Source organism: Grus americana, chromosome 16, assembly GCF_028858705.1.
Source record: "Grus americana isolate bGruAme1 chromosome 16, bGruAme1.mat, whole genome shotgun sequence".
In the NCBI taxonomy this organism is placed as follows: domain Eukaryota; kingdom Metazoa; phylum Chordata; class Aves; order Gruiformes; family Gruidae; genus Grus; species Grus americana.
The window spans coordinates 10969418-11041506 of NC_072867.1; the positions used below are offsets into that span (position 1 = coordinate 10969418).

The 72089-nt window shown below is 37.0% G+C and overlaps 1 protein-coding gene across 5 annotated transcripts; it reads right to left on the reverse strand.

The window, feature by feature from the left end:
* Positions 1–303: 303 nt before the first annotated feature.
* Positions 304–47647, reverse strand: SFSWAP (splicing factor SWAP). 5 transcript variants are annotated; one of them, XM_054844170.1, is made up of 19 exons: positions 47169–47647; positions 44533–44702; positions 43867–44004; positions 40647–40732; positions 36375–36600; positions 35886–36001; positions 34887–35022; positions 31938–32175; positions 31447–31578; positions 31007–31100; positions 28553–28727; positions 25151–25384; positions 23442–23632; positions 12662–12927; positions 9099–9254; positions 7591–7716; positions 3740–3910; positions 3092–3164; positions 304–722 (listed from the first exon to the last, which is right to left on the reverse strand). In XM_054844170.1, the coding sequence occupies exons 1-19, from the start codon at positions 47426–47428 to the stop codon at positions 657–659; spliced, it is 3054 nt and encodes a 1017-aa protein (XP_054700145.1). In that variant the 5' UTR covers positions 47429–47647; the 3' UTR covers positions 304–656. The 5 variants fall into 5 exon arrangements, with proteins under 5 accessions (XP_054700145.1, XP_054700147.1, XP_054700150.1 ...); XM_054844172.1 differs by having other exon boundaries at positions 44580–44702; positions 45079–47309; XM_054844175.1 differs by having other exon boundaries at positions 44580–45215; positions 47169–47292.
* Positions 47648–72089: the final 24442 nt, after the last annotated feature.

The following is a 72089-nucleotide window of genomic DNA, read 5'->3' on the forward strand; positions in this document are numbered from 1 at the left end:
ACCAAGGGCTACTGACCATTAGTTACTGACTTCCTCCAATGGAGGCTCAGAGATCTTTCTAAATGATGGACAGAAAATCACATCCCTTGTCCAAAAACTGTCCACTACTAACATCCAAGCAAACAGGCATTCTCCTTAGATCATTTCGTGCATGAAGGAAGATAAAAAGTATTTCTCACCTTAAGGTGGTCAGGCAGGCTAGACATTTGTTATTTCAAAAAGCAGAAAGTACCAAAGAAAAAGAAACTTAATTTGTAACCAAAGTCAACCGCAAACAACTAAGGACTCCACAAAAACTCTAGCTAATGAAAGATGTTTCCTTCTTTATTATTGTGTAATACTTCTTTCACAGAAACATGGTATTTACAAATATACACATACAGACTGCTGATCATAAAATGTTACTGAAGAATTAGTCAAAAAATCAATTTACAAAAACCAAAAACTTTCCAAAGATATTCTGGCTGAAAAAGTTTAATGAAATTTCAAGGAGACGCTTCTGTACAGAAAGATAGGTTTTAGCTCCTCAAGTTCTGGTAATATTAGACGAATTGTGAACCAAGTGAGCTAAGCTCAGCTGTACATTTGAGATGAGGCAGGTTTTTTTTAATATTGTTCTTTTTCACACAATTTCTTGATGGTCAGTTCAACAGGTCTCAGGAGGCACTAGTTTGTATGTTTTTGGAAGCTGCAAGCATTGCTCTCACTTTGGCCATAAGATCCTGTAGAAAATAAAAGGAAAATGATCAGACATTTCTGGGCTTTGAACAGAGCTAAAGCATGTGATTGCAAAAACCTGCATGAAGGGTTAGCTTATGCTCTGTCATAGAATACTTAGATTCACGATCATCAGATGTTAACAGTCCCTAGGCTAAATGAGTGAAATACTTTGGAGAAAGTTCCTATGACAGCAACTGAAGTCTGGTTTTACTACAATGCTACCAATACGTAGCATTGTAAATATTTAGCTATGTAAATATTAGCTAAGTATTAGCATATGTAGCTATGTAAATATTTAGAGCAGTTTCTATACAACAAAACACAGAAATCACATCAACTGAAATGGAAAGAAACTATGACCATATCTTCACAAAAACCATAATGAACACACCGCTACTAACCAGTGAAGGTTTAAACAAGAAAAAAAAAAGAAAAAAGAAAAAGAGAGCTGGTAAGAAGAGAGTGCTAACAATTACTCTATAACAGAAAGTTTTTTTGCTTTCTTTGTAAACTTGAACCAAAAACGTAGATAGCAGCAGTATTTTCACATGACAGTGACTGAAATATTAGGACTGTTGTGAAACCAAATAGCAATTCTCAGTCTTGTCTGAGTATGCAGTGGGAACAATGTTACAAAAGAAAATGAAATTTCATGTAAATACCATTGAATAATTGGGTTGCTAAAAATTATCACAAAATAAAAAGTGAGTATCAGTAATGAATTGAAGTTACTGAAAACATTTCTTCACAAATGCAATATAAATGAATTAAAATCCTTAGTTCTTTTAAAGCACTTTTCATCTGAAGCTCTCAAAACACTTCATAGGGGAATTCAGCATCATTATTCCACTTTACAGATGGAAGGATTTGAAAAGAAAAGATACTGAATTGGTCAGGGTCAGGCAGCACACTGGCAGCAAAATAATCTTACTAATAATTAGGTAAATTACATTTCTTTGGGCCCTTAAAAAGATGCTAAACTAATCTGCGTTGGGAAATATCTTGCAGATTCATGAAAGTTTCATTCCTCTTTTTTACTTTTTGTAAATACTAAGAACTGTATTTTAATACAGTAATCTTTCCTTCTCTTACAGCTGCACTTCAAGTAAGCAGACTAATATTAAACCGGCAAATGCCATGCTGTAAGCAGTGTTTAACCCAAGAAATGCATGAACCAATTACCTTTCGCTGAAGGGTATATGTTTTTAAAGGATGGGAGGTTTACTCTACTTTGAGGACCGTGATGTAGTTCGTATCTCATTTCTCATATCAGAAATTTTCATGCATTTGTTTGGCAGTCTAAGAAGTGCTATAGCATTAGTACTCCATTTTCTTTCTCCGGTGCCTATACTTGCTATTTTCTATTTTCCTGAACATTCTTGTTTGGGGTTTCTCATAAAAAACCCCAGATCAAATATGGTATTTAAGGTTCTAGTCTACTAGTATTAATTCCCAACTACCACTATTTCCCTAGCGGAACTAAATCTTTCAACAATATTAATTTATTGAAGGAATAATCTATCCATTGAAAAAAAATGAGAATATAAAAAGCAACTCTGATTATATATTGTAAATTTTCCACAGCATAATTAAGAGCTTTCCTCCCCTAAACTTGGCATATTCAATTGAAAGAAAGTTAAATATGCATGAAGATTCTAAAAGGATGAGTGAAATTAAAATTTTTAAAGAGTGATACCATGCAGTAGTTTTCAAAAAAGGAATGGAATTATTTTGATGGAGGTTGGGTATCTTAAAACTGCATTAGGGAAGCTGAATGCATTTAGATTATTGCACAGCATACAGAGGCACATATGCTATGATTCACAGCAAACTTGAATATATCAACGAAATCATAACAACAATAGTTCAGAGACATAAACAGCAATGAGGGTAAGATAAGTGAGCCGAAGATACTGCTTCATGCAAAGCATATCTTTACTTCAGTTTGGAAGAGGACATATTTTTCCCTCTACTGCCAACACTACAAACTTAGCCTTTGCCAAGGTATTTCTCCTTCCTTCCTTCTTCCACAAAACTTGTTACGAGCACTGCGTGTTAAGATGGGCTCTCAGTAATACCTGCTATTGGTAAATGGGGTACTGTAGCACAATATGGACTTTCATATCTTAACAGTGGAAATACTGCAGCATCATGAATTTAGCTTGGTCTTTAGAGGCTTGATTAAACTTGAAAGGACAGTAGCTAGAGAAGCAACAAAATTGTTTTTCTCATAAGCAAACAGATTAAGAATGACAATGAACACGTCTCTACATCATATGCAAAGCTCAGAATTGTACAAGGTAGTAAGAGAAGAAACAATATGATGGACACACTTAATTAGGCAACATACTCTGAATTTGTTTATTTGTACCTGAGTGATTTTACTCTGCACTGAAGACACAATTGCTGAAGAAATTTGGCCATCTTTTTCCTGAGAAACTCCCCTAAAAAATAAAATCAGAAATTTATAGTAAATGTTTTAAAAATGCATTTCACTCACCGTCATGATTTTGGGTTTTATTGTACAAGTCTCTCATATGTTATTCGACAGTTCTCTCATTCAACTAGAAGCCATAAGTTACAGCCAGAAGAGTCACTCATACATCTGATACAGAGAAATCTGAACAGCAGCCTAGGAATTAACAGGACTGTTCTATATTCTGTAGAAATAATTTAATTATGAATCTTGCACACACGTTACAATTCAAACCACTCTATTAAAATTCTACTTCAAAGAGTTATTCCATTTAGTCAGAGTTTCCAATTTCTAACTTAGAATTAGGCTGCAGAATTTTCTGTACCAGTTTTACTGTAAGAGTATGTCGAGATGTTTACTCCAGTAGGCAACAGGATCCAATGGCTTCATTAGACTGATGCACATAGTGCTGTCCTCTCAGTGATTTCTGCTTTTAATATGCACACATTACACACACACACAGAGCTCCTCAGCGTGCAAGTTAGGTCAAAAGACACATTCACAGTCAAGAGACATCAGTATTACAGTAAAAGAGCATATTACCTGGAGCGTTCCTGGCTGGATTCCCTGCTCTCCACAGGAGAGACACTAGTTGAATGTACAGAATTTTTTTGTGTGGATGGTTTTCCTGGTGACATGGATGGTGAAGGAGATCTAGCTTTGGACTTGGTACGTGATCTAGATCGCCTCTTCTTCTTCTTTTCATGGGGACTTCTGTGTGAAGAAAATATTTTATTGAAGGATATTTAAAGCATTATTACACTAGCTCAGTTGAAGTTACTTTTCACACTTCTAAAAGCTTATGTAGCCGTCTTCCACAGGATACTTCTCATGCATTCAGTGAGCATTAGAGTCTTACCCCAATACTACACTTCTATGGTTGTGCAAAATACTTTCTCAGAAGCTCTTTTCAACATATTACATTATGCTACTACTACTACCCATGGTTCTCACTTGGAGTGCTGCTTCATGGGTACACAGGAATTACTGGCCAGTATTTGATAGTTTGAAGGATTACAGTGAAAAGTCTGTCACTGGAGATTTCCAGAATAACTTTGCTAGCGGAAAGTTCCTTCCCAAACATCAGACACTTAGACTATAATGAGAAATGTCATTTACAATTTTCCTAGCTTATAAGTGAGCAAACGATGGAATCACAGCTATGCAGAAGATCTACAAGGCAAATCCATGGTTTGTTTGTTTGCTTTTTAAAAGAAATTACCCCTTTCCTTGTGATCTAATCTATAATGCCACAGGGTCAAAATTATAAACAAGCTCTTGTATGCCACTCAAACAAACCTAAACCTAGCAACACGTTTCAAGTGCAAACCATTTATGACTTGAAAATTAGATACACAAATGTTTGTCACAATGAGAGCTGGAACAAAGGACTTACAGGTACCTGATGTGTTCAATATTGACAGAAGGGGAGAACAGAAGTAGTGTCCTCATAGGCAATATTAAGCTCAAAGAGAATTCAATTAGTACTATACTAGAGACAGAACTATCAAAATCTTTATACATGGTTATGAATTTATGTCTGTATTATTTACATACAAGTATTGATATTACTGTAATATGCATTACTAGAGTAATGCCTTAGAGTTAGGCAATACCTCATTGTAGGCACCTCCGTCTAGCATGCACTGCTAGAAGTCTATTCAGAAGAATGTTGTTGAAGCTTCTAACTCTTAAAACACTGTAAAACTTCGAGCCATCTTTTAAGTATCACATCATTGGTTCCTTTATTTTGATTTTCTTAGGAGTTTGCTACTTTAAAAGCAGCTACACTATAACATATTAAATTCTCATATAAGTACTGTACACCTCTGATGCTTAGAATTTATCATACAAATATCCAATTTTTATATAGAATGTAACATTCAAGACTTAAAATTGCAAAACCTCCTTACACTTTTCTTGCATAAATGATCATTAAGTGGTAGAAGAAAAAACCCACAGCTCTACTGGCCTCTACCATTTCCATGACTATACAAAAAACATCAGCTACAAAGTCAGTTATTCCTTGACTAGCTAATTAAATATTGCAATTGCTCAGTTTCTTAAAACATCATGAAGTAATCAAGCTGTGAACATATTTCATACTTAACTCTTGAAAATCTCAGCAAACATTCATCATGCAAGAAGAATATTTTATAGTAAGCTTTTTTGGTATTTTTCATCTCAGATTATGATGAACAAACATCATAACAGCTGAATGAACGTGTCCATCAATTTTCTATTTTTAGAACCGTCCATTTGCTAAAACTAGGCTTATTTTTTTAATATTTTTCTAGGTATAAAAGCTAGCATAAAATAACCATGCATATTCTCTGTGGAAAGTAATTCACTGCAGTCAGATTAAAACTCTAATTTACATTTGACTTCTTTTTAAAGTGACTATGATGGCAACTGAGGTACAGGATAAGCAGAAGAAAAAACAATTGTTATATTTATTCTGAAGTACACCTCCTTCTACAAGCAGTGAGCCAGTAATTCCCAAACATGACAAAGTAAAGCATAGCTTCCTAGTTTTTACATATTTTATTATGGAAATATACCTAAAAATTTACAAGCAATGCTAGCTATTCAGCATCATGACTGATATCAGATTAATACCCTGAGCAAGTTTAAAACACTGCAGTGTTTATTAATTCTAATTTTCAGTCCTCTGACAGTAGCGGATTCTAAAGCTTACCTGCCTCTGAGTGTAACCACTCAAGATGACTGCTGCCACCACGTAAGATTGAAGCCTGCCCTCAGCTATCAGGCAAAATATACATTGCTCACTTGTAGAAAGTCCAAGTAAACTAATTAGCTTTTAACAGACCTTGAACCTAAACCTTACTTCCATTACACCACTGCAAAGAATCTACTCCATAACTGAAGATGAAAACTGGTCCATCACAGCATCTACATTTTTAATTGAAAATTTAACATGTCTGCCCTAACATGGCTGAAACAGTAGGCTTTCTGCCATCAGAGTTGCAAAACATCTTCATTTGTGTTTAACTACAATAGTCTTTCTGCAGCTTACATTTTTTGCACTTAGTACCATATTTTATTGTGTAGTGTTCCATTTTCCTCTTTGAGGCCTAACAAAAGTTTACGATTTCCACCTCTATAAACAATACTGTTTAAAAAGGAATCTAGTTTGTTTCACAAATGTCATCATCATTTACCACTTGGAATGGCATAGCTCTAAAAATAATTTACAGCTTAAAGTGCTGAATGGTCAAGCAGCAGACACACCAAAACTGCATTAAAAATAGCACAGAGCTGTAAAAAATGCTTGTGTGTGTTTATAAGAAGAAAAATATTTAAGCTTCCATATATTTTCTGCTTAACCAAATTTGCATGCTGAATTCCACAGAAGCCTCTATTATCTCGAGTTGATGAATGTGAAAACTGAATCAGCTGAAGTATACTGATGAAGTTCTCAATTATATATATTGCACATCAATTAATTAGAGGCTGTCAAGAGATAGAAAGTTATCTTAAGAAACAATAGAAACTTTTTAATAATCTTGAAGTTGAAAGTGATCTCTTTGCTTCTTATTCCACAAGAGGTATGAAAAACAGGTTAAAGACTAAATCTTCACCAATGAGAAGAAAAATTCTGCATGCTCAGTTTAGTAACTTCAATGTGTTGGGTTTTGTGTACATTTGAGGTGTACATACACAAGCATGAAAAATTTTCACTTCCTTGCATGCTGAAGACACAACATGCCACAAAACATTAGACACACAAAACATTTCAAAGCCTTCTGGGCACGCATTTTCCAGATGTTTTTCTTCTGCAATTGGTGAGCTGAAATAATGGTTGGTATGCCATTTTGATTATAATAGGTGCAGAGAGACTACATGCAAGGTGCTCTCATAAAGGACATCTCCTGAGCCATATTTCACATTCCTCTCTGCCAGCAAAATAATTGCTAAACATAAAGCATATCGTTTGCTAAACTGGAGTTTCCCCTTATTTGTGCAGATATGATAAGATGTCAAGCAATATCAGTAGGAATAACATAATACCACTATACGATGCCTGTGCAGAGGTCATATAGCTTGCACAAGCAGAACACAAGAAAATGACCCAACAAGAAGGAAATATGAAGTCCAGATAAAATATGAACTCTCACAGCTAGGCGATAGTAGCGCATTAACATTCCCTGATTTGGTCGTATGTTTGGGTGTTCAAACATATACAAGAATGGAGAAGAAGAACGAGTGCTGCTATTATTTTTTTTTTCTCCATAGAAGTATTTGTCTATTAAAATAAAGGTCCAGAACATAAAAACCTAAGTTCTACCTAGGAAGTATCCAACACATCAGGCAATGTTTGAAGTCTCTTATGACACCAGGACATAACCTTCTCCAAGTCTGGGTATACTTACTTGGAACGTGGACGTTTCCTACTATTTCCAGGACTATTACTAATGCGATAAGCTGTTGGAACACTTCTTTCATCTCTCCGCCTTTCTGGTGTGTGAGCCCTTCTCCTAGGTGACCTTGATCGTGACCTGAGCAGGAAAAACACATCCAAAAGTTTGCTTTTTGTTACTTATTTCATTACTTTTATTTCAGTGGAATTGTGCTGTCACCAAATGCAAATATAACAGCCTTCAAATGCCTATTTTATACCAACATGGAGTAATTAGTCTCCAAGACTTGTCAGCTGCATAAAAATTTCTTACCTATCCAAGATATTTAGGATGTAGTTATCCATTGCTTTTCACTCCCAACAGGGGGGGGACAAAAAAGCAATTATTTTTTGGTATTGTGTGCTACTGTCAACTGCTCTATTAGTAGGTGGGAAAGTTTTTCTTTAGTGTTACCTTTTGTGGCAACAGAATTTACTAACATTGGCATGCAGAAGTCCAATTTGGCTCAAAGCCTGGGATTGTCAGGCCTGATCTTGTCTTCTCAAATTAGTAGTATGTTTTTAGAACTGCTGCATCACAGAGATAAATATAAGTTTTTGTTTTCAGTGCATCTCCAACATTGACAAGTCCAGGAAATTCTGTCCCTGATGCTGCAGAATAATTCTAGCACAGCCAATATTTTCACCTGTGCAAGTGACCAACAACCCATGATCAGTGTTGTTTGGCACTAGCACTTTGACTTGAGATATTTTTCCTAGAAAAGTGAGAGAGAGAAAGAGATCAAGAAGGAAAAAAGAAAGCATGCCCAATTATGATCAAAGATCAACTTAAGAGCTTAGAAAAGAAAAAAGAAAGCATGCCCAGTTAAGATCAGAGATCAACTTGAGAGCTTAACTCTTTTTCTCTATGATTTGGAATTAAGTGCATGTGCAAGTAAAACCTGAGTATTTCTTAATAACAAAATAAATGGAATGAGAAAAGTCCTGAGAGATGGAAGGGAGGGGGGAAGATGGAGAAGGGGGCAATTCAGGGATCCAGCTTGGAAAAAAGAAAAAAAACAACCAAACCACAAATCCACCCAAAATTGCTGATAGTAAGTTAGTTTTATTCTCATTAAAATATATAGTTCTAATAATTTTACTTCTATTTGCTTATTTATTTTAAAGCCTCTCTTATTTGTTTACTATATGTATGTCATTCCACATATACCAAACATTCATGTTCTTGAAAATGCTTAATTTGCAGTGGCTAAAAGACAAGCCATTTGTGAAATCACTGATCTGCAGACTCACACCATATAATACCATATAATATATACACACACACTCCTGAGCCATTTCTCTTACATCTACAACAAAAAAGATCAACTGAAAATGAAAAAAAAGTAATCGCAATGGCAGTTAAGTGTTGCAGATTAACTGCTTTGTGACTTAGAAATCTGATCTTTACCAGGCCATTCAGAAGGATTAAAAAAGGAAAAAAACCCAACAGATTATAAAGTTTGGGGGTCAGTCAGACACCTTGACGTTTTACCAGGATTTCCCTCAAAAAAGCTCCAGCAGTCAAATCTTTTCGTTGTCGAAGTTGCCTGATAATTTTCCCACTCTGTTGCTGCTGCCATTGATGAGCTGCTCAGACTCGGCTCCATGCTCAGTGTCCCTGTGGATGCTGTGAGTCTGTGATATGGAGGCACACACTTCACATTCAGAATAAAATGTGCTAGTTTTGGCATTAACTAGAATCCTGAAAAGGCTCAGTCCCTTAAACAAAAGCTGAACCTTAGTGAAACATGCCTCTATGGACCAGCCTAAAAAAAGTCCAAACAATCAGAAAGGAAAAGGCATTAGCTTCATTTTTATGAACTGATGTTTGTGGTTCTACAACATTCTTCCAATCACCAAATGTTAAGAACTTAGGCCATTAGCTTCAAACAATTAACAGCTTAACAGTTTTACTGCAATACATCAATTATTACTTTCATTAGAATGTTATTTCAAAAGGCATTCTATATTCTATTCCTTTAAAGACAGTATCACTTGTGTTTAGTAGGGTCCCAAAAGTTCAAAGGGTTATGAAGCTTGGCATGTCTCATTACAAATTAGGAATTAAACTATGTGAATAGACACTGCCTCAGTAGTAAGAAAATCAGTTTGAAGGAGGAAAAAAGCCAAAACAATAAACAACCAACCAACCTTTTTTACAAAGAACAGCTACTTCCAAGTCTCAAATTCCTAACTGTGAGGCAAAAAGTCTCACACAAACACACACACAGAGAGGTGTAATCTATCCAAACTTATTGAAAAGTAACCTGTTAATAAAGTATGCCACTACTAATTACTGTTTATAGCTCATTACCTGTATAAATTACATGGCTTAGTACTACTCTGTTACTAGACAGTATAAAGAAAAACGATCAATATCAAAGAGAAGTTTAGACTTTCCATCTTTAGTTCAAAATGAAGATCCAAATTTCATCTAATCAAATCGCTACATCATTCAGTACGTAACAAGTGCCCCTGCCTCCCTTCCTCTCCTCTCACATACACAGACAACCATGCTCACACGTATATCATTAGCTTAGATCCTATACTATAAAGATCTATTGGTAGAAAACAGAGATTCAGATGAACATGGTCATTATTTACACTTACTGCCAAACAGCTGTGAAACCTAACTTCTCAGCCAGAACAGCACATGGAAAAACCCCGTGACCTACACTGCTCGAAAGAGCACCGCTGTCAGGTACATTTCACATCAAACTTTTTAATGGTGCTTTGAAGTCAATTAGAAAAAAAGACAGTAATGAAGCATTTACTACAGATGACTGAAAGGTACCAAAGGCTGTTTGTTTTCCAAGACAGATTTAACAAATGTGCCCCATCTTTGACATTAAGTACTTATTTGTAATAAGTAATTATCTCTTTGGGATAAGCAGCTCCAAAGCAATCCCCACTGCAATACCTTACAGCACTTTTGGACATGGTTTACTGTTTGTATGACTTTTGTTTAACTTTAATCTGTCATGTTGGTCTAGAATTAAGACTGTACAATACCAGGAGCTTTATGGGACTGATTTTAGTAGAGACATTTTGTTCCAGAAAATAACATGCATTTATACAGAGAATAGCTGTTAGCAATTGCATTAGCAATATGCATTTTGGAAAAAAAATAAACAAACCCAAAAAGAAGAGCTTGAAAAGTATACTGAACATCACTTCAATAATGAGCAAAGAAAGTTACTGCAAATTTCTGTGGTTAACTTCAATTCCTACATCTCATTCCCTATTAACTTGTCACAATAAGTTATATGGTAAAGGTGATCTTTAATCTTTTTGAAACAACTTATACCATTAAATAGTAATTGCTCAAAGTGGTTTTAAACAGAAGCTCAACTAATGTCTATATGGAACCTCACAAAATTTAAGGCTTTAAGACCATTCCCCAAATACAGGGCATATGTTGAGTGGTCATTATTACAATTTAGAGATTACAATTCATTATCACCTGAATGCAATATAGTCTAATGAAAAATTATGCAATAAGCATAGCTCCTCTTTTGGTTGTCAAGGTTAATTTAAATATCGTTTAAATAACTTCAAATCCAAAATATTTGTTTTCACTGTGTAGATACTTCAAACCTAGTAAGCTACTCTAAGTTATGAAAGTTAGTTTATTAAGAAAAAGATTATTTGTTATTCTAAATTATTTGATTAACAGGAACTGGAGCAGTAATTACTACAGAAAAGGAAAATTCCAGCTCTTTTCAGTCCCCTCTTCAGGTAAAATAAAGCATCAATAATCACTTCATATTGGAATTTGTAGGTTAGAATATACATTTTGAACAGAATAAGGCAACAAAATCTCAAAATGAAATGGCACACAGTATTTTGCAATGTGCCTTATAGCACAGAGCATCATGACCACCTATTGTCAAAGGCAGTCAAATAAGTAGCATATCAGACTGATCGTTTCAGCCCAAATTACGTTCACTTAATTCCTTGCATCTCTGAATAGCAAAAATGTCTTCAAAATATTGCATTTAACCTGAAAAATCTAATATAAAATAAAAAGGTGTAATGTGTTAACCCTTACTCATATTACTGTAGTTAGAAACTTTGTTGAACAAACAAAAAAATGCACAAGAAATATATAAGATGAGATTTGTCGCACCACCGCAAAGGGCTAGAAGCTGCTTTTTAGGAAGAAGCATATGTTAGAGACATGGCCACAAAGATAAAGGAATGTATGATTTTGCATGCATCACATCGCTATACAGCTGCAGTAGTATTTGTATGAGCAATTTGTTTGAACTACAAGTTACTTAAACACTGTCCTGTAGCATGATCCAGAGAAAGCAACCTCAAGAATAAGCCCTTCCTACTGAGCACAACAACTGCTATGTGGCAGGGCATTCAGATACAACAAATTTTACAGACAGTAAACTTTAAAGATGCCTAGACTCAAATGTCTTAGATGTAATTAACAGTATTAATATAAGACAATATATATAATCTTATAGCTGGATAATTAACGTAGTGAATTTAATCTCATTAATGATTAAATATAGAGTTAACGCACTGGGCTACATTCTTCTATGGTCTCCCTTCCTCATCAACTCTTTTCTCACCCTCCTTGGATTCCTGTCATATCTCTCCTGCCATTCATCCCATCATATTTTTTCACATGCTACCCAACTGCTTGCTTTCCTTCTGAGCTTTGCTGTCCAACCACCTGGTTCTCTACCTCTATTTCTATGTAACAACAGCCACAGACTTATTAGCAAGCTCTCTTCCTGCTATAATCTCATTCCTAAGTATTATCACCAGGTGTTTCACAGATGAGAATGAAAAAGCATTTACTTGTACAAATTTTGCACTATGTAATTAGAAATTAATGATTTCTTATTTCTTTAAAACTACTTTCAAAGACCTTCCACATTTGACAGTATTTATTTACTGTCTTCAAGGTGACTACACCCTTTGTAATGGGTACAAAGACGCTTATATAATGGAAGAAGTGCAAAAATGTTTTAAGTGTTAGCCCATACAGAACACTAAAGAATATGTTTGGTTTCCAAACTCACCTTGAATGCCTGACAGTTCTATAGGCAGTGGGAAGTGAGTGCTTTGCTTTTGAATGTGATCTAGATCTGGATTTAGATGATGAATGATACTTCAATGGTGATCGGGATCTTGTCCGAGATCTTTTCTTGTGTTTTTTCCTTTTCTTTTCTTTTTCTTCATCCCTAGGAGGATCTCTGCTTTTGCTTGAAGCTCTTTCTGCTTGTTTAACTTCTAAGGTGGGTAAAGTTCTGATTGCAGTCACAGGACATGGTATGCTATTGACGCTCTGAAATCAAAGGTAAACAAAGAACAGTGTTCAATATTCAAAGTTGCAGGCAAATTTTTAATTTGAGAAAGTTCTATAACTGTGGACAACACATAAGCATCTCTAGACCTTTACACTAAACGGAGGGCTATTATCTACTCCTGTGCACGCCACATACATGCGCATTCTGGCAAAGAAACTTAAGATATCCTGCTTGGTATTCCTGCCAATATACGATATAAGGTTTTTTTGCAGAAATGCTGGATAACGAGTACAACAGCAAGGAAAATAATAACTAACAATCACCTTATGTTTTTTGACTCATGTAAGTGTGTGAGATATACATCCATCTTAAGAAAGTAGTTAAAGCAATACCAATCTAACCTCCCACGAATGCTTTAAAACCTCACAGTGCTGCATCAGTATTATGTAAAGTGTGTGTAAGTAAGGCTGACATCTTCAAAAACATGCATCTAGTAACATTTAACGGCGGCCTATACAGTTCCCCAAAGATACATACGCAAGCTCGGATACGCATGCTAAGACTGTCAGCTTAACTAGGACATAGTTCTGAAGTTTTCACCTTTACTTTTTAGAAGAAATTTTTATTAAAAAAGGATAAGCCTGAAAATACATTCGGGAACTACTGACATTCAAAGTTAAGTTTCAGTGTCACTTTCATCACTGAACTGTGCTGTTTAGATTACAACCTCAAGGAAAACAGCAAAATGAATTAGTGTTGATAAACTTTATTTCTGTACCTTGTGAAATAAATGTTTTGCATGTAAAGGGCTGGGAAGATAACAAAAATGATTAATCTCAAAGATAGAAGACGTCCATGCACAATTCATGCTCAGTGAGTAATTCTGACTGCAGTCAGTTACGCAAAACAGACCATAGCCCAAGAAATTTTCAAATTATCAGCTTGTACCTCAGAGGTTCTGCTCAATACCTTGTTTAGAACAATTCACGCCAGGCACTATAGATATGCTCCTCATTTCAAAGCCTGTCATTCCCCCAGCTGCCATTTCAAGGCAACTGGAGAAATCAGTTTCCCTCTGTCATAATTTCTGCTCCACCTGGTCTGTCACTTTCACTGTTTGATGCTTACCGTGATTGGAATAAAAAGTAACACATTAAAACCTGAAATAACCAAATTAGAAACAGATGATCTTTTCCTTTCTCTTTACCCTTCTACTGTGAATATGTCAAGGCAATAATTGACCACATTTGAATAATCAGAAATCCAGCTTTGCTTCAAGTTAGAGAGTCATGACACTTTTCTGAGCTTTAACTGGTAACTGCTATCACAATATTTACAAAAATAGCAATGAAGTAGTACTAAAGTAGTTCGCTTCAAGGATTATAAACATTTTATAGCTTAATCATTTGAGTGACTGGTTTACCAGAGGCCCATTTCCAATGTCACTAACTTCACAATCCACATGTAATTGCAGACACCTCATCTCCAAACTTCAGAGTTTGAGACAACCGCAGCCGACTTTTGTTCCTTGACAATGTTATTCATCTCCCTATAAAGTATCCTAGTCTTCACTTTGAACACTACTGAATATGCAATAGACTAGTTTGCCTTGAAGTAGACACCTCTAATAGCTTGAAATGAAATAGCTGTAGGCAAAGTTAAGAGGAAAACAAGAGAGAGGAAAAAAAAAAACCAAGCCAGCTGTTTTCAGCGCCCAAGTTCATTTGGCAACATAAAAATCAAGGTATCATACCACTGCCAAAAAGGAAGTTAATAAACGAATGACATGTTTACTTTTAGCTCACACGCAGAGATTGTCTGAGCCATCAAGATAAAGAACCCCAAAATGCTAAGCACCTTTATGTATCCACCAAAAGCACAGGATGCTGAAACAGTGGGCTCTCCTTGACTTTCAGGATGCTTACACTAAACATTTCCAAGAAAAGCACAGCTGCAGGCTGGCTGGTTGCAGGTTCAGACGCCACTGCTTCAGGTTAATAAAGAATCATGTTTGAAGTAACTTTAGCTATCCCCAGGTGACTATGTAGGGTCTGGAGTGCAAGACAAAAGCTAACACACAGGGAGGTCACCTACCTGCCCAAACCTACACAACGCACTACTGCGACCAGGATATGAGGTGATAGTTGTCAGGTCACAACAGCACAAATCAACTGTGAACAAATGTGCCGATTCCTTCAGTGGCAACTCTGGTTGCCTTCAAGAAAAAAACATCACCAGCAAAATGACCTCATTCACCATTAGAGCAGAACATAGAGCTCAGTGAAAGAACTTAATGTTAGCAAGTTGCCAGGCCGCTAAGAATATTTCTAGGTTTATAAATAATGCTGCTGAATAAAAATATTGGGGGGGGGGGGGAAGTCTTAGTGTCTGGCAAACAGAAGCAGCTGACAGTGGTTTGTGCTTTTACTAGGGAAAACTGATCTAGGGAAACCAAGGTAATGGGAACTAAAACTGGAGGCACAAATGCAGAAAAAAATAAATACCAAAGCAAGCACAGACAGTGAGAGGTTATTCAGCATTTCCAAAAATACAGAAACGCTCTGTTTTACTGACCAGGCTCCACAAATCTGCAGTCCAGCAGAACACAGTTTTGGAAAGCATGGCAACAAAGTGGTTACCTGGATAATATTTCTTCTGCTCTGAACAGCTGAATTTTGCAGTAATTTGAATCCTATGTTAGATCAAAATTGGAAAGAGTGAAGAATGTCAGAACTGTGAAGAGTTAATCAAGAATTCTTTCACTTCATTAAAATCTGAAAAAACCTCCAGATTCTTTTCTGTACCTTTTTTACTGCACATTCCCCAAAGCTTATGGTGAGTATTCCCTGAGAATTAATAAGCAACTGTTTACCAGCAATGGAAGTGTATGATTGCTCTGCGCATCAAAGTGAGCAGTTACAGCTTTTAGAAGAGTTTGCCAGTCCTAGCCTCAATAAATTCACCCAAAATGATTAAATAGAAGTGATAAAAACATTTCCTATAGAATAAGTTCCTACAGAACAAATTAAATACTCAATACTCAAAGACTCAACAGTTTCATCAGAGTTTAGCTGCTGCACTGAAACATGTATTAACACTACATTGACTGTGATAAGTTCTGCAAAAACAGACAGAATTTTGCATTCTAAATTTTGAAGAACCAACTGTAAAGAAATTAGTGGCTCTGAATCTGTTTGCTGAATGGATCAATATGCCTTTGTATCTTGAATACTGTGAAGACTAAAAATCAAGGCATAGGAGATTCTTAGCTCCCTCATCTATCTTAATTAAGATGACAGTTCCTCATATTTACCTTTTTTCACTCCTATTAAATATTAATTAAATTATTTACAGTATGAGGAATTACAACTTTCATATAGTTTTTGATAGTAGGGTTCTTGCAATAAAAAAAAGTTCCAAGTGCCAGCAAGCTATCCACCCCCCAATGCCACGTTAGTATGTGACATTTTGATTTATGTTTTTATCTATCCTTTCAAAAAAGCAAGATAAGGGAAATTTACAAACACACAGCCCCCTTCCATGCTAAACAGAAGATTAGATACCTAGATTCTGGGGGGGGGGAAAAAGTAGACTAAGAAATGAATGGCCCTGAAATATTCTAAAGCATTTTTTAAATACTTATTGGATGGTTTTCATTAGACAATTACTTTTTGCTTACAAATTAACATTAAGAAAATATGCAAACAAAAAATTATATTATACATTATTATTCCAAAGAGGCATGCAGTATTATCTGCAGTCCATTGCCAAAAAAGTAGGATCAACTACAGCAGTAAGTAGGAAAGACATACACTATCTACAGTTGTTGATAGCCCTGTCATACTTGGCAAAACTTGAATAGCATCTTATTTTTAAACATGGAAAACTTCTATTTCATTTGTAAACAGACTACTTTCCCCAGGAAAGAAAAAAAATTGTTACATACAGGACAAAAGTAAGGATAAGCCATCTAAAGAAACAAACGATAAAACAGAGCTTCAAAACAGGGAAGATGAAAGAGCCAAAAGTAGTTAAGTTTTGCTTTGTGCTATAGAATCTTTATATTCAAAAGCACAATGGCAGATGACATTTGGGACAAACCATTAAAATAGTTACTTTCAAATCCTGTGCTTCTCTGTTTTTGCAGCATTATGGTTCTGGATTTCTCTCCTTGTTTAAATTGGGTACTAAGGTTTATGCTGTTTGGGTATAACCAACTGTCTTACATGCATATCAAAGTACTATCACCCCTAAAGCATCTCTGACATAGGATAAAATATGAGAGATTAGCAGAATAATCTGTATTAGAAACCCATCAGACACACTATTAGTTAAATCATGCCCTGTAGACAAAAATCAGACTGTATTACACTTGCAGAACACCTGTCACTACATCAAATAACTTCTTTGAAGAAGACAAATACACTGTACCTTTGTCTAGCTAGCCACCAGTGCTGACCCCTTCTCCTATTTTTGTCAGGTATTACCAGCATCAGTAGATTCTGGGAGACATTTTATCAATTAAATTACTTTAATGGGCACTTACAACCAATTTCTCTGACAAAGAATGCAGGTTTGCAGGCCTGCCTTTGACAGGGAAAGCAGGGAGAAGACTTTACCTACACACCAAAAAACTTTTTCCTGGAAGCAATGATTTGGCAGCTTAGATTTTCCCCTCTGCAAGACTCCTATAACCTGCTACCATTATCAACCACTGTTAAGAGAAACAGTAAGCAAGCGTTCACCAGAAAGACACTGAACCATGCTGATTTTCTTCTGTGAGGCTTGGCTGCACACAGATGGAGAACTACAGCTCCATAACAGATTCTTTTCCTTTCTCTTTTTCAACCTTTTGCTCCCAGATGCACCTAAGAACAATGCTGCTCAGATGGACAGGGTTAGGGAATATCCAAAGTTTTGAATTTGCACATTTGCAGATAAACAGCATTTTAACCCCAGAAAAAGGTGGCAAAAACATTATAGGCCCACTATACCAAGTGTACTGTACCAAGGCCTACTACCAAGGGTGACACTTGTATTCAGAATTCAACTCATGCCAATAGCCAGCATATTTGCTTTATTACGTTGAATAATAATAAACAAAACCAAGCATACCATCTTAACGTGAGCTCTCCCAATGCTTAATCTACTTTATTCAGGGTTTGATAAATATATATAGAAAGGTGCACAACTAGCCTTTATTCTACTTATAAGTAGAACGTTTATATATAATATAAATATGTGATTTTAAAATTTAAATGTATTTTAATAATTTTGGAATAAGGTTTGCATTTCAGATTATTAAACACCTTACTTTATTTGTTTAAAAATAAAAAAGCACTTCAACGTAGCACTCCAGATAACCTGGCATATTCCAGCTCTGCATATCTAGAAGTACTGCAGCTGTGAAAAATACAGGTTGGTTGCTGTTGTAGGCCAAAGACCCTATGTTCCTTGCAGAATGATCACAACTTCTCTCTACTGACACCACCTGACAGATGTGCCAGTTGGTGTGGTTTTCTCATTACAAAAGTGTCTATGTGAACTATACATGTAAACACAAGAAGGAGATGCCACCTAGTTACTGTTTACCCATATCCTGAAAAAGGGTAAAGACTTCCCTAGCTACAACACTACTGGAAGCTAATCAGTTTTGGAAACTGAGCTATACTACACGTTTTTCAAGTACCGGTTCGAGGAAATATTATGCATAACTGTACTGTTGCAATGCATGCAAGAATGGTGAGGAGCCATTTGTGAAAAGCTGTGATGCTTCATTGCTCAAGCTCATTTTTCAGCCTTTTGTTCCTCTTGATTTCACTTTAAGGAAAAACAAGAAACCATATAAAAGAAATAATTCAGCTACAGAAAAAGTAGATCTGGCTATTTTTAAGATTCAACTGAAGCAAAAAAAAGCAGCTTAAAAGCACTATGTTCTGTGCTATCAACTGTCCTTTACATGCAGTTCGTAGAATCAATTTTGTTCAAAGGTATAACGTATAGTCAGTACCAGCATTTCTTTCAAGAAATACTAGGTATCAAGAAAATCTGACAGAGGTGAAAAAAGCTTTGCTCATTTAATGCATTTCCACACAGTGTGATAAGCAGGTTTTCAGCACATAAATACACTGTGTATACACACAAATAGCATTACTAGTTTTTATACAATTAGGCAGGGGCAATCTCATGGGAATTATGTATCTCCCATGGACATTCTCAACTCCTCTTCATGCTTTATTTTGCACCTCAGTCACTACTTTTTTTTTTTTGAGACATATTTTAAGCTACAAAATCATTCCACTACATTAACTCTATGACCACTGCATATCAATCTTTGTTTCCTGGACTCCTCATTGGATGCTCCTTCTCTCAAAGCAGGAGATGAAATATGTTAAGTCACATTTTTGGTGGACTTAAATACTTATTTATTTTTTCTTAATTTTCTGAAGTTTCCCCAATTAGTTCCACTGACCAAACCACGAAACTAATTTTACACATCTCTCTCTCTTGACTTCTTTTATATACTTTTTTTTTTTTAAAATCACAGTCACTGTAGTTACTTCTTGTTACTTTTGCAGTCGGTGTTTTTACATTCAGCTTTTTGCTTCTGAAACAACTGAAAAAGCTTAAAATCCCCTTGCGCTAGGTATTTATTTATAAACTGCTTCAGACATGATGCAGCTTACTGGATTCTCAGTATACAACAGAGGTTAACAAATCTGCAACATGATTTCACTTATCTTTTTCCCATAAAATTTCCTGAATCAAATGGGCTGTTACCAATAAGCAAACCAGGCAAGTAGAGCAAAAGGCAGATTACGCATTGGAACATTTTTTTCAAATGTGGCAAATGGAAAGACAACAGCTTGGAAAACATTCAGATTTCCAAATCAACTTTTATACCTATATGCATATATCTATATAAACATATATAAGCATGTCAATAAGCAAACTACACTTCATAGGAATATTATTTCCAAAGACATCATGGCATTTTTAGACTGTTCGTAAACACAGTACTAGCATTCCCAATACAGGAGTCAATTTCATTTCAAAAAGCAAGGTCACATCAGTAACATTTAAATATATATTTGAAATTCTAAATAAACCCTTTTATAAAGAAAACATCTTCAAAGCATTTCTATTGGTAAGACGCAGTGAAACTGGTCCTTAAAACTATTAAATATACTGGATTTTTTTGTGTGAGAAAGAGAGATGCCTTCTCTGAAACCGTACATATGTGGGAGAAGGAAAAAGAAGTTTTTAGCAAATCAGTTTACTGAGAAGTGGGATTAGGGTGCAGTATTTTGTTGAAAAGTTCACTTGCTTTTAGTAAGTTCAGCTTAGAACTTCAGTAAGTTTAGATGTGAGTGAGGACACTCATCTGCTCTTCTGAAAAAGTCAGCTGTTATTGAAGAGTTACTGGTTATTTCAGGCATTCTCTTAAAGAAAAATATCAAAAGAATCTTAGCTTAGAAATATCTATGCCCTTGACAAATCCCCTTGAGAAGGAGAGGAGAACGGCAAGTCTGGGGAGTTTTGCATTGTCATTGCCTCTTTGCATTCACTCTTCAATATATGTGGAAAAAAGTACTGAACACTTGTGTCAGCCAGGGAAAAATTGTCAGTAGTAGCAATGAGAATCCCAAACAGGATCTCTCTTGGGACGTGACCACACTCAATTCACAAATCTGCTACTCTATGCTGATATGGATCATCTAAACTGCAGGTACATCTCTTTCAATTGTCTGTTCTCTTGAAAATGTTTTGAGGTGTAATCGATGATTTATTTGGAAAAAATCAAGAACTGGGCAATGAACTACTTGTCAGGTACTGGAATTCTTTCTGTGGGAAAGGAAACGATGGAAAGCCATGTCATTCATTCTTGTCATCAGTCTGTCACAATCAACATATGAAATTTGCTATCAGTATCCAGAGATGAAGTTTTCCTCGATTAGCGCAACCAAGAGCAATTTACTGGATATTCTGGAAGCTATGTAATTCCAAAACCAGGAAACTGAGGTTCTACTTCCCAACAATATTTGTGTTTGCAATGTGCAAGGAAGGTTTGACTGCAGCATAAATAGACAAACACAGGAATTTCAACCTGGCTTATGTAGGATCCTGCAACAATACCCTAAGTGCATAAATTTCCAGCTCTGTTTAGGTTAAGTTTCAGGAAATTACAGAGTCTACACCAAATCCCATTCCTACTTTTTCCCCCAGCTGTTTACAGCTATGTCAGCGAAGACATAGGTCTAAGGTGACTGTTGAAAATTGATTTTGACAGTTTTCTTCCATTAAGAAAAGAGATTGTCTGGACTTGTTGGAGGTGTTTGTACAGGTGCTGGAAACACAGACTCCTCTGTCTTTTAGCAAGCATGCATCAGATCACACTGGATTGGGATGTGCTGATGATAAAAGGATGCTTGGGCTGAATAAAAATGGGTGACACTCCTGGAAGTAAAATTATCACTTAAGCTAAGCTAAGCACTATACTGGCAGAAAGAAAAGAGTGGCTCAGTGAAACAGTTGGAACCTAAATGGAAAATATACAATGTAAATGCAAAAGTGACTCCTCAATAGACAACGCAGCTCTGCTGCCAAAACCTGCAGATGGAAAGAAAAGCTTCAGGACAGTGCTACGATGCATGAACAAATCAATACTTGAAGGATTTTCCTATATAATAAATTCAAATCTGTCATTTAGGCTTTTAAAATTATAGTTATTTTACTGAAATCAGAAAGGGTTTATGCGAAACACATTATTTCTTAGCTATTTTAAACAGCATTCTCTGTTTATTAGTAGGAAAAAAGCAAATGATCAATACAGGGTTTTAAAGTTTGGTTTTATATTTCATTACTGTTTCATTACTAAAGTCTTTTGGCCCAAGATTCCTCTTTAATCCTGCCTACTTAAAAATTCTAAGTCTTATAAAACTGATTTCTAGAGGCTCTACCCAAAAATACATTTTTATTATAAGTACTCATCAACAGATTGACTGGTAATAGTTCTGTTTGCTGCAGAAGATAATGCCAACTAACTGAGTAGCCGTTACTTCTGCATGATAAATCCTCTTTTTCATCTTTGCGATAAATTCTAGTAATCTAACGTATGGCGATGAGAAATCAGCTTTTAATTTCCTTTGGAAACAACAGTCCAAACAGCCAAGTGGCAAGGGAACTTATTAGCAACTTTATTGTGTTCCTAAAACCTAATATTAAGTCTTTGTCAATATCCAGGTTACTCTTAGATTTTGCCTAAGAGTGCAAAATCATGATAAACTAGCCAAAACAGAGCTTCTGAAAGCCCTCAAACTGATATTACCCTAGTATTACCTATTGTGGTTGACTATCCGAACAATGAAAATGGGCACAAACAGAAAAGAGAATTACAAGGCAGAAGATGGAAAGCAGTCTGCCTCTGCCACATGACTATTTCCTAGTAGTTTTGTAGAAACAGGCAGAGGGTTCAAATTTCTAACACAACTATAAAAAAATTGTTCTTTGTAAGAAGCACTGGATACTAACACTCCAAACTGATTTGCTACAGAAAGATGCTTGCTTCTACTCTCCAAAATAAGAGATTCTGCTGAACAAACCCAATGGATTAGGTCATTTCATAATCAAGTAGGCACAGGCAGTGGGGCTACTTCCAGTTCTCCAGAAGACAGCTAGCAGAATGATTAGCCTCCTCAATTATTTCATCGTGACTTTGTTGTTTTAACTTTTCTTTGACTGTGCCCAGTGAATAACATGCATACATATATTTATTTGAATTTTGTGCCACTATCTGTAAATTTAGATTTTAAAAATCATATCCTTATAATAAAACAAAATCTTTTATAACTCCCATACTAAACTTAGACCTAAAAAAAGACAGAAAAACATCCTAGTATTCTAAGCTTTTAAAGAATTTACACAAAATACTCAACTAACACAGAGATGACGAAGAACAACCATTATATAGCCTAGGTTTTCTCCCACCTATGTATTTGTTTTCTCAATTAAGGATGTCCCAGCTAGAAACCTTAAATCACATAGATCCGTTCACTAACTATTCATCTCAGTTTCATGCCAGTTAATTTAGTAAAAATCAAACAACAAAACCCAGGAACAGATGCAAAATGAGTCTCAAAGTAAGCTCAGTTGCCTGTGAATTGTTTCTAAACTTGAAGATGTCTACTCACATCAAAACACACATTAAATAAGTAAATATCACAACAGATACCCAAATACTCTTGAAAGGTAAGCATTCTAATGCATGGTCTGCTGGTACAGAGTTAAACTTGCACACTCATTTTCCTTTCTGTAACTGGCTAACTGACCTCTGAATTATGCATCATATTTCTCTACCAGTTCTTTAACGACAGATGAGAGACATACGCAAGATAACTGAAAAAGATTAAGAGTATTTAAAATTCAAATTTCTCCCCATTTAGAAAAGCTTCTATCTCTCTTCAGTCAACTTCATAACACACTGTCAGATTCACAGTCGATAGGTAAGCTTTCTGCTAGCTTTATGGTAAAGAGAAATTTACTTCCTGCTTACCTCGTTACTGAAGGAATTCTCTTCAATTTTCTCAGTTTCTGCCTCTGCCAGAGGGTTCTTCAGGGTCTGCAAGAACAGTGCAGCTTTCCTTTTGCGCTCTGCTTGTAGCTGCTTTTCTTTTGATTCTTTGGAGGCCTGTGCAAGCTTCTCTCTTGCTGCAGCTGCTAATCTATCCTCTAGTTTCTGCTTTGCTAAGGAAGACAATTAAGCATTAAGTTTAGAGTGAGTCATACTTGAGGAACCTAGGTTTCCTTGAAACAAACATACACCCCACAACACAAACAGCCCCTCCAACCATTCTCAACCCTTTCTAATACATCCATTCAAAAACTTAAGGACATATCACCTTGAAATTATGAAATTCCAAGCATCTTAATTCATAGATACAGCATTTGCTTGATGAAAAGCAGTACAGGTGAAATAAAAATTTTTAAGCTTAAAGAAAATGACATGAAAATCCAATCCTAAAAATTCAGGATACTTGTGCTTTTCTATCTACAAAAGCTATCTAAAAAAGTAGTACTGTAAATTCAGAAGCTTCTTCTTGTATTTGTTAAAGCAATGCAAACTCTCCATTTTGCTCTTTCCACAGATCCAATCTTTACCTTACATTTTCCAGCCCTATTTACATACATCTTAAAATGTTTACACAAAGGGCTGCTCCAGAATTTTTCAGAAACTGTTTCACCATTGTTACAACCAACAGTTATTGTTATGTGATTACAGAAAGAGAATAAGCCAATTTACTTAACTATGTACCTAATGGATATTTTGTCTAACCTTTTTTGTCTTACACTTCCACTTTTATGTTCTGTGCATGTACAAGATGACTGGGTTTTTTGTTCAATTGCAGTTTTTCCAACACACAACTTTTTCCAAACATGTTTTATGCTTCATTTTTATTATCATACAAAATATTTCATATTTGCTTTAGATATGTATCACCACATCATACTCTCTGAGAAAGGAACTGCTACTTAGGAGCAAAAAACCATTCTGAAAATGAAAAATTAAATTCCTGTGGCATACTCATAGTTGTAAGAGAAATATTAAGTTTTTAAGCTAGTAAACACTGACAGCATCTCCACTTTATTAAACAATCTCTGCTGTGAAAAAGCCTTGGGGAGGAATGGGGGAAATTTGATCCCTTTAAAAGATCATTTCATTCAAATTCACACAGCATACCCTTCTGTCCTTACATACATAAACACAGTAACAGGGAAAACCCATACAAAGACTTAATGGCATTGCATTATAAGAGTAACAAAACATCAACAAGGTGATATTAGTCTGTATAGAGTGCTATGTAACTGAAAAATAGCTTGAAGCATTTCATTGTTCTCTGAAGGAAATGAGAAACGGACATGCCTTTTTGTGGGCTCTGTTAATGCAATCTGGAAACTAGAAGTTTAGAGTTTTACTCGGAGGTTGTAATGGAAAAACAAAATAAAATTCGGAAAGATTGTACATTAGGGCAAAGTACTCAACTCCAGTATGTTACAAGTTTGATTTTAGCTGAGCAGACAATGAAGACATCATTCTTAACAATAAGCAGGAGACTGTGGGAAAAGAAAAGAATTCTGATTCCTGTTAACGTGACACAGTGAAGATTCAAAATACCTAAAATGCCATGCTTATTCATATGACAGGTTTGCAGTTTGCCCGAAGGACTCAATCTTTCATTTTGTTTTCAGTGTAACATGGGATACCTTGTTTAGCTTCCAGCTCCTCCTGGGTAAGTTGAGGTTTTTTCTCTTCAGCAGCAGTACAAGGCGTGGTAACAGCTGGAGTATGGTTTGAAGCACTATTAGCATTCTCTTGGCCTTCCTTGCCCTCTTCTTCCTCCTCATCACTGTCATCATCTAATTTAACACGGTTTTTCTCCAAAGGAAGAAGGTCATTTTCTTTGGCCTTGATTGCAAAACTTATTGGAGCAAATGATGCTGTGAAGGAATGGGTAAGATTTTACACATCATTAGACTACAGTAGAAAGCAGGTTGAATTTCTTGACTTTATCCATTATTCATGCAGACTACACCACACACACAAAAAAAGAAAAACTTGTATCATCCTTACATTATACTAATTATTTTGGGGAAAAGGACAACACAATTTTTTAATTTTTTTTTTTTTTTTTAAAAAAACAAATGTTGGAAAATTCATTTGTCCTGTAAAGATCTCTCTCAAAGTCCTTTTCTAATATTTCAGTAGCAGCAGGGAAAAAGAAAGGTACTCTAAACCATCTCAGGAATTACATTTCCTGAGATGAGATAAATAATTTCCAATAATGTCCCAAATAAACTTTCATTTCAGTACTACTTCTTTTCCCAAATGAACAATCTATTCTTTCAGGTTTAAGATGAAAACACTCTGTGCTCAGGCTCCTTTCTGACACACTACAGTATGATACGGTCCCTTATGTTTCCTTCACACTAAATGGATGGTTTGCACAACAATAGCATTTGGCAGGCTCACAGAACAGTATTTAAAGACTTATTTCCATCTATATGAAAATTAATTACTTTGGGGAGTTAACAACGTTTCATTACAGGAGATACAAACACAAAAGCTAAGTACTTTTCCCAAAATGTCTTAGCTAGCTTGCTATCGCAAGATTGGTGGTCAACTATTCCTTTTAAGCAGCCCCTACCACTCCAATACAAAAGGACAGCACAACACACTCATGCCAGCATACTCAAAGGAAAAAGAATGCCCGTAAAAAACATGGAGTACCACAATAAAAAGGAAATTGCAGATCATTTCAAGCTAGGTTGTATTAATGGATTTTCAAAAAATATGAAGCATAGCTAATATGTAACTATATCTAAGTCTGAACTAATCCTTTTGCCTCACAGCATTTTCCTTGGAACATTTTTTGAGAATCATTTTCTGAAAAAAATTACAGTATTAATCTCTAAAGCATTTATCCAAAACGCAACTTCTAAGAATAAAGAATGGAATTTCTCACACATCTCAAGCAAAGCAACCTACTACCATATGGTCTGCTGCAATATTTATCTTTCTCAGGATGCCTTTTGCATATATATCCTGTAAGATTTCAATTAGGGAAATTTAAATACAATAATTAAATTACACACCAAGGTTTATAAAATATAAGCTTTGCACCTTGTAATTCTGGGGTAAAGAAATAGGCTCAGAAATAAAGAACTCAAGAATTCCAAAAGAAGAGATACTATAACAGTGATCTTCCAACTTGTTCATACAACAGAACAAATCCTAAAATGGGATTTTACTCCCTCAGAGGTAAAAGAAAAATCTAGTGTGGATGTTAGGTCTGTCTTGCAGCCAAGTACTGTATTTAGGTTACAAGAAAGTGGGATTTGTACCATATTAGAGGAAATGAAAATAAGTTTATAGGAATAAGATTGTCATGAAATGACTCATTGGTCACACTCCATCATCTAAATCTGAGCAGATTATTAAAGCACAGGCTCCAGTTTGCCATTTATTAATAACACAACAAGAAACTATATAATTTTCTGTTGTATATTACAGTCTCTTCATAGGGCATCTTTGAAGACAAAGAGTGCTCCTTCCCTGGTGTCCTGGTTTTGGATGAGACAGTTTTAATTTTCTTTCTAGCAGCTGGTATAGCGCTGTGTTTTGGATCTAGTATGAGAACTGATGGTTTTAGTTGTTGCTAGGTAGTTCCGGTGTCTACACTAAGTCAAGGACTTTCCAGCTTCCCAGGCCCTGCCAGGTGCACAAGAAGCTGAGAGAGCACAGCCAGGACAGCTGACCCAGACTGGCCAGAGGGATACTCCCCACCGTAGAACGTCATGCACTTGGGGAAGCGAGCTGGGAGGTGGGATTGCTGCTTGGAAACAGACTGGGCATCTGGTTGGTTTTTTTTCTTTCTGCATGTGGTGAGCAATTCATTTATGCATCACTTATTATTCTTGTTACTACTACTACTGTTGTTATTACCATTCTCTTCCTTTGTTATCCTACTAAACTGTCTTTATCTCAACCCACAATTTTTTTTTTTTCCTTTCTCCTCTCCATGCCCTTGGCGGGGGAGGAGTGAGGGAGCAGCTGCGTGGTGCTCAGTTACCAGCTGGGGTTAAACCACAACACCTGGGGAAGCTACTCAACCTGCCCAGAGAAGATCCTGCAGAGTATGGACAGCCAGACAACCATGGCAAAGAGCTTGGAGCTTGCAGCCCATGGGGGGAAAGAAATTGCAGTGAGGAGCAGGAAGAGAGAAAATTCCAAGGGACCACAGGGAGCAGATAAACATATCAGCAATTAAGAAAGCCACTGAAGCAGCAGGAAGACGGTACACATCCATGGGAACACAGGTCAAGAGTGTTTTTCCTGTTTTGTATTTTTTCAGTGGCTTTCAATTCTACTTAAAAGATTTAAGTTTCTAGGTTTTACTGAAAAGAAGAAATTTTAAGATCTCTTTTCTTGATAGGCCAGGAAATCCGTTCCCAGGTATAAATAACTGCTTCTCCAACTCAGGACACTAATAGTGTGTTAGCTGACTTTGTTTGGCTTCCAGGAGATCTGCCCATTTTGTCCTTCTGCTACTATGACTGCAAGAGGAAAAACATTCCACTTAAGAGCCTTCTCGTGTCTTTTTTCCAGCATGACTAACGTCCAACACAGGAAGACTGAGCAACTGAGTAATAAGCCTAGTGTACTTCCTCCACACGTATGGTTTCAAGTAAGACCACTGCTTTTATTCAGAAGGAATAATTTTTCTTGCACAGAGCTTGTAACTGTCAAGTTTAAAATGTCAAAAATAAGATTCTACTGGGGGCACTGATGAAAGCCGTCAACTTTGCATAAAACTGAAATAAACAATTTATTCTGTCAAACCATAAATACCTGATAGTCTGATAAGAAAGAAATATGAAAGCAATCAAGTTACTTATTTCAGTCCTTTTTTTGATGTTTTCAGTGAAAATTTTTTCCACATGATAAAATTCTTGTCCTTGCTTTCCCCCTGCCTCTCCCATTGCTTTTTGTTTTTTTTCTCTTAAGTATATCATAGAATTGTTTGGGTTGGAAGGGACCTTACAGATTATCGAGTTCCAACTATTGCTAACAAATATTTTCACACCCAACAAATCATGCTAACATACCTTTCACCAATTTACCATCACTGACAGTTTTAGGAGGAACATCCTTTTTAGCTCCTGGAACTCCCTTAGCACTTGGCTCAGATGCATCTTCAGGTGCATGTTCATCTGCAAATTGAGTCTCACTTGGTGTATCACCGGTAGTATCTGCTGGAACATCTTCAGATGAAGATACTCCCTTTTCAAAAGAAAGGGCCAAACTTACTAACTGGGTAGTTCATGAAAGAATTAATGTAGTGTCTGTGGAGCTGCAATTTTGCCAGCCATTAAAAAAATTACATTATCAGCTAATGACACAACAGCTAATTTTACATCAATAAGCACTCATGACCAGAAGTTTGCTTCTTATAAATAATGCACTGCTTCATGTAAACCCCCAGGCTGCAAAAACTACAGACCTACAGTGAGAATGTGTTGTTATTTTACAGCGAAGAAAATGTTCTTCAACTGGTACACTTTTGCCAACAACTGTTTTTAAAATTAAGACCTAAAAGAATATACTTTGGGAAAAAAGTATATGCTTTTAGGGTCTTATCTCCAAAGTCCGGGACAAAAATCCATTAAAGTTAATTCACAGTGGCAGAAAGAAAGCTTAGGACATTTTTTCATAATGTACAACTGCATGATATCTTCTTTACAAAATCAAGTTTTACAGGGATCAACACAGGTTAACATGTTTGATTTGTTCCTACATTGTGCTGAAGAACACTGGGCCTATCAATGTTTTTTTTGTGGCATTGAATTGATACAGTTGAGATGTGCTGAGATTTTCAAAAGAGTAAAGAATAACTGGTTCTACTATGACATGATCGAATCATTCAAGACAACCTCTAAATTCACAGTATAAAAATTTTAAGATTAATATTGTAGAACATTAAAAATATTTACATGGTGAGTCAAGGGATGACATTAAGTAATTTAACATTTAAATGAGCCTCTCAATAAATAGTTCAGTTGCTTTCCACTGGCTGCTGCTAAGTATACTTAATGTTGAAATACCAGATATTGAAGAGATCCTTTCACTGCTCCCTACAGCCATTCCCTGACCAACAGAACTAATTTCTGAAAATCCTCAGAGGGGAAAAACACAAGGAAATCAAGGACTTCATCCTGTATTTACTGAAGCCAGTAGTACAATTTCTTATTAACTTTAACGGCCAAAAGGAGAACAATCAATTGTATTAGTTGCCTATACGTACATTACTAAAGCATAAAGATAATATTGAAATCATTATTCTAAAAAATTAAAGAGAATGGCATTATCTACAAAACCATGCAGTAGGAAAATATGCATTGCTACACATGACCTCAAGGGACTTAAACCAGTTTCTGCTTGCTTCTTAGCCGTACTCATTTGAACACTTAAAATGAATCCTTTATTATTACACTTTGGTTAGTGCACAATCTCCCCCCAAAATAAATGCTAACAAGTCCTTATTAATTATGTAAGTATTATGCATTCAACCCACTGGTTTGCAAATAAGAAATTCTAGAATAACAGTCAGCATTGCAGTACAGGACAATCTTGCATGTAATTTATCAGCTTATCTTTAAAAACTGTTTTCAAAACATTTTTCACTATTAAACCAACATATTAGACACAAGGGTTTCAAACAGCAACTGGCATTGAATTTCTTCATTTTCCACAAAGCGATTTTGAGTTTACCCACAGGCCTACCTTCTTCAGCTTAAGGCTCCCCAATCTAAGCCTTGAGATGACAAATGACATAGGGCCTAAAAAAAAAATAGCTCTTTCCCATGAAAAGTTAACATCAGATAACGTATTTCTGATACTATTTGCAATTTTCTTTTCAGTAAGAGAACAATCTAATGAGATTAGCTAACATGAGAATAGTTAAAAACAAGGATACCAAGTCTGGGTATCATCTTCTAATAACATGGCCTAGAAGAAGCAAAGCAAGTAGGAAACTCATGAGATTTTGAAGCTCCAATAATGTCTCAGTCAACTCTTCTTTAACAAAAACTCCCTCAGAAAAAAGCATATCAGAAAAGTAGTTTAGCTACAGTGCTACTGTTCTACAAAGAACCATGAGGCATACAAGAGAGGATGGTTGTTAAAAAACTACAACTAACCTTTCTGACAACAGAACACTAATCCCAATCCTACAAAGCTCTAAACCTCCACAAAGCATAAATTTCCTTGTATAGAAAGCTGAAAGATTTTCAGATTGCCATTTTATATTACAAGCACACTGGGTGGTTGCTTATATTAAAAAGCAAGAATTAAATATCACACCACCTCACATATCCTTATTTAAATGCTATGCAAAACTAAAAAGCAACCACAAAAAAAAGCAATCACATCCTTTGCTGAACAATTTCTCCATAACTCAGTTTTCCATTTTTAAAATGTCTCATGGTAACACAACAGATAAGCAAGTCCTTTTCTCACTTACACTACATTTTTAACATATGTATATACAAAAACACACGTACCTGACAGTTGTCACTGCTCTCTTTTTGAAGGAAGAACTGTTTTTTAAATTCATAATAAGCATTATACTGGTGCCACGGTTGCAGGAACTCAAATCTGTTAAAAGAAAACTGAGTATGTGAAAATGCACATGAACATAGTAAATACCAGCAATCCTTTGCCATCTAATTTTCTCTAGCAGATGGAATGCTATTTGATGTTTGGAAGCACTGTAACTTATGCCTAAACTTCCAGATGACACACATTCAAAGCATGTTTTCTAGAGACATTTTTGTTAGGTTGATTGTTTTGAGGATTTGGGCAATAATGCTTTGGCATTACCTTTAAGTAGGCCCCTGAATTTCAATTAAAAAAAAAAAAAAAAAAAAAAAAGAGAGAGGTAGTACTCTTCTTGAGACCCACATGTCCTGGTAATATAAGTTAAAATAACGTTTTCTCTTACCTGAGATCATTCTTGGCACGAACACTGGTTTCAAATTTTATCCCATTCCTAGCAACATACTCAGCTAGCTTATCAATAACAGGTTGGATATCTGGGGGTGGAGGTATAATGGCAACCACTGGAGCAATTGTGCTGAAAACATCAAAAGTACAACATTTTTATAAATAGAACATAAATATCTTTCAGACTCTTGCTTTAGCAAAAAAAAACCCACAAAACAAACAAAAAACCCAAACCATTACACAGAGGTTTGCTCTCTGGGTTCATAATGCAGTGAAAATAAATTGATTTTCCATCACGCAAAAACTTCATAGTAGCTGAGTAACAATAACAACGTACAATATCAAAGACCAAAGCGGAGGTAGTCAAAGCTGTATAAACACTGGTGAATGTTACTGAGGAATCACCAGTAACAGAACCCTTACTAAATACTTCATATTGAAGCACAGCAAAGAGACGCACCAACCAACAAGCAAATCTGTATGTAGTACCTTGTAGATGTTGTGGTAGAAGTCAACCCACTGCTGCTATCGGTTGTGTCTGGGGGAGGTGGAGGTGTTGTACCAGGGGGTGGAGGTACTGTTGCTACCCCTGTAGTGCTTGATACGGTCACGCCTGCTGGCAATGCATTGTAGTAGGTAGCAACATCTATTCCTGGAGGTGGAGGCGCAAGGCAATAGGTTCCATCAGGTAGCATATAGTAACTATAATACATGGCCGCCACAGTTGCTAGAAAAAGACATATTTAAGAACAATGTTCAAATTACAAGGAAAACACTCAATTAAAAAAAACAACCCCACATTATTGCATCAGTACAAACACATGGAGAATCTAGATTCACAAAACACACTAAGAAATGGTATCTAATTTCTTGTGGGGGAAAAAAAAAAAGGAAAAAAAGAATGTTCATATTAACACACTTAGGATGACTAAGAAATATGGAGATTAAAGGGACAGAATCAGAACATACTGAAGGTCAGCAGGAAGCCAAATAGGTATGAATAAAGAAGTGAACCAGAGAAGGCTTATTAAAAAATTACCTAATGTGAAATCATTCTTCCTAATCTAATTCACTTCTGGCAGTTTAACTCAGTTAAAACTATGTATGCATTAAGAAAGAAATGTGCATATATTCAAAACTAACATTGAGAAATTAAACCATTAGCATCACTACATTTATACTAAATCACTATATCTTTATATACAGGCGCACAACTACTTACTGAAACCTCAAAAAGTAGACAGATTTTGTAATTTAACACCAATACAATGAACAACCTATTTGAGCAAGTTTTCCACACTAGAGACTTCTCCAATTCTAAATATTTATTTCTTGGGAGTGCAAAGGCTTATGGATTTCTTTCCTTCTTTAAGGACAATATTTTATAATGCTTTAATTAGCTTAACACTTTTAAATGGCAGTTACTTCTTGTAAATCTAAAGATTTTCTACAGAAAGATGTGTAAACAGAAAGTATTCAGGTAAAATATTTCAAAGGATTTACAGTAACAGTTTACATTTCTGGAGGCAAAGTTTAATCAATATATTAAATTATAATGAATTATCCTCCTATAAGTTTCATAAACTTTCCTGTGTGACAGTATTTACTTGCTTCAAAGAATAAGTTATCTATCAGCAGAGCAGAATAAAGATCTGTTAAGTATCAAAGGCAGGGAGAGGAGTTGTAAACTTAACTTGTATTGCTAGTAAATGTTCATCTCCCAGTTTGCATCATATACATTCAGATTCAAGCCTGACAGGAAAGTAATCAGAAAACTGACAAGCCTTATTCTACAGAGATACTTATTCTGATTTTAGTCTTTCTTGAAACAACCAGTAACTTTCAAACTCTCCACAGAAATCTTATTTCAGTTTTATTAAGATTCTCTGAAGGTATAGTTTTAAATAAAAATTATTTCCAAGCATATTCCTCTCCATATATTACACTCTGACAACACCTGTAATCCTTTGGGGGGTTCTGAACGTATAACAACATTGAAATCAACACAGATCATTATGGTGATACTTATTTGCAACAACTTTACTAAAAAACCAAGAACGCCACCACCACCACCACCACCCTGAAGTAACACTACTCATTACCTACAAATTTATAACGTCATGAAACACTAGTGTACTGAAGGCTGCAATATAAACTTTCTTTTTTATCTCAGTAGTGTGAAATGGTAAGTCCCATAAAGGAAAGGGTAAGTTTCCTTTCCATGTTTAAGGAATCAAGGACTTCGAGAATTCTGAAGTCTGAAAAGAATTAATAGGCACATAAACCAAATGAAATTTGACTTCATCTTTTTGAGCATCAGAATTTACAAAATTTGCAGGAGCTTTATACAAGGCCTGCATTAAGCAGCTTCAAAGATAATGGAAACCAGATGCATATAGAGAAGTTAAGATAATGTTACTAAAAAATTAACAGAAAATGTGATTCTTAAAAGAGGTTGTAGACAAGACAGTATTTACATTTATCTGAAATAGTTCAAGACCAATCTAAGATTTAATAAGAATTTGAAGATATTGAAATACCAAGACTTTTTCCTATCAGGCACAAAAAAAAAGCATTTGGACACACAACTTTCCACACTGCTCACTTATAATTTAAATATATCATTGCTTTTGTTGGTTTTTTGAGAAAACAAAATAATAAAATAGAGTATCTACTTTATTCAAGGATGCCCTCTGTAGCTATGGTACTTAAAAGTTAGTAGTCTCTGTCAGATGTTGTAATGAGAAATATAATTTAAAAGATCAATTTTTAACTTTGAATCTTGCATATTCCTGAACTTTATTACATATAACAGTGCACCAGTGCAGAGAATAAAAGGTAAAATAATGAAAAATTATAGCAACTGACTGTGTAATAAAAGAATTATTTATTTACCATGAAACTACTTCCAACTTCAGAACAGAATACTATACTAACACCTGGTTTTATCACTTCAGTGGGATCCTTCAATTTACATGATTTTACCTTTGCAGATTTTTCTCAGTGTTAGACACTCCAGCAAAACTGTTCAAAGTAGATTTACCATCTGCATTTTACTTAATATAGTAAGCTTTTTTTAATAAGAATCTCATTAACTACTTTTTAGGACAGTTTTATATTCAACAGTGAAGGCACTCATTAGGCTTCATTAACAGAAATTGATTGAAGTTATCAAAAAACATTAAGGGTATTACGCTAACAGACTGGAGACTTGGCCTCCCGCTTGCCCACCCCCCTCCACCCCATCTCTGGTTTTCCTAAGCAGGGAACAATTCAACAGATACTCAGTGGAAGAATGCAGCTTCAAAGATTCAGGAGACTGAAAAAGAATATCAGTTATGAATGATCAAGCATGAAGCTAACATATTTTCTTCCCACCAGCACCCACATACAATTCATCAAGACACACCACCAGCTGCCTAATCACAATGCACTTACAATCAGAAGAATATTCCGCTTGTGATGTCTGTACAGCTGCCCCATCTGTTGACTGTGGTGTAGATGAGTTATTATCTGATTGTGCTTTGCGCACCAGTGCTGCAAGTGGATGATCAGGGTCTACCACCTTCAAAGGCTGAAAAAATATTGAGAACAGGAAAAAAAAAATTAAAATTTGAAGTACATATTTAAAGCAAGATAGCATCAACCTAATGTGGAAAGCAAATTTATCTAAGTTAACAGACATCAATAATATTGTCCAAACACTGAAGTTATTGTTTTTGTAGCTCTCACATAAGAATCAACTTCTTTTTTGAAAATTAGTGGAAAACAAAACAGAAGATACTTTAAAGTAACATGAAAAGAAATCCATGACATAAAAAGTGGGTATTACTCTTCCTCATTTGCTGCCAAAGCTGGGATAAGACACAGAACCTGACTTGTCTAAATATCAGACAGCACCACTGCCATTCCTCTGAAAGCCTCAAATGTGTACAACCATCCATCATTCCCATTATTCCATCACCGATCAAACTCAGAATATAAAAATAACACATCCAGCAATATTTACATTTAATGAGTAGTACATTCTACTGAAATATTATTCACAGAAACTATTACTTCATGTCAACATTTTATCTACTAAAATCTAAAAAGAAAACATTCTCTCTCAAGTTAAATATACAGAAGGCATTAAATATCTTCATCTTTTCAGCTTCAACACAGGTTCTGTGTGATAAACCCTTGAGTGATGCCCTCAATACGAAAGGGCATCAAAAATAGAAATATAATTCCTTTCAAATAGAAACCCAACAATTTAGGTAGTAGAGAAAAGGTAACTTCAAAGTTTACCAAAATAGACCTAAATTACTAAGACATGGTCTGGAAAAAAATAAAAATCTTTATTAACAAAAGATCTTAACACCTGCATATTAGAATTTTTGTGCCCATGAATCCGATTTTTACAAGATAGAAAGTAATTTTAAGAGTGTCAAGTACCTTCATGAGCTCTTCAAGCCTACTGCATTTTTTAGATGCAAAGAGACTCGGATGCAGATAATTTCCATCATCATCGTCATCATCATCGTCTTCTTCCTCAGATTTGGCTCTTGAGTCTAAATAAAAGTAATGTCTGAATTTTATCTGTATTTCCTATGGATTTATATTGGGAGAAAGATGGTATAGGACAAGCATGTGTCCTTAAGAAACTACCGTTTTCATAAATCTACTTATTCACAAAAACATAGATACAAGAAGATATTGCTAGCCATCAATGAAACTAAAACCTAAGTGCCAAAACAATCTCTTCTTTTAAGAATCTCCTCCAATTTAAGCAAAATTTTGAATCATCACATCAACCTCAATTGCAGGATAACAGTATTGACACTGCAACGCACCAAAAAGTTCTGGCTGTTTTACTAAAAAAGACCAGTGGATGTTTGAACGATTCACATCCTGAAGGCATCCATTCGACAAGCAACAACTTACGTTTTTTCTCATCTGCTTTATTTTCAGAAGGAGCAGCATATCGTCCCTCTTTCATAGCCTTCTGAATGAATTTGTAGTAGGGATTGAGGTAGTGATCAAATCGCAGGAAGTCAAACTGGGAGTTGCGTGCTTGCTTGGCTTTTAGCATAATCTCAAACTGTGCTCCCTGCTTGCAGACAAAGTTTGCAGTTCGTTCTATAATCGCATGCATTTTTGCTGTTGGTGGCTGTGGGAATAAAATAACATATATTTGTATTTTCATAAGCAGCTTGTAAAGTGTGTTAGAGCTCCAGAGGGAATTAGAAAGAGCAGTAGTTCCCTGCCCCTCTTCACAGCTTTCTCTAGCAATTCAGTTTCATAATCACTTTCAACTAGTGAAAGCATATCAGCACTGAAAAAAAACCAGTCCAAATTTTCCCTAGCTGCTCATTCATTTCCTTTTGCAAGATCCTCTCCTTCTATCAGCACAAGTATTTTTGCCATTGCCCACCAAACTGAAGAGGGAAATAAATTCTGGTTGAGTTTGATGTAGCAAAAAAATTCTTTTAAGCCAGGCACATTCCACAGTGATATAGACACTTCTGCTGGCACAGGACAGGAGACAGATGTGTTTCTTGACACAACAGCGCCAACTTAAAGTGGCCCTACCTTCCAATATCACCAGGTGCTTTGAAGACTCAACATGTGTGGTCTTCTTCCCAACAGTTGTTCTTTATTCTGTTATCAATGAAAGCGCAAATATTGTTCCCTAACTACAAAAGCTTGTTACTGTGTATTTGCTTGGAAGGAACATGTTGTATCTTAAGACCATTGTAAGAATTGCAATTCCTATCTGTTGTCACATTCCCATAGTCATTGAACACTTTAACAAGAAAAGAAAAAAAATTAATAAAGTTAAGCAGCATCCATGCATTTCCACTCCTGAAATCCCATCTAAGGAGTACTGCCATATCAAACCCAAGAAGTGAAAAGAACAAGAATATAGTTAAAGAATGAATGAACTTCACCATTCACTGTCTTTAATTTCATACTCAGATAGCTCTAGTTTGTCTTGTGCTCAATAAACTGTAGAAATACATACTCTGTGTGCCTATAAAGACTGAAACGTCACATTAATGATTCGTTTTAGCTTTGCGTTTTTATTGGTCTAGATCTTTTTCAGAAGATTGGAAGCACACGAGACAGTGGCACTCTAGGGAAAAGAGTCTGAGTGTGATCAAACAGTACCTTTTTAGAAATTATTTTCAGCTGATTGGATCCTTTACTATAACTATATGTTCAATACGGAAAATAATTAGTTGTTTCAAGTTTTACTGTCCCTCTAAAACAATACCAAAGATTAATTAAAGGCAATGAAGTTCTCAACAAACTGATAACATTTTGTGCATTGCCAGTTTCACTATGTGATCATATATCAAGTTTCTCTATTTCTGAGTTTCTTAAGCAGAAATACAAAATACACTTAAGGCCAAGAGATTCATAAATAAAGCTGCAAATCAGCAAGGAAGCTCAAAAAAAAATTATATCTGAAATTACTATCTGGTCTTAAATTTGAAACTGATACCACCATAAGCTCTGGAAAACAGGCACTATGAATATTAATATGCTTTTAATTCTAAGATTACGAACACCACTGATCTACAAAACTTTAGAAACATTACGAAGTGAAAAAACACTAAATGGCAGAGATGCTGATATCACAGAAACATTCTAGTTTGCTATTACATTTAATAAAAAGACTAAACATTTAAACTGAGAACTGTTAGAACTTGTGAAGTAAGAGTACTTGCCAGAGCAGAGAAAAAACCCTTCTGAAAAACACTCCAATGACCTAAGTGCTATCATCTAGTCAGATATTCTGTTCCAATCTTTAATTAGTATTGTAATTAAAGGGTTTTCATGAATGAGTCTCCCTTACTGAAAGTTAAGCAACTACCCTCTAATCTTCGGTAAGCCTGGAACATAATTTTAAGTCTTCTGTTGCCTCTTGATATTCTCATCTAGAGAAAACAAAGCACTTTTCAATCTCTGCACGTAAATTTAACTGATAACTTGGCCCACTTCCATAGCATCCACACAGTGCTTAAAATGCAATGGTCAAGAACAGTCATCTTTGCCCATAACCCTGACATCAACAGTTTTAAGCAGTGGAAGACGTCCTGCATCCTCGACACAACTCTTCTATTTTAATTTCCAGAATGACATTACTGCTGCAGTTGGAGTTGCCATATACTGAACACTGAAAGCTTACTACAGCCTCTGGATGTTTTCTGCAGTAGCAATGCCTAACTACTTAGTCTTCATTTAACATTTGCACTTTGGATGCTCTGTATTACAGGAACTATTTCATATCTGTCTTTACTGAACTGCCTCTTGCAGATTGTGAACGAGTCTCCACGTCAGCAAGCAGATTCTCAAATTTCATCTTATTTCCAAGCACTACAATTTCCTCCCCAAAATGATTCAAAGGTTACAAGTGTCCTTCCCCTGCTGTGACCATCAACAAGTGCCATGTCTTTTAACTTGAATGTTAATTAGCAGTAAACTCAGGAAAGACTGTAACACCACTGTCATTTCCACAAATCAGCAGTGTATCTGTACACCTTTTCCAATCACTTGTGAATCAACGTAATGGCAGTGGAATTTATGATGTGCTTCTTTTTTTTTTTTTTCTCTCTTTTAATGGGAACAGGATAGAGCAAGAAGTATTTTTTAAACATGCCTGTAAAACCCCACCAATAATTTGCCAGGCTTCTATCCTTCACAGCAATTGAATGAAAATATACAGAATAAATACATTCAACAGTGAAACTGAATGACTTCACTACAACAACAACAACAAATAATCAAGGTTTAAAAAAAAAAAATTCTCATAATTCCCAACCCATTGTCATATATACATTGTTTTCAGAGCTGCTGTCTAGACATCTTGGGTTAGGGTTTTTCTTAATCAAAACCAAATATGCCCACATTTGTTTTCTGTTCATTTGAATATACTAGAGTTGAATAGCTGAGAAATTGCTTCAGTAAGCCCCACACTGCATTCTGCAACTTAAATGTAAAATACGTCTTAGTTTCAGAACAAAATTCAAGCAAAACAGCCATCTAAACCAGCAAACATTCTTTCACCAGCAGCTACTTTTTAGAAACAGTATCCAAATGCTAAATAGGCAGCTTCTCACTGAGAACTCAACATTCTTATTCTAAGACTAAAGCATAACTCATAATTTAAAGGCAACAACATATGAAAATCTTCTCTGAACTCAGAAGTATGTTTGTAAGCACTCTACTGACAAAATGCATTACAACAGTGTAAAGAAAAGTAGAGGAAGTAAATTCAGAACAAGTTGTACATTACATTTGTTAAATAGCTCTTATTTAATATAAAAAAATAGAACAGAATAAAAATTTTCAATTAAAAGCTAATGAAGTAGAAAAAACACTTTTACACAAATGCTGTGTTCACTATTAGTTATTCTAACAGCGTGCTTTAAATGTTTACTGGCCAAGGTTATCAGGTTGAGAAGGCAGCCCAAATATAAGTTAACACTTTCATGACCACAGTATAGGAGAAAGAATATTTTTTGACTTCCCAGTATCTTTTATGAAACTTGAAATAAATTGAAAATCCTCATGGTTACAACTGTACTCAAGCAGGTGACTGTTCAGCTCCCTTCAGTAAAAATACATATGTTGCAATTAAGTTTACAGTTTACTATGTAGCAAACTCCAGTAACATCACAGGAAGGAAAGATACTTGCTAATACTTTCAAGTTAGTTCAGAATTTGCTAGAAATAAACTATTACTTTTCTCCTTGAATAGGCTATTAAATATAATGTTTATATATAATATAAACAGCTTTTATATTTGATCACTTCCTACCACCCCATTAAAAAGAATCCAGAAAAAAATCTTGAGCAGAAACAATATTTTGGTTTAATTGGTCCTTTACATTTGCAATGTCAACCTTGGCATCTCAGTAAGTAACCATTCCAAGAACAACTGCCTTTTTTGGCATTATCTAAAATAACTTCACAAGTGATACTAAATCCACTTAGCATAAGCACTGCAATAATTTCAGTGTGAAAAAGAAGATTTAAGAGAGTTGACAGAACTCAAGAATCGAAAAAGAACATTTGAAATTAAGCTACTATTTTAGAGTAATTTAAAATGTACTACACTAAAGGTAATGGAAAAAAAAAATCAGTAGAGCACCATAAACTCCTTGAAAATTGACAGAAATGTAGGTTGCATTAAATGTACACACATACCAGTTCCACGTCAGAAGGTACATTCAGTCCCGGAGGGGCAACAAAAGGTTCTTCATTTTCTTCTACATTTTCTGTCTGAGCTGTTTCTACAAGAAATGACAGAATAAAATACTATAGGACAAAATATGTCAAAGTACCCAAACATTAACAAAAAAATATTAAAATAAAGTATATCTAAAGAATGTGCAATCAAGAAATTTATCAAATGAAACTATAACCAGCATTTGCACTGAAGACATTTAAATACAGTTCCTCTCCCAGATGTTATGCATAGTTTATTTAAGATACCAAAACCCTGCCACGCAAACCCAACACAGATTATATAAATTATGTCTTAATGGAGGTATTAGGAAGACTAAAACCCTATAAACCTTAGCCCTGACTACAGTACTGAAGACAAGAGTCAAATCACTAGAAAACATCATTTTCATTAATATTACTTTTTTACAAGAAAACCCCCACAAAATTAAGGGGAGCCATTTTCAATGCAGTGGGTGAATCCTTTCCTAACAATGATTAGCCTATTACAGATATCCAATATCTCTAAAGCTGTTAAGACCCATACATCTGGTCTGTCTGAATTCAGTTCCCTGTTAATCCACCATTTCAGCCTATGCAAACAACCCTAGGTACTTTCATCAGCACCCCAATGAAAGTTGTATGGGAATGCAGTAAGGAGGCTAAAATCCACTTTCATCACCTACAGAGATAAACCAGTAGTTGCCTTAATAATTAATGAAAATAGATGTTGCCATTCATCTGTGAGTTCAGTTTAAAGTTGGTGTGGTTCCTTTTATATTAACACATTTAACAGATTTATCACATGAACTACTTATCTAAAATAGTTACTCTTTTACAAAGGCCAATTTGTATTACATTATGTTATTTGGTATACCAGAAACATTCCTCTGAAAATATTTTGCTTTACAAATATTTATAACTGAAGTGGAACGTTTACTTTTAAAAGTAACTTTTAGTATTATCTGTTCTACTAACTTTAAGAGAAAATGTATGCCAGTTTTAGATAGCGCGAACTGCATGAAAACCTGACTACGGGAACTATGGACACAGACAGCAGAACAGCCTAATCATGTGTGAGATGTAACAGCAATTACTACATACAAGCTTTTACCCATGCAAGAAAGAGTTGACTTTTTTGTTGCTGTCTGGCAGGTTGGTTTGGTTTTTTTGGGTTTTTTTGGGGTTTTTTTTGGTTTTTTTTGTTTTTTTTTAAGTGAACTAAAATATTCCACAACTGCACACAGAAATTTCAGCATCAAGGAGAGGAGGAAGAAGCAGCAGACAAAGCAGAATACGACTGTTTCTTTTGGCAGCAGCTCCAGCTAACACTTGAAATGTTCACAGAGTTACAAGCCTGCAATTCACGTTACTGTTATCTGCATCTTCCAATACTGGCTTTTACTCTACTATGATTTATAAAAAATGAATGTTAAGAATTTATTATCCTGTATTATTGGAAATTGTTATCATATAGCAATCTATTAAAAGTCTGTACAGTTCAACTAAAGCAAAACATAATACCAATGTCTCTGTCTCACTTTTGCCCCGAGTACTATCAAGTGTTACTAGAAAATGCCCCTTTGTTATCCATCATTACTAAAAAGTTTCTAGAAGATAAAGAAGTTTGGTAAGAAAGCTCACAACTGACACAATGTTCCAACGGCCTGCCATGAGGATCTCTACTTCTTGCCGGCAGCACCGAGAATTCTCACATTACACCACAAGATTTTGTAATAGCTTAGCGTGACACTTCCATGCTGCATCAAATATTAATTAACTAAATATTAACTTGTTGGAAGACTGGGTAGTTATATTTCTCTTTGCCAATGACTAAGTCGTTGCATTTTAGCATTATTCCTAAAAATATGACTTCATTAAGGCTGAAATATATTATTCCAGATATCTCATCATTCCAGGAAAGAAAAAAAAAAAAAAATGTGGAGCAATCCAGACACAACTTGAACTCACAACAGCTGTCTTTGCAAATGAACCTGGAACTTTTATTTATTCCTTATACACTTGATCAAAGGTAGATTCTGCAACATGGCACATTTTCATGCAGTTGTGCAAAGACCTCCTACAATACAGACACCCTACAGGGTTCAGCAGATGCCCTTTTTAGTGACCAATAGAGAGAGGACATTCATCTTTTCAATCTCTATGCAGTAGAGAAAGATGGGGGAGCCAAACTACAAACATGTTCTCTACCACCTCCAATTTTTCAACAGGCTTATCCCTATATATACACAGATTCACACGACATGAAAAACACCCCTATGACAAGAAATGCTTCAAAACTCTATGTAAAGAGAACTTAGAAATTATTTGGTTGTGGAATCTACCAGACAAATGGGAATAAAACAAACGAAATAAACCCCAGAAAAAACAACACAATTCAGCATCAGTACTGAAGAGTACAGGAGAAATCGCTGGTAGATTGCAAGTGGCATGGACACTGCCCTGACACAACCCCTCACACACAGCAGCAAAAAACACTAAATTAGCTTTAGCACCTAAAATGGTCCTGCATTGTAGCACGAATTTTGGTAAAAAAAGCACATCTCATACTGCGGTAACTGACCAATAAGGTAGTTAAACAATACAATTGTTAATTAAACAATCCTAACTTTACTAAGACGTAGTTCAATAACACTTGAAAGCCTCCTTAAGACTTAATGTTAAAAATGCAAAGTTATGGTAATTAAAGATGGGAACATGAGAACCTGAATCCTGCATTTTTTAAGATTACAGAGAGGGGCACACTATGTTGGAAGACAAACTTGTTTATGGTCTGTTATTAAGATGACAAAATCTAAACTTAAAAAAATATATATTCGCGTTAATTACTATTCTGTCAATGTTTGTAACGATCTTTCCCTTCTTGACCAAGTGTTAACAAAGTCATGTGATGAATTACTAGTTTTTTTCTAAATAAGAATCTGCAAGACAGCAGAATTAAATTTTCTATCCTGACTACTGTAGTATTGACAGTGCCATAGCAGGAAAACATTTAAGCGCATCAAGAGTGAAGTTTGCAAAAACTCAGTGACAACGTTCCATAAACACTTTGCTGAAATGCTTTGCCATTTCTCACTTGCATTTTAACGAAACACGCATTTTCAACCTTCAATTGCAAGTGAGACACGCAGAGGTGCTATGTTCTTCCTGTCAATTAATCCTTGCTGTCCTTGCCCCTTACCTCTTTGTTTTGCAGGCTGATGCTCCTCCTCCTCAGTGGGTTCTGAAGGGTCATAATAATCACTGCCATAACGGAATCCCACTGCATTATAAGTACCATCCTCTGCCAAAGCTTCACTCAGTCTTTTATATTCCTCCTCTTGAACAAAAATGCAATTACCAATCATTAAAACATATTTAAAAGCTAATTTCTTTTAAAAAAAAAAAGTAATATTTCTTACTTTAGTTTTCAAATGAGAAGTTTTCACCTAAGCATTTTAGCTTTCATTAAAAACTGAAAAGAAAAACACAGCCTGTACATATGCTGACCATTTATTTCCTCCTGAAGAGATAAAGGCTGAGGATTAAAACATTCTACTGTAATTACGCATACAAAAGCACAGAATTTCATTTATGCAACACTAAAAACGGAGCAGAATGTGCTTATTTTGGGGTTTTTTGAGTCTGAAATCCCAGTGTGCCCCCAGAACCTGGGCAATTTCTGTGTGGATCTATATTTAAACTATCCCGAGGTCCTCTCACATACGCAAAGATTCCCGTTTTTCGAATCCACTGGGTACTGTCAAGATAATGTCAGAAAAAGAGAGTATAAAATTAGAAGTAAATTTAATTTCCTAATGATTTATTTAAACATGTGCTAAACTCAGGAAGTTTCCTTGAGCAATACCTTGCCTCGCCTCCTCCTCAAGCAAGTCCGTATGCAAGGCTAAATACCTCTCTTCATCACAGAGGGCTTCTATTCTAGCTTCCTCTTCTGACAATTGATAATCTCTGTTCCACGTGGAATATTCAGCATCATATTCAGAAAGGTCATGTAGGTGACCACGCCCATCGTACCTGCAAGATGAAACAGCTGGTCAATGCAAAAAACTTAGGGCTTGGGTTTATGCGACTACTTAAATACTTACCCATTAAAAATGAAAAAAAATACTTATACGTTAAAGCATATTTCCTTTTAGAAGTTACGTTTAATTTTGATAATCATTTGTCACCAACTATTGAAAATTTGTTTAATAATCTAAATTCCTCTCAAAGAAACTAATAAATTATTACAATTAAAGGCAAAGGTATCCTTTAATAGTTTAAGTGGGATCCATTTCCTTAACAGCTCTTACCGTACGTGCTTCAACCAACCAATCAATGTCACTTGCAAAATACGTTTTTCTGGAAAGTCAAATAGCTTACATTCACACAAACCCGAATACATAAATACCTATCCGTAAGAACCAAACGGTCGAAATTTCCTCGCTTCTTTCTGCTAGTCCCGAACTCTCAGGAGATATCTTCACCATAGAAACTTGCGTCCATTGGAGGTAAAATCATGGCTAGGCTCGGCCCCTAGCCATTTGGCTGAGGAAATAAGTTCTGGGTTATGTGATAGAGAGACACACATACATAGGAACAGTAACATATACATGCAATTTAAGGAGGTTCACCGTAAAAACGGCAAAGATCAATGACGTACAGTTCCTTTCTACTAAGCAGAAATAATTTTATTTGCAGGAAAAGCACTGCATTGGGATAATGTTTATGCTTCAGTAAAAGAAACTGATTGAAAAATAAAGTGACAGTAAACTCGACTCCGCTGAGGTGTCTTCCCACACACAACTCTTGACTTGTGCCAACTCGCTAGACCAAAAACAAAGAAAGTAAATATTCTTATAGCAAAAAGTTAATGAAACACGTAGGTCTGGTTAATCAAGCTCTGTCCACAGGCAAACTTCAACCCATGTCTTCTCATAGCAATGTGCTTTTCTCAAAATGGTGAAAATGAAGACTTCCTGCTGCTGGAGATAAAAAGAATCTAAGCTTCCAAAGGAGTTTATAAGATTAGTAATTGCAAGCTACCTTAACTTACAAATGTATGTTATTTAGATTTTTTGGTATTATATGTACATACATGCACATACTTAGTTTTTGCTCCCAACAATTTCTGTAACGCCTGTAAACTGGGTTACTGTTGCACAGGACCACAAAAATGGCCGCTACCTAATAATGAAACTTGTCACAAAAGTGATCTGCATTAGAAGTGTGCATCATAACACTTCTATTCTCATGTAAGTAAGATACTAAACATAGCTACAAACATTTATGGTTGGTTTTTTTCATGTCTTTATGTTTATTCCAATTTAACAAATTAATTTCAATCATAAAAATCATTAATGGTGTAAACCCCAACATAGTGCAAGGGTATTTCTTTGTTCTCCAGTCTTGTGGAAGGAAATTCAAAGACCTTCCCTTACCGATATTTTTCCAAGCCAAATACAGTTGTTACATGAATTTGAGAAAAGTCATGTATAGCACCAAAGCAATGATGAAATTGAGGGAACAAATATCTATAGTATGTCATGCGATCCTTTTCAAACCAAAATCCTTCCATCTTTCCCACTGAGGTTTTCAGGGTCAGCCACAACTCTTAAATTGTACTTTCAGTGCTCCACTCAAATATACCCAACCTGACCTCCCGTTTTCCCTTTCCCCAGGAAAATATTCAGAAAACTCATTCTAAATGAATTTATTTCTAAATCCCACCCTTCACTGCTGAAACAACTTAGAGACCAGAAGAAACATCCAAGCAGATTCTATTACCTTCTCTGGCCATGAGCCTGTACCTACTGCAAAACAACCAAAAAAAAGCCACCCCTGACATAAAATTTGAAAACCAAGCACACAAAATCAAAGCCATCCTGCCTAATACAGTGCATCATGGCACAAGGAAAAAGTAATTAGGCCAAGTATTGCTTTTGGCCACAACAGCCGGTGGCCAGATTACGTAGGAGAAATAAGAAAACCCCATTTCCCCTAAGGTGAATAAATACCTTTCCACTCCCCACATTGCAGTCTTCTCGCTTAGAGAACATATAAAGTGCCTGAGAAGTATTCCCATGCAATAAGGCTCCCTTGGTTTCCATCCAAGTGAGAAAAGATGATGTTTGTGGTTTGCATTGAAAAGGAACAGACCATTCCCACTCTCCGCCCTGTAAACCCTACCCTAACAAGTGGATCAGAAAGACCCAATGCACGCTGTCAGAAGGAGGGGAACCTCCCAACACTGCCAGAGCAGGGAACCCCAAGTTCCCGCTGCCGGGGGGGGCGGCCCTGCAGCGTTACAAAAGCAGCACTCGAAGCACTCTTCCAGAAGGAGCTGCTCTCCAACTCTGCCAGTGAAGATCCCCACACGTCTGCCAGAGTGAGCCCTTTGTTCATCCCCCGCCCTCACTTGCCCACAGCATAAGGGGAGGAACAGAAAGAGGCTATAACAGGAGAGCTCGCAGCAGAGTCTGGGGGTTGTGTTACACCGACCTATCGATCATGATCTTGGGGTCTCCCATCCAAGGAATAAGGTGTCGCCCCTGCTCCTGGTACTGAGCCTTCTCATCATCTCGAAACAGCTTGCAGGCATAGCCGAACACCAGCAGCTCCACACGGCTACTCCCACCTCCACCTCCTCCTCCACCTCCTCCGGGGGGCCCGGGGACCGCTCCCCCGCCTGACAACAACATTAGGGGCGGCGGGCCTGCTTCTTCTGCAGTTCGTCGAGAACCTCCGATCCCTCCGTACATCACCAGGGGATGCAGCGAGGAGGAGGAAACTCGCAGTAACAACGACTGTCCGAGAAGCGAGTCCCTTAGAAAGCCGGGCCCGCACTAAACTCCCCAGCTCCAGAGCACCACAGTCGCCATCACCCGAAACAAAATGGCGACTCTTCCGCTTCCGCTGGCATAGCAGAGCCTAGCCTGGCTTCCGGCAGGAGGCAGATTCGCCGTCGGTTTGGGCAGCCCGAGTGTGAAATGGAAGGAAAAAGCAGCGCGGCGCGGCTCCGCGGTACCGGCAGGACAGCTCGGCGTCCAGCGATAACGGCCGGTTGCCAGGCGGAGACTGTGACGCCACGGGCGTGACGAAAGTGCGGAACCAAGGGAGGGGGAGGAGCGGCAGGAGGGGCGGTTCCGCTCCTCTGAGGCGCTGGGCGTGTTTCGGCGGGGCTGTTGGGTCCTGCCGCGACCCGGAGGCTGGCGGGGCGGGCTGGGACGCTGTTGGAGTATCCCGCAGCTGAAATCCGTACAAAGGGTTTAAAAAGAGACCGAGGGAGGTCGCGGAGGCCCTGCACGGGGCAGGGAGCCGTGTCTTCCCGTGTCTGTCACGCTGCTGAGAAGCCCCGTAGTGGACTCACGACGGGGAGTTATCGGCGACAAGGGCAGCGATAGTGCCGAAAGAAAACGGAGAGGCTGAGGGACGCGGGCTGCAGGAGCGAGTGGCGGGGCGGGCGGCTCTCACAGGGGCAGAGCTGTGGGGAGCGGGATTCACCTCAGGCTGCGTGGAGAGTTCGAGGGGAAAGTGGGCTGTGGCACTGAGGAACGTTTTTTTTTTTTTTAAATAGACTATTTTTGCTGAAATTTTCAATATTTTTTTACCTCAGAATTATTATTTCTGTCGTTCTTCAAGAAGTATGAAGAAACACATTGTTCTGCATATAATAAAATTTAGTGAGGAAGCACATCGTGTTTTCCAGTTCATAGTGGGAGTTAATCCATAGCCTTTGTTATGAGAAGTTCTGGATGCCCACAAATACAGGCAGAGCTGCTGGGGTTTTCCTGTGTGAACAACTTCCTGATGTCACTGTACACAAAGGAATGAAATATGTAAAAACACGTGAGGAAAAGCAATGCACAAGCGTGGGAAGAGAGATGGACAGCTTGTGTCAGCATTTAGAAATACTTGCTACCATCTAAACTTACTGAAGGAGGAATCTAGAAACTTCCTTGGATGCCTCTTTATTCAGCTAGAGTCATTAAACTGAAAACAATACGTGGGGTTTCCACAGTATCTCAAAGTGAATTATGGAATGTGAGTAAACTTTATAATGCTGCTTTTAGGCAATTGTGACACATATACAGTTCCACCTTCCATTCCATGTCCTAGAAAAGATGGTTAAAAATCTACTGAAGTTAACATCTGTGTCCTTCACAATGAGCACGTGGAAGTTACTGGTAATTGATACTTCAAAGCTATCAGTGAACAAATCTGTGAAAGGTAGATGCTTCAGATGTATCCTACTGTTTTATAAAAATAATGACTGAGTTGCTTTAATGAAGAGAGAAGTTCTAAGTGTAACGCTCATCTTTGAGAAAGAAAACACAGACCTGAATGCCAAGGAGACAGGTGGAAACATGCTTGAACGTTGTGCAACAACTATATACCAGCTGGGAAACATTTGGAGTAAAGAAAAGAACAGGAGAAAATGACAGAACTCCAAGGAAAAAATAAACAGGTTTTGATGGGGAGTATAAGAAAGCAATTGAACATTGATATGTGGCAAGGATTTTGTGACTTCCATAAGTCTTCTGGTAATGCAAATGATTCAGCAAAAAGGTAGTATGGCACAAAAATGGCTCTGCAGTTGAAGTGGCAGTGTAATAAGATAACTTCAGACCATTTTACTGGGGTATCGGCATTTTAGACAAGGACGTGAACTGTGCATGAGTCAGATAAAGGACAAAAATGGAAATCTTAGTTACAAACAATGCAATTACAGAAAGATGGAGGGAGTATTTTAATGATCTCTTTGATGGTGAAATGGATAAAGGCGAACAAACAGCAATTTTCCAGCCAGCTGAGCCATTCGTAGAAGAACCAAGAGGTGACCAGAAAACCCAGGAACAATAAAGCACCAGGTGTTGATAATGTTGCCACTGAATTGTTAAGAACCAGGGGGGATAAGACTTTAAAAACTCATTTGTGTTAGTTTGGTGGTTTGAAAATAATGTAAAGAAATGGAAAGGGGGAACCACATGTCTATTTTTGAGAAAGTGGACAAAGTGAAACCTGAGGCCTGGGGCAGCTTCTTGCTGTTTCTTACAGCATGTGGTGTTCTAGGCTATTTGTTCACATGCAATTTGCCTGTAAACAGAAGAGAGACTGAGAGAGGTTTCTGGAAGAACAGGACTACAGCACAACAGTTATTTTCAGATTATTGAGTACCCGAGGAAAAGAAGTAGGAACATGAGCAGGCTACATACAGGGATCTTTAATGTATCTAAGAAAGCATGTCATAGCACGTTATGAATTTGCATTGTTATAAAAAAGCACCCCCTTCCTTTTTTCCCCATTTTTTGGATGTTTTTTACTGTACATCATACTCAGGAAGGAAAACCAACTTTAATATCTACTAATAAGATACTCTGAAATTACTATAGGCTTCTGGTTTAAAGTCTTTATATGGTAGGATGCCCATGTTATTTCATTCAGACCCTTGATTAGTCCCAGCTGTTCTGGCTGTGATGAAGAGAGGATAGCTGTAACAGGAAAAATTCACAAAATTAATCTCTCTCCCTCTCACTTTTTCTATTTTCATTTTGCTATTAGTAGGAAAGCAAGAATAAAGCAAGTAAAAACCAAGCCTTTCTTTCCTAGGCTGATACCAGTTTTTTTTTCTCTATCTTAATGGAAGTGTAGTCATCTAGTACAGTTTTGCAGTTTATCTTTGGCTAAAAGTGTATAATAACACATTATTTTTTAGTTCTGAAGTAGGTTTGAAAGAAAAGTATGTTGTGCTAATTCTAAAGAAAAATACCATTTATATCACATTTCAGCAATATAAAGGAATTTTCAGCATACCAAAAGAACTCATCAAATGTTATTCCAAGCACATGGGAGATACGAAATCTGAAGCTCTGGGGTTAGAGACCCTGCAGAAAACAAAGCACAGGATAGGTAAGCAGTTCCATACAAAAAGACATGCAGTTTTTCAGTAATTAAGAAGTTATAACTTGGAAATGGGATTTGGTATATATTCAAAGAACAGGCTTGTAGTCTTCTACAGTGGTTATAAGGGGACAAAACTGTATATGAGAAAGCTACCATAAAGGATTTTGTTGATCAACATGAGCACAATTTTTTTATATAGTAAAAATAGAAAGCTTACATATCACTATACTAATCTTGACATTGGTGCTCTCAAACTATTGAAGTAGGTTTTTTATTTTTGTAGAAAATGCTCTGCTTAGTCAGGCTGGAGCCAAGATCTAAGGGTTTGGGTTTTTTGGTCATCATTTGTTCATTATGGAACTTGGCATGAACCCTCACTGCCATCAGACTTCTTTATTCTATCTCAGTGGTGTCTTGTAACAAAAGAGCTGCCACGTTCTTTAGGAAAGGATGCACAGAACCTGCAAGGTTTCCTTGAACACTGAAATTGTACGTAATTATTCTCTCAAAGAAGATATTCTCTAAATTATCATGACTTTTTGAGCAGATTTTATTGTTACTTTTGCTATTACTGTAGGATCCACATATAAAACGTACGGTAATTCCAATCCAATTGAATTGGAATCACATTTTAAATACAGAATTGCTGTATAACAGTGGCTAGGTAAACAATTTATGGGTATGTTAATAACTGCAGTATGTAACTGGCTGCATTAATGACTGGGTGCAGAGTAGTAGTGAAGGATTTCCAGCTCTTTTTAATCATAAGCTTGCTGTAATTCATAGCTTTGTTGCTCATTTTATATCCAGAGAGTTACTTAACTCTTGTATGAATTGTACAAAGATGCTGTTTACCCCTCTCTCTTAAAAAAAATGAGGTAAACCCCCCCTCTCTTCTTTTTAGCAGCGTTTTTTATCTATTGATCACCTTTCTTATGCTGGCAAGTTACACAGATATGTCATGTATCCTTTGATAGAGTTTTTTTCTTTTGTTTGGGGGTTTTGTGTATGTGTGTGTATTTCACAGCCTGCCAGTTTCTAAGACCAATTTATTTGGTTACGGTCTTTAGGCCAGAGGACTCCTTTCTTGAGGGTGGTTGCAAGAAGCAAAGATGCACTTAAATATAAACAGAAAACAGTACACATAGCTTGTCCTTTTTCCTTTCCCTTTGCTTTCTCTTTTCTTTATTCAAACTCACCTTCACTGTTGTATTTTATAAGGCATTTTATTACTGTGTGCTTGAAAAGGGTAAATTAAAGCTTATGAGTAGCACTAACAATCAATGTTGGGTTTACTCTTGAATTGTCTTATAGCAGTAGCTCTGTTTTCTTACAGTTTTTCCCAAATAAAAATGCTTGTGTACGAGACATTTTTAGTTAAAGTGTGCAACAAGCAATTTCTGTTATTGTAGAAAAGATTCATAGATAAAATGAAATAGTCTTAAAATATGATTAGTTTATAATGAACTAAATTATTTATATTCAGCTTTCATCATAGATTTACTTTTGTTGTTACTGTGGAAACGCATGACACAAGTTCCATAAGGAATGTGTTGTGGTTTTGTTTGCAAAGCATAGTATCACTGGATAGTAACTTACATTGTTTTGTTTTTTGTTTTGTAAGTAATGTTCTGTCTTGCAGATAAAGTAATCAAAATGAATTGCTACTTTGTAAACAGCACTGATGTGTTTAAGAGCAACCCTCAAAGTTGATAGTGTATCTGTCTTATCCTGGCGAGGTTTTACACTAAATTCTTCATGCAACAAAGCAGCCAACTCTGTGTTACAGTCTGGCCAATTGTATTTAATCTCCTCAAGGCCATTAAGAGAAATCCTCTCAGCAAAAGAAGAGAAGGTCATAGCTGAGCAGGTTTACTGCATACAGAAAATAAACTTTTCCTATGAGTGGTACCATTTGTCTACGGTGTGATAGCATTCCTAACTAAACCTTGATGATCATTGATCTGCTGCTTGAAGAGAACCCCATGTGATACACACATAAATAAATTCTTTCTGCATTTTTGGGAGGGTTTTTTTGTACATTACATCATTGGGAATATACAGACATCAAAAGGTCAAAGTCTGCCCTTGTATTAAACCACTGTTATTTCTTTATAATAGTAGCATGCTTAAAGAACCCAGGACAGATTCATTAGCTTTGATGGATTGTGAGGCTGTATTTATTACTTATAACAACAAGGAAATGCACATTATTAATGGCTGTCATTTTATATGATAACATAAACGTAGAGCTAGGGAAAGGCTTACTTGCAAACTTCATGGCTCTGGCAATCCATTTTTGTGTGGTTGGAGTTTTTTTTGTTTGGTTGGTTTTGGGGTTTTTTTTTTTGGTTGGTTGGGGGTTTTTTTCTTTTTTTTTTTTCTTCCCCCAAATGAAGTAAAAGTTCTTCAGCAGCAACTGCTTTTTTCTCTCAAATGCTTATCTCTCAAATGATGCTACAGCACTCCTGGCCGTCTGTGCGCTTTAGAGAAATCAATACTGCACTCCTGTGTGGAAATAATTACTAAAGATTTGGGCTGGGTAGACTACTACTCATTCCTAGAGGAAAAAGGTGGAGCAGCAGCAGTTTGTATTGTTTATTTAGCTTCTTTAATGTTCTGTGATCTTCTGTTCTACAGAGTATTTTTTTTAAGATTTTCATTTTTTTTGCGCTTAATTTTTAAATGTTTTTTCAAAGATTAGTCACTCAAGATAACATGTTGAAAAGTTTTATAGGTAAGAGACATCAGAAGAGCTCTTAAGCCTCCCATGTTGGGGGCTATACTGGGTGGTGATCTTGTTTTGCTTTTAATTATGTTAGTTTAATGTCAATAAACTTAGTTCATTGGTTTCTCTAATCCATAAGAAGAGACATGGAAACATGTAAAAAGATAAAATAAACCACCAAAAGTTATTTTCCCCCCTTTGTTGGCATACTGTTTGTGAACAGATTGGAATATGCTTTACTGTCTTTTAGTTTTGATTTTTTAGTTGTTGTTTGTCTCACAATTACTTTCTAATTCCTGTGAATGTTCACAAATAGCAATTTCTTAAATCTATTAATCCATCTGTGCAGCAAATCATCTGCTTGCTAGACTGCCATTCACATCATGGGGGTTTTGTTGATCCGTAATGGAAAGTAGAATGTTCAGTCCATATTGTAGGATGTGAGCTGTGAATACAATTATGATTTGCTTAGGTTTGATGGAAAATTAAAGTTGGCTAGTTTCAGCTGTAATGTTGATTGTTGTCAAACAGAAATCAACATGTCTGCACCTTTGTGTAGGTGAAGAGGAGAGAAGTGGTCTTCTGAAAGGTTTACATTCAGAATTGCTGATGCAGTCTGCCTGGACTGCAAGAACAACTGGTACACGGGTAGTTTGTCTAACAAGCAAGCCTGCAGGCAGAAACATTGGTATCAAGCCCTTGATAGTGTGCATGAAATGATGTAATCATATGGACTTAGAAGTAAAAGTTTATTTGTGTGAGGTCCTTAATAAGCAACTGCTGTAACTCTGATATTTCATACATGCTTTTTTATTAGATCTTACTGCAGTGAAATCTGTAAATCTAAAACATTTGAAAAGTGCTTCTTGAAATAAATATTTCTTCGAGGCAGAATGTAACTTTCAAAAATGGTAACTTTTTTGTAGGCAGCTTACAAGTCAGAGCGGATGCCAATTGACCTATCAGTTATGTAGCTGAGTAGTAGCTTGTCAGGAGTGTGAAAGCAGTCACCATTAACCCAATGCCAGATGACACGGTGGGACAATAGACTGCACGCTGTTGCTTATGGCCCTCTGTGTCTTGTAGTTGACTATTGTGCAAAGACCTCCAGCAACAGTGTCTTTTGTAAGGCTGCATGATTCAAAGACTTGCCAAATAAGAAGGCTGAACTGCCCTCATATTGATATTGCCAGTTTGAGTAATTAAATCCAGTTAATTCTTCCCTCCAAGGCTTCATATTTTCTTGGATGAAAAATCCCTAAGTTTCTCTTTCAGCGTTTGACGTTTGGCTTCCAAATATCTCAGCAGTGTCAAGTGTTTCATACTCAACAGCTGGTGCTTTCAGTGTGCTACACACCGCGGCTTCAAATCAGTCAGTGTAAAGCTGTATGTAATTTACCACTTTCTTCATGTGTTTTTTCTCTAGTGCAACTTGCCATCATCCCTTGCAAAATTCTTGTCTTTCCTATTCACTCTTTGGCTGGGATCAAGTGAGGAATATGGGAAGCCAGTGGAGCTGTTGTACTTTCATGACTGACCTGTTGGGTACAGATTGTTAGTGTTCCCATGATGGCAGTATCTAAGATTTGAATCTAAAATTAAAAAAAAAAACAAAACCCCAAACCCCTCAGTGCCACTTTTCATTGAAGTGTGCTTAAATACCTTAAATAAATGATTGAGATAACATCAATTTCTGAAGGTGGATGAAGTTGGAAAAAATACCTGTGCTTAAAAGCATGTACTTGAATCCAATGATTTCTTTCAAATAATTCAATCTGAGTAGAAAATGCTAATTAAGTGATGAAAGAGACATCCTGTATTAGAGTTTATTATTCTAAAATTCACTGACTTTTTTCAGAGTTGTGCCTGTTGTGCTGTCTTCCTCTATTGATGTCAATTCCCACAGCTTCTTTTTTTTTTTTTTAATGCTGCTTTTTGTAGTACAGAATTCTATGTGCAAGGCTCAGAATGTTATTGCTCTGAGGGGAAAACCCTGAGCTACCAAATCTGGAAGCAAACTGCTCCAAGATCTCTTGATGCTTCATAAAGATGCCTCTCTGCCTGATGCAATCGTTACAGTTTTCTTAGCTTGAAAGTCTGAACTGCATAAGACGTTTCAGTTAATAAGACTTGCCTGTACAAGAGAAGCCAAAACAAATGCTTCATAGTGTTGGGTAAGTTAATAAAATCTGCTATGATTAGTAAAGACACACAGACAAAGCATATTTGCCATCTCCATACTGTGTGCAATTTTGACATAAATGGAAAGCATACACAGTAAGGAGACAATATTGATCAGCATGATAAGCTGAAGTATCAGCATGCAAGCAATCCGAGACTTGTGATGTTTTTCCTATTTTTGTAGGCTTTATAATACGGGAAAACTTCAAAGACAAAGATCTCAGCCTAGTATCTGCCTCTATGCAGCCAAAATGATCTGTGTATCAGTAGAGCTGCTCAGGTATGTCTGTGTGCCTGTGCTGATTTAGTTGTAGGATGAGACCTTTGGTAATGTTTTCTTCTTGGCTTGCTACTGTTTCCAATCCTAAATGTTTATTCATTCATATTTTGTATGGCATTACACTCATGCTGAAGACATTAAATCATATCTCAGAATAACTCAATTGTACTGGCATTGTGGTTCTTGAATAGTCTGATGGGTCAAAGAAAAACTTTACAAGCAATAAGTGTGTTAAAGAACACGTTGTGCTAACCTCTGCAATAAGCCCAAGGGTTTCTACTGCTATGGACCTGAGGCAGAAAGACTCAACACTGTTGTTGTATTGCTTCTGTTCTGATCTGCACAATCTTGGTCGTATCTTACTCTGTTAAAAAAGTGTCAGACTGAAGGAGAGCACACTTAAATGTATTAACATGGAAAGGACATAAATGCTGCTCAGCAGTCAGTCGTTCCTGAAGTTCCTTCCAGTAGAAGTAATTTATGTTCAATACCTTGGTGACTTCTGTTTAAGAACTTAAGAGTTTGAAATATTGGATCAGACAGCTGGTTCATGTTTCAAAGGAAAATAAAGCAATAACATCATAGAGGTTTTTTATATGTCTTGGGAAATAGAATTAATGTCTTAGAGATCTAATTTATGGCATAAGCAGCAGTATTTTGGTGACAGGAACTCAAGTTAGGATGGACGACAACAACACGCAAACTAAAATGAGAATGTTAATTAGGCACATAACACACTATATTGTGAACCTACTTTATGTCTTCCAGGCTGAACAATCCCATCTCTCTCAACCTGTCTTCACAGGAGAGGTGCTCTGGCCCTCTGATCATCTTCGTGGCCTCCTCTGGACTCGCTCCAACAGCTCCATGTCTGTCCTGTGCTGGGGACCCCAGAGCTGGACACAGTACTCTGGGGGGGAGGTCTCATGAGAGCAGAAGAGAGGGAGAGAATCACCTCCCTCGGCCTGCTGGTCACACTGCTTTTGATGCAGCCCAGGATACAGAAGGGGAAGTATCATCAGAAGTTTATAACATAAAAAAATCTGAAAGACATACAATACCCAACCCAAGGATTTAGCTTAAGCCTTGAGTAACCTGGTCTAACTTCATAGTGACCCTGCTTCGAACAGGAAGTTGGACTGATGACCCCTCCTGAGGTCCTTTCTAATCTGAATGATCCTGTGAATCCATACATCTCTTCCACTGATATGTACCCCGTGTGAGGAACAGATGATCCCATTTGTTTCAAGAGGGTCTGCCTCGCCTTTAGGGACGCAGGCAGTGATGGGTGGAGAGTGGGGACTATGCTGCTATAAAATCAAAATGTGGATTTTTTTCACTTTTATGTTTTCCTCTCTAGCCACTTTTCCACTTGTTCTCCAGCATTTTGGCTTGGGTTATGTTGCTCTTGATTATCAAGGCTTCTTAAATTACATGTCATGCAGGAAGCTGCCACTGCTGAAAGGTCCTCATTTTTTTCCATCTTTTCAGTGTAGTTTGTTACTCTTTCCCTGTTGCATTTCCTGGGAACTCACACTTGCCAGCAGATGAGATGACAGTCTTCAAAAGACTAGTGGTATTTCATTGGGCAAGACAGACAATAATACAGCTATGTGAATCACACTTATACTCTTCTGCCAAGAAGGGGATCAATGAAAAGCTTTTAATTTTCAGTAGCATGTATGGGTGTGTAGCTGCATGTACATGAGGGTGTGACTGCCTTGCTAGCAACAGGAGAATGAAGAGGACTTACTTCCTTGAATTTCTGGTTTTGTCTCATAATCTGAGAGCAGACTTAAAGGGCCTTGACAAGGAGTGCTAAAGGAAGGCTGTCGGGGATTACACTGCATTAAATATTAACTGTGTTTGACTTGTCTTTGACTTCTGTTCAAGTGTGGAGACTAGGGAACAGACTGCGTTTGAGCTAAATGAACATCAGAAGGCCTTGATCATTGAACTGAGAGTTAGAGGCACAAACCAGGCACAGCACAGAACTACTAGATGCAAACTTTAAGCAAGATGCAAACATTAAACCGAAGACTTAGAAAGTATTTTCTTTTAAAACACAGAGACTAACTAAAAACCTTTGAAAGCCTTTGTGGGAAAACTTTGACAGCAGAGTAAATGTCTCAAACATAAGTTTATATCAATTTGTGTAAACAGGACATCAGGATTAGAGAAATCCTAGAACTCCTCCAAAGGTAAAATCTGCATTTTCTCAGACACCAGTGAACCCTCACTGGAAAAAGACCTTCATGCTGTCACACCTAGCATTTTCTTAACAAAGCTGAAGGAACCCAAATTTACTCTGCTCAGAAAAGCTGCATGATTTAACAGAGATGGAATGGGATCATCTTTGTACTGTAGCAGGGCACTTCTTGCTTTTTTGGTTGTTTATTATCTGGGTGACCCCTGATGACCTGCTGTCTTTATAAGATTTCTTTCTGGATCGTGCTACATTAATTAACTAATTATTGGCCTAATTGTATCTGCAAAATGTCAGTGTGGTTTTGGAACGTGTTCTAGGAATAAGTGCTTTGTTTGCAGTGTTAGTCCTCACAACTACAAAAAATCTATAGGTGACTCTCTTGTTCCTACCTAGTTACTGCTGGATTGTTTGGACAAAGAAACAGTGCTTATTAAAAGAAGGAACTCAGACTTTCAGCCATATCAGAAATACTCACTTGGAGCACTTCAGTGTTGTTTTCCTTCTTGTTTCCCGTGGGCACTGTTACTGCAATAAGAAGCTTGAGAAGGGCTAACACTGTGTTTCAGAAATGCAAGAAGCAGATACCATTCTGTTCTCAAATGAAAGGTTGTCTGCAGAAATTCTTTATCTCAGAAACCATTGCACAGAGTTCTGTCATTAAAGAGGATCTGACCACACAAACCTTTCCCAAATGTGTACTCTGAGCAGGATTATTTAAAGCTGACTTTCTCCTGGGATGCTTCTGTCATGGCCAGCTAGTGAAGAAGCACTTTCCTTTCTCCCCACAGCAACCTGTTCTTGATATAACTTCCCCAAAGTTCACTTCTTTTTTCAAAGGTTTATGCTCAGTAAAAAAATAGGTTTTGTTATCCCAAAGGAAGACTTTTTTTCTGTTACGAGTCTGAAAATTCAGGCTGTCAGAAATGTAATGCCAGAAATTACGCCACTCTGTGACTTTCTTGTGTGTGATAATATTTTCTAACCACTTTTTTGAAGTCTGGTAAGTTTATTCTTTCTCTGAGACCTGATAATGTCACAAGACACAGAAAATTATAACCTTTTTATCCTGCTTCCAACATTAGTTCCACATTGCATGTTATCTTAGTCTTTGTCATAAGAGAAAACTGCTCATAAGAGCAGTTTATTGGAGGGGGGGAAGTCTTAAAATACGTCTTTCCTTTGCTGGACTTTGTGTTGTTCTGCTACAAATCCAGTACAACCCACTGCAGTCTGGGGTTTATTTTCTGTGCAATTATTCTGGTATTTTTACCTTGTTCCTTCCTTAGGCAAAAATCTCTGATGTTATTGAGACATTACTGAGAGAAGACTGAGTACAATCTGAGTATAAATAACTTCAGATCTGGCCAAAATGTCAAAACAATTAAAAAGTGTTAAATTGGCCTTGTAACTCTTCCTTTTTAAGGCTGCCTAAAAATTTCTCCTGAAAAATAACTTTCAGCTTCCAAAACTGTAACACTATCAATTAACTATTGGTCATGAAATTTTCCACTCCTGCATAAATTTTCAGCCTTTGTTACCAGAAAAGTGGTTTAGATAGGGGCATGGGGCATGTTTTGGCAACTTTTTTTTAATATATATTAAATTGGGATTTTTTAGGTAGTAATACCCCTAGGTTTTGGAAGAAGCACAATTTAGAATTTGGCAGTTGTGCTTGAAAATGGTGAAATGTTTTGCTGTGAAATTCATCCATTCTTGCTGTTAGAAGCCTTTGAAAAGCACCTGTTGGCCAAATTGCCTGAACGTTCCGTGAGCCTCTATCATGTGCCAATGCCCCACTCCAGGCTACAGGGAAAACAAACTCCATGATACTCCTCTTGCCTGACTTTAAAACAAGGGCAGTGAAGCTCAGTGATTTCAGATGGACTGAACAGCTCAGTGAAGTCCTGTAATTGGAATATATTGCACATTTAGATCTGTTGCAGAATAATTTGATGCTGGACAGCATTCAGAGCTAACAGCACAAGCTAATGAGATGATCAATGGTACTGATTGTTTCGTGTTTGGTGCAGAAGGAAAAATCTGTCATCTAAGACTACGGAAAAGGGATTATCCTCCATCATAGTTTCTTCTGTGTTCAAAAGTATAATTTAGTTCTCCTATGCTATTCTTCACATGCTATGTGCCCAGAAAGTTCTGCTGGTCTGGACAGCGGGCTGCAATATTCGTGAGACTTTATTTATGCCTTCTCGGCAAAAGAACTTTCTTAGCAGCCAAACAGAATTAATATATACATTGCACATTGAACTCTGGGATTTACACTCCTCTTTCCTAAGTAAAGAAAGGCAGAAGTTAGATATTTGGGAAGAGGAAAAGCATATGGAATTTGAAAAATAACCTGTAAGTTTGAATCTCTAAGATGGTTCTCGCAAATTCACTGTATTTTCTGAAATGTGATGCCTTGTCCTTTTTAAAGTTCACTGGGAAACTGCTCAGTAATTAGCTAAACAACAACAACAACAAAGTTTAAACTTTCATATTGATTATCTACATTCCCCATGTGAAACAAATACTTGGTTTTAGTAAATATTCTGCATTTAGCATAGAAATCCTAAGAATGTTTGTTTCTTCCTAAGTATTTGGTAACACATGCTTTCTAGCATGATGGCTTTAATCCCCTGTGTGGGCAGGAGGAAAACTTGGCTGGATTTCCAGAAAAATGGGAAGCTGTGTACAGTAGCTTCCAATCGTTAACAGATTTTTTTCCCCCCTCAAACCACTACGTTAGAGAAATGCTGTTGTAATTCAGTAGTCCTTTATGTAGGATTATTTACAGAAGAAGTCAGTATGTCTTCATTTTAGCCTTGGTCAAAAAGGCCATTGAAAAGATGTGTTTTGCTTTCAACTTAACAACAGAAAGAACAAAAAAAAAGTGCCACATTTGTTTACTAAACTCTACCATTTAAAAAGAATATTCAATCTATTGTCCTTTTTTGATAACTTTCCACATTACATCTGATTGCCTAAGTCCTTCTCCTCATCTGCCTTTGCCAAAAGCCTAGGTTTGAAAAGTATTTTGTTGGTTTCAATATAAGAACACTCCAGATGTATTTTTTTCTGAAATAATATCAGAAGAAAGGCAAAAGCCCTAGACAAAATCAGAGTTTTTTCCCCCCTCTCTTTCTTTCTTTGTTTCCCAAGTGAAAGTTACTCAACTTTTACAAGAGCAGCAGTTTCTGTGTCACAAAGGGTAATGTTATCGTAGTCTTCAGTATAAAGAAAATTGTGTTAGCAGAGTGTTTTCCCTGTATCAAGGAATCAGTTACTACTTAGATTTCTTTTTAACTGTTTTCAAAAAAGAAAGCTCTTAAGTAGCACCCATTCACTCTTCTAGAATGTAATCGTAACTTTTCCTGCAGAAGGAGGAAAGCTATTAAAGAAAGCTTTTCTCTGTGTCCCAAGGTTAAGTATGTAAGAGCTTGCCATTGTTTTTCTGTTTTGGTGGAGTTTTGAGCAGCCTGCTTGATTTCTGGGCTACATAGACTCTTTTATCCTCTTATCCAGACCTTAGATATCTAGAAATGTCTGAAACCTTTTTATTCTGAACTCACCAGCTCCTTTTTCAGATGTGGAGAAAGCTCCTAACTTAGAGGGTTAAATGAGTCTGCCTTGACTGTTGGCTAATCATTGATGCTTCAGAGGGACCAGTTTGATCCAACTTCCCTGCCGCTGGAGCATGCAGCTGTTTTAAAAACCTTTTGTGCAATCAGCTCTGTAAGATAATGGACAGCATTGGTCAGGATTGCACCAAAAGTTACCACCACCCCCACCCCCCCAAACCACAAAAAACCCAAACCAGACAAAAACCCCTATGACAAACAAAACCCAAAAACCAACCCAAGAAATGCACAGAAAATGCCAGGAAAGTAACTTAATTTACAGCATTTTACTGTTCACTTAAAGGATCCTGTGTTTCTCTGCCCAGATCTGTTAGCTATTTGGGTAGGTCTGAAACAAACATGTGTCCCTGTAATTAGTTACTTCATTCTTTGAAGTCTTTGTCATTAAATGTAAACTTAAGGACAGACACAAATGTGTTTTCAAACAAATTAACATTTGTATAGCAAATATTTTCATGATTACACTCCAATGTGTGCATGTTGTAGTCACTTTTCTGCTTAAATAGTCTTAAAACAGTAGGTAAAAGTTCCCAGCTAGGAGGAAGAAGTAAGTAGTTTAATAAACAGTTGTGGCCTCTTCTGATTTTGGATGAATAGAATTGAATTTCATCTAAGTTTCTCCTTAGAGTGTTATTTTAGAACTGTCCTGTAATTAAATGCTTGTTCGTGTTTGAATAATATAAAAGCCTTAACTAAAAAGGCAGAACCTCTCTCTTGACAATGTGATGTAAAAAGCTTCTGGTTTTGAGGAATACTTCCTTTCAAATGCAATAGGTGAACATTATTCTTCCTTGTCTTTCTAAAAGCCTCCTTTTTAGTGTCCGCTAACTATGGAAGCACTGGCCATTGTGCAGAGATTCAGCAGAAGTCTACAATACAGAGCTTCGAGACATAAATGGGTTTACAAGCCTCACCACTGGGAGCTGCTGACCTCACTCAGGCTTGTGTTCAGCTACCAGATTGCTGAAAGTGGCCCTGTCTGGTGGGCGGTCTGTAGTGTTCTGCCCCCTTCTCTACATGGGAATTTCTAGGACAAAATATCTCTCTTCAAAATACATTTAATGTGCTCTTACTCCCCCCAGATGTTTGTCAATGAAAAAAGGGTGGACCAATCAGTAGTTATTTTGAAACCACTCTGTCTCTGGGCGGCTTTAAACATACAAAAAGAACTGAAGGTTTCCCTGAAATTTCTTCCAGTGTCTGCCAGAGCAGTAAATGCTGCCAAGCAGCACTATCCCTGTCATAACGATGGCTCTAAGCAGGATCTGATCAATCAGACACCATCCAGTTAGGGAGCACTCTTTTTTGTCTCCAGTCACAAGAGTAATTGTTGGAAGGTTGCAGTGGATGCTTCCGAGCACCAGTTGAAACCTTGCTGTTTGGGGAAATTAAAGCAAAACAAAACATATTTGCATAATCCCAATTTGGGGCAGGAGAATGGTTTGGAAATGTGCATAGCCAAGATTGCAAGTGTAACTGGAAATGGGCTGAGCTTTTCAGTTTTTAATGTATGTAGTTATTACAGAGATTGAGAGAGGTTTCAGTTACAAATAAGTAGTATTATCGTGGGAAAAGAAGTATTGGGTCCTCAATAGTACTTTTGTAAGAATCAGCAGGTGGAAACTGAAGCCAGACACATGCCAATTAAAAAACATTAGACATACATCACAACTGCTGCAATAAATCTGTAGTTCTCTGCCCTGAAATGCCTTTGAACTAAGCTTAAGTATCTTTTTGGAAGATCAACTTTGCACAATATGTGTTAAACTTTAGTCAAATGTAAATAATTGCACTAGGTCTAAGAGTGATACTTTTCCATAAAGCCATTTGATTAGACCTCCTGGCTCAGGATGGAGTGTGACTGCCTCCAGCGGGGCTGGGAGTGGAGTTACGGAGTTGTGGCGTTATGTTCTTCATTCAGAATCATGTGTCTGCCTATTTCATATTAGATTTAAGTAAAATGTGAATGGCAAATTGTGATGGGCCCCAGGATGGTATTGTGTATGTGGAAATAGCTAATCGAAGAGCATTTGGGGGAGGCTGAGCAATGTACATATTGCACGCCATGCAGAAATAGTGTTAGTACAGCTACCAGGCTAATGACCTACTGTGAAAACATCTTGAACATGATGGGAGATGGGAATATTGGAGCTTCACACTTGTGTAAGCTAATGCAGTCTCCAAAACAGGATGTTTCCCATCAGCCGTTAATGATGAAGAGGGATCGTACTGTTCTAGAGGCTCCTTTTCCCTTTACGGATAGTGGTAATTGAACGGCAGGCATTTGGAAGATGCACAAGGAATTTTTACAGATTTATCTGTGAACCAGAGCATTTGCTCAACTCTTAACTTCGGCTGGTTATGTGTTCAGGCTGATTCAGAGTATACGTATGACTCACCTCCGTAACGGGGCGTAACCTCTGCTACCTCTTCTCAGCCTTTTATGTGACTTACCTGCCCATAGATCCAAATGTGTCAAATATATTGCTGAACACTATTCACTGACAATTTATTGGTCTTCATTCTCAAAGCCGTGTTCAAGAAATCAACGGCAAAAAATGCAATAAAGGATCTTAGAGTGTCCAGTGGGGCAATTCAAATGCTTCTATGCTCACATATAGCAGATAAGGTGCTATGCCGACACCCATTGTTTTGTTTTTATAAAAATGTATTCTTGTACTCTGAGCTACTTGTTATTGTCTTCAGTGCTGATAGCACAGGGAAAGAATGGCACACTTACTATAAATCAGCACATGGTGCTGGCTTTCTGTTGAGAGAAATATTGTTTATTAGAGCAGCAGTTGGCAGCACTTACTGGCAACTTTTCTCATCTATTTAAGTGATAGATAGTAGCAGCCTTACTATGTGGCCAGATGCATCTTTGGTCGCGTGCTGTTTTGTTCTTCATATAGGAATAATGTATAGTTTGAGCCACTTAAGAATGTGTTGTAGTCTTCTATAAAAACCAAATTTCCCTATAGCTGAAGCATATAATTTCTTTTAAGGTTGGTTTCATTGATATTGCACCAATTGTGGGGATTAAACCCTTGTAAAAAATGTATTGATGATGCTTTGTACAGAGAAATTGTCCCATGAAAATACAAAAAGGCAAATATATTATCTTGGATAACTCCCACTTACTATTAGTGATGCACCAACCGAAGAGAGTTCTTGTCCTGCAGAAACAGGGCAAGGTCTAACCAAGAGAAAAGAGACTTTTGTTGTCTTCCTTGGTCAGAAGATGGTGTTTGGCAATGCATGAAGAGTATTGCAAAACTGAGGACCAGCTACAGATTTTCAGTCCTAGTCCAGTATTTTGAGCTCAGGCCCAAATTTTTGAACTATTCAAAGCTACCTGTTCCTCAGTGGACTCCACAAAGGTTTTGCCCTAGGAGGTTTTTGAAACTGTGCTACATTGGTTACTACCAAGTTTAAGAATATGTCAAATACCTAATTTTCTGAAGGAAGCCCACAGGAAGTATTAATGTAACTGTGAGTTGAAGCTGAGTGATAAAACTTGGATCCTGGTCAAAGCTAAATTATACCCAAAAGTGTTCTGTGATCATTTTGGTTTGATCCTTTAGTGCAGAGAAAGGCTAGTCCCAAGCGTGATCACAGCGCTGGACCTGGGTGTCCTCTCTCACATGAATCTTGGGTCTAGTTATCATTCCAATTTCAAACTATAGTAGTGTCATGCATTTTTTGTGTGCCAGTGGAATTCCTCACTGGGAACACCTACAAGTCATGGGCTTTCCGGCTCATCTGCTGAGAGGCAGATTAGTTATAACGGCTTTACCAAGTAAGTGATGGTTAGTTGTGAAGAATAGATTGCTGTATTCACTTGAGTCTTGCCCCAGTAGTTATTAATTATTCTAGTCATTATATTGCTTAGACAGTAAGTCAGGGATAGGTATTATGGGATAGTTTTCTGCCTTAGAGGTTTCTTGTTCCTTGGGCAGTATATACTGCAGTACTGAGGAATAGCATCTCTTCAGGTCAAAAGAGCTAGATGCTGTATGACTTCCAGCCTAAGGGCACTGACATCCAGGCCTATTCTTAGGTATGTCAGCAGTAACTAATAATGCCAGACAGATGTATCCAATTATCTCCTATTTATTGTATTGCCTTAGTTTCCTTAGCTAAAACACTAAACCAGAATCAGCTCTTGACAGCAGCAAGTAGTAGTGTTGTGAGAAAAAAAAGCACAAAAATATGCACCGAACAAGACTAGGATTTTGCTCAAATGAGAAAAAGAAAAAAAAAAAAAAGGAAGCTTGTTATTCTTCCACCAAGCAGCTGCTGTGATTGGTAATTAGGGAAAGAAATGAAAAGCTGTCAGTTCATTTCTGCACTTTGTTTTTAATGCACCATTGGAGGAGCAGACACACCAGAGCCTGTGAGAGATTTTTTGCTTGATCTTCAAAGGGCAGGGGAGTTCTCTGCTGAGCAAGGTAAAGCTGCTTCTAATAACAAGGTGTGAACCTTGCAAATATATTGAGAACCTACTTATTTTCTCTTTAAATCACCTAGTTTTCAGATACCCTCTGTCATTATTTAACCCCAGCCAGCAACTAAGCACCACGCAGTCGCTTGCTCACTCCCCCACAGGGGGATGGGGAGAGAATTGGAAGAGGAAAAATGACAACACTCATGGGTTGAGATAAAGAGTTTAATAGGTAAAGCAAAAGCTGTGCATGCAAGCAAAGCAAACCAAGGAATTAATTCCCCACTTCCCATCGTGGGCAGGTGTTCAGCCATCTCCAGGAAAGCAGGGCTCCATCATGCATAACGGTGACTTGGGAAGACAAACACCATCACTCCAAATGTCCCCCCCTTCCTCCTTTCTCCCTCAGCTTTATAACCTGAACATGACATCATATGGTATGGAATATCCCATGGTGAGTTGGGGTCAGCTGTGCCGGCTGTGTCCCCTCCCAACTCCTTGTGCACCCCCAGCTACTTGCTGGTGGGGTGGTGTGAGGAGCAGAAAGGGCCTTGACTCTGTGTAAGTGCTGCTCAGCAGTAACAAAAACATCCCTGTGTTATCAACACTGTTTTCAGCACAAATCCAAAACATAGCTCCATACTAGCTATTATGAAGAAAATTAACTCTATCCCAGCCAAAACCAGCACGCCCCCAAAACAAATCAATCTAAAAGCTAGTCTACTCACCTTACTCTCCTTCATCCTGCAACATATATGTGTGAGCATCAGGCATGCTTGATGTTGTTCTGAGTTTACTTAAAATGAGGCATGCATTGAGCTCAGTGATTTGTAGGACTGAGTTTACAAGACTCTTTTGAGGGACAGAACAATACATAATCTCTCTAGCCAGGAACACAGGCACGCATACCCATTCCCATTAGCCTGTACCGCTAAGGAACTGTATAGATGCCTGCATATTGCAACTAAAAGGATAGCATGATTTGTGACTAAATCACAGGACCGGAGGCCAGAAGTCTGATGACTTCAACTACTTGTGCCATCACTGCTATTTGTAACTATGTCTTGCTTTACATCAACCACTCAGTGCAGCACGGTGGCTTCTGGAGGTATAGAAGTGGCTGAATGAGACTGGCTTTATAGGTGCTCTCGAGGAATACCTCTGATTTTGCAGGGTTTTAGCAGAGGATTTTTTGCAGTGCACTCGCATCTGTATTTTTATTTATCTACCTATCATCTGAAATGTTTTCCAAACAGTTTGGGAGTTTCAGCACATCACTAGTAACATCCTTTTTTCCCCCCTCCCTTTCTTCTTTCAGTTCAGTTCTAGTATTTAAACAACCCTGAGTTCATAGGCACCTTATTTATTTCCCCCAGTAATAGTTTGGAATTCTATTCTATTCTATTCTATTCTACTAAATGGAATAGAGTAGAAAATATGCCATTGATTTTCTGTAATTGTACTGCTTTAATTGCCAGTAGGTGTGTGAAGGGGCAGAGAACAAAGAGAGAAAACTGTCCCAGAGACCTTACATGCCAAGAAGAGACCTGGCAGGGGAAGCTGGGAAATGCAGTGGGAAAAAGGAGGGACTGCTGAGAGCAATTTTGACGTTGGTCATCTGTTCCAACTACTTAGAGAACTCACAGTACAGTTGATTTTGTTTCAATAAAGGCACACTAGGAGCACCAGTGTCCTCATTTTACAGCTATTATTATAAGGTGCAAGTGTACAAAACCAGTGGGCATCTGAGAGAATAATTTTTTTTATTGTCACTGATGTGAGTGGCTTCCTTCTCTCCCATTCCCCAGCCGCTGTGGGTGTAATCGCTAACTAGGCTTTGTAACTAGAGAGGAGGCTGGGGGACGCGCCACTTGTCTGGTTTTGGCAGAGACACATTCTAATTGCTTGGATACATGAGGAGGGAATTAGGAAGGATGGTTAGTTTTTGTAGACGAGGTGAAAAGTCATTAGCAGGTTTTCTGTGCATGTTAATGATCATTAAAAGAAAGAATCAGTTGCATCGTTCACATCAAAGTGAGGAGGGCATTGGTCTTCTGCTTATTGTGTAGGAGGGATGATCTTTATGGTTGTTTCAGAAGTTTTGCTTTTAGATGAACTAAAGGCTTGAACAGAACCAGTTATCGATGTCATTATTTTTATCCTGATGACTCTATGGCATAGGTAACTGACTTCTGAACCGTGCTCTTTTTTAAAAAAAAAACATCTATGCTACCTGGATAATGCAGATTGTGCAGATTACAAGATAAGTAAAATAACAGAAGTTATTGAGCCCTGCTTGTAACATGCAGAACGCTGGCCAAATTCATATCTGCACTGACCCACCTGGTCTGTGCAAGGCAGAGGAGGCACCTTAGCTCCCTGGGAGCGCTTGTAGCACCTTCGTACTTAAGTGCACTTTGACTCCTTCCCACCATTGCTATGGCTTTATTTATTACTGATGTGATCCTTATCTTTCCCAGTTCCTTGTATGACAGAATTGGCTGGTGTTGGAGACAACTTTGATGTTCCTCTGCCATGTAACAGCAGCTATTTTCTGAGAAGCAGAGAAAGATGCAAACAGCTTGAACAGAAGTTCAGAAAGAGTCATTGTAGAAACTAGTATCTTTCCATTTTTTGATCCCTAAAAAGGAAGTCCTGTGAAGCCTGAGTTTTGCATCCTTTATCACCTCCTCTTCTCAGTAAGCACTGGATGGAAAATGAAACATGTCTTCAAGCCAACAGTACTGAAAGAGACTGGAAGCAGATGCTTATTTAGAATTATTGGCAGCTGGACAGTAAAAAAACACGTTAACGTTAGGATAGAGTCTCCTTAACAATGCAAAAGCCTATTTTCACTAGACACCTGTATAAGGAAATTTTCACAGTGACACCATTAAATTTTCAGAGGACTAAGTCCGGTCCCATTTACAGATGTGAGATATGTGGGTGGAAATTACTGCACATGGACTGCAGTGTGCTTTCCTGCTTAGGCCAACAACATCTATTAGGTTTGCTTGCATAATGTTTGTGAGAGACACATGATAAATGCTCATGTGGTCACTATTACATGTCTGTAAGAGGATGAGCTGAAGGAGATTAGCTAGCAGTCACCATTGAAATGCTTGAGTTATGTGAAACAGAATTAACTGAGAAAGTTTGAGGCTGCATCAGCCACATACAACTCCTTGGAAACGAGAGCGTGAGATTCTCTGCTGGCGGGTGGGAGTCCTTTGGGAGGAAGCAGCTATTAATGAACATTGTATTGCTTACTAGCTATGGATTTTTTGTTTGGCACAATGCTTTATTTGTGCCTCTTTTACAATCTCCCAGTCAGACAAATTATGATCATGTCGAGCTCTCAGTCATAAGCATTACAGAAACAGAGGACTAGTAGAAATTAGCATAACTGTTTTATGTGATGGATCAGGAAAAGATTTCATTATTTGAAGTACCAGTTGAGATACAGAATTTTATGTTAGCTTAAAAAAATGCCTTTGCGACAGGTGTAATCTGTTTCTTTGTATGCATTATACATTCATGTAACAGTGACATTTCTTACGTATGAATCGCCTGAAAATATGCTGATTATAGCAGCATGTTTATCTGCAGCAAAATATTATTCTATACCTGCAGGTTACATATTAAATGACTTAGAGAAGATGTATTCATCCGCAAACTCATGCAGATTAACACAGTAACGTGGATGACACAGTATTTATATGGTGCAGTGCTACTGTGACCCTCTTTCACAATTGTAATCTCTCTCTGCTGCTGCTTTTACACCTCCAGCCTGATTATTTTGTTAGCAATTCTACAACAGGCAAAAATCGGTGATAATTCATGCCAGTATTTTGGAGCAGTTCAAAGCTATTTGAGTTAGTAAGAACCAAATCCTGATTTCATTAAAGTTGATGGCAAAATTCTCATTGACTTAAGTGGGACCTGAATTCTGATTCCAAATAGGAAATGAGTTGTCCTAAGTGTGTGTACTATAAATATGCAAAGCACCTCTGAATAACTTGAATGGTATAGGATTGCAAATAAAATACCTCTTTAATATCTCGCAAAAATTACTTGAGTAATATACTTTCTAAATAACATCAGTTGATGACCTCTCTTTCAGAAGTGCTTGTTTGGTTTTTTTTTTCTTTCTACTGTATATTAGGTTAAATAACCTTGATGTGATGACAATCCAATCACAGTTCCTTCCAAATAAATGGCTTGAAAATACAAACTATATTTAATCTCATTAAGGGTGACCACACGGAAAAAAATTAGCATACCATGTAATGAAGCTGTCAGTGATGTCATATGGAGGGTGAGTACTCAGAATCAATACAAGTTGTTCTGCTTGTCAGCATTCAGGAAATGAGTATGTTAAAACCTGGCAGTGAAATCTTAAAATATAGACAGAAATGAATTGAATTTTAAAACTATTAATTCCCCTGTCTTATAGTAACTTGATTTAGCTAGATTTGTACCAAGTCTATTACTAGCTGCAGCAGGAAGAGCTATTGAACAGGCACACAGAGTGCCACAAATTAACACAAATAAGAACAAAACTGAAATTTCATTAAGGCACTTACTTAAACTTCACAGCTCCCCCAGAGTCAGTGGTAGACCTGTTCTGCTTTGAGGTGCCTGTATTATGTACAGAGTAATTATCAGCTGAGCTGTCCACATCTGTATATAGTACTCAAATAAAAGAGATCCAGAAAAACGGCATCAAAAAATTCACATAAGTTTTGTAGCATTAACTTTTGTAGTTTTGTTTCTGTAAAGTGAATTTCCTGTCTTGCTACCCTTTGGCTTCATAGCTTGTTCTTGGGCAAAGTATGGAGTGATTTTCAACAGCAAAAGAAACGACATCATATTTGAGCGCAGCATAAATTTATCTGGGTAAAAAACCCAAAACAACCAAACCACCACACTTTGAATGATATCCTTGGAATAAGCATTCTTGAAATAAATGAACAGAAATAGCAAGATGAGTTCAACAAGTAAATATTATGATCCCTACAGCTGGAGTCCTTTTTCTCCTCAAAAACCTGTTTGTTTCTTGCATCTTGTACATATGAAAGAGGTCAGTCAGATTTATACCTTCATCTGCTGTTAATTAGGTGATATCTCTAATCTCCTTCTCACTTGCCTGTTTTTTGCCAAATATATATTATAATGAATTGCTCATATTGGTATGCTGTAAGTCTGCAGTGTTAGCTTACCTGCTGTATCCTCCTAGGACTGTAGCTGAAAAAGCCACAGCTGAAAAAGTAAGAGCAGTTGAGAAAACAGGAGAGCTGGTTGATATTGCAGAGTGCCCTGTAATAAAAGCAGCAGAATCAGGACCGTGCGTGTCCCCTCAGATGCTCATTATATGTTTCTAGATGACAAATTGCAGACCCACAGTAACATTTTGCCCTTTAGTTTGAGGTGCAAACAAAGGGCTATTTTACAAGTGTTTTCTCTGAGCTCAGATAAAAGTGTTAGTAAATAGTCCTTTATTTGCAGGAGTGATTAATGCTTTCAGCTTTGGAGCAGCATTTGTGTTATAATCACTATGGTTCAGTTTTGATGGCTACGTCTTTGTGCTCTATGCCAGGGTGATGCTTCTAAAAGATAAAAAAAAAAATATTAATGGGCATGTGAAAACATGGAAGGGAGAATACAGCAGCTGAGACACTCCATTATTTCTTTGCCACGGTGGGGGAAATAGATCAGGTCCATTAAAAATGTAATTGTGATACTTAGCAGTTATATATTTGAAGGACTTTGTGAGCTTTACCTGAGCCTATTGACAGAGGAGAAGCTATTGGGAAGTAGGCTAAGAGATGAACTGGAGTTTAAACACTGTCCTGCCCTACTGCACTGGAATGCTTTTCCACTGGATGGCATTGAGAGCTGATCTGGAGAAAGATTGTGTAGGATCACCTGAGCCATCTGAATAGTCCTTTCCTTATCCGTACCTTATCTTGAGACCTGTGTTAAATCCACATAGCTGTGTGGGTTTTCTCTGTAAAAAGACTACAGAAATAAGGCTAC

Excerpts from the sequence above, each read along its gene's own strand:
- SFSWAP (XM_054844170.1), bottom strand. The coding sequence starts at position 47,428 with ATGTACGGAGGGATCGGAGGTTCTCGACGAACTGCAGAAGAAGCAGGC. Across the intron at positions 28,728-31,006 it reads AGAGCAGTGACAACTGTCAG|GGAGTATCTTCATCTGAAGA; the intron begins GTACGTGTGTTT and ends TCTTTTGAAAAG. Across the intron at positions 25,385-28,552 it reads TGATGGTAAATTGGTGAAAG|CATCATTTGCTCCAATAAGT; the intron begins GTATGTTAGCAT and ends ATTCCTTCACAG.